This window comes from Megalobrama amblycephala, linkage group LG2 (genome assembly GCF_018812025.1).
Source record: "Megalobrama amblycephala isolate DHTTF-2021 linkage group LG2, ASM1881202v1, whole genome shotgun sequence".
In the NCBI taxonomy this organism is placed as follows: domain Eukaryota; kingdom Metazoa; phylum Chordata; class Actinopteri; order Cypriniformes; family Xenocyprididae; genus Megalobrama; species Megalobrama amblycephala.
The window spans coordinates 48,872,167-48,943,238 of NC_063045.1; the positions used below are offsets into that span (position 1 = coordinate 48,872,167).

Below are 71,072 nucleotides of genomic sequence, written 5' to 3' on the forward strand. Positions count from 1 at the left end.
TTCAAGCATCTCTCAAGCAGAAGTTACTCTTTATTGAGAAACACGCTGTGTGTCGCTGTAGTCATCCAAGTCTAACTAATGCAGTGTATACATGATGTTTTATAGGCATTCAGTGGGCAGTCCTTAAAGGTGTTGCCCTTACACACAGCTTTAGAAGTGACCACTAAAACAAAAGTCAGCAGATCTTAAACAGATTCTTAAATTTGTAATCCCACACATTTTAAGATAATTTCATGTCTGACCAATGGCAGACTGGAAACATTCACTAATCTGGAGAGGCTGTTACCCCTCGAAACACCTCAAATTAAGACATTTTGTCAATCCAATAGCCTCTGGCCAGCTCAAATCCTTTGTACAGGGTAAGCATTGATTAAAATGAATTCTGATTAGCTTGTGCTATCAAAGCTAATTATACGGTTTTCTTTATGCAATTAAAAATAGATTATGAAGATAAAAAAAACATAAAAAACTGTGAAAATTGTTTATTTTACTCTCCAAATTGAGGCAGATGTCTACTCTGATGTGTTTTACTGTGGCAGCAATGTTTAGTTATGCACAATAAGATTCTTAAATGAAACTCAAAAATAACAGCAATCACTTGATATCTTTAAATGTAATTATTGAAAGAAAGAAAGAAAGAAAGAAAGAAAGATTATGTAAATATTTATTTATTTAAAAAATGCTTCAAAGATTTTTACAGTTTTTCCTTCCTTTTTCATTTTTGATATACAATTTTCACACTTTTTTTCCATAATTCAATCTTTGCATTATGTTATAAAAATGAACACAAAAACAGACTAATTAGTGACTCTTAAGGCAATTAGTTATACCATCAATAATCTCTCATTAGTGAAGCAAAAAACACTAATGAATGTCTTTTCTCTCAAGACTATTACATACCAGAGGTTCTTTAATGACACCTCTGGAGGACAAATTGGACAATATATTGCCCAAAAAAGATGATCAAGTTAACATTCAGGATTTGCATGATCCACAAACCACCACAACATTGTTACATGTATGCATATGAAAGACGGTCATTGTAACATGTTATTTTTATTTTTTCATTCTTGCTGCTGAATTTGATGCTTAAGCCATCAAATAACATAGGTGAATTGTAAAACACAGGCTGTTTGTGACTGTTTCTCACAGATATCTGGTTTCCCATCCACTGGAAGCAAAACACACTGCAAGGAAGCTGGGTCGAAAAAGAAAGACGGCCATGCAGAATGCCAGGAATTCTGCCCCCAACAACTCCATCATTCAGCCTGCAGGATTTTACATTGTTGCCTTGAGTTCAATGCCTTACAATAATATCTATGTCATGTTCCTCACTGTGCTTTATGTGATCACAGTCATATGCAATGTCTTTCTGATCACTATCATTTTCTATGACCACCGACTGCATGTCCCAAAGTTCATGGCTGTTGGTAATCTGGCTTTGGTTGATCTTGTTCTCAGCACTTCTCTTGTGCCTGGCATGATAAAGACTTACCTTGTTCTAGACAATTTTGTGCCATTCAGACTGTGCCTTGTGCAAATGTACATTTACTATGCTTTTTTATTCCTTGAGTCATTTTCCATACGTGTTCTTTCCTATGACAGATTTGTTGCGATCTGCTTACCTTTGTAACCGGGTGGAAGAAAAGAGACACACACCGGAAGCAAAATTATGCTTTTCAAAATTTGGGGTTTGTTTAATCTGACTGCTGTTCAAATAATGACAGCGGTCGATGGGAGCAAGACTTGAATAGGCAAGCTTACAAAAGGAGATTTTGAATAATTAAAGATTTCACTTATTATCATACAAAAAGGAAAAACTCTTATCCACAATTTAAGCAATCAAATTCTGAGAAATGACGATCAATTGTTGCAAAGATAAGTTTACGACAATAATAAGTGTCACATCAAATCGACTAGATGTAGTTCAGAGGAGGACATGCAACCACTGAGATACAGTAAGATGCAAGGTGAAAGACTAACAAAAAAAACACACCAGAGTCCACCGGAAATAACCAAATTACTTGAAAAAAACTTAAATGGTAATATAGACTGGAATACGGCAGTGGCTGAGGTACAGAAGAAAAATAAGAGCACATTAGTAAAGCCACATTCCCTTTGTTTCACATATTAACCATGAACCATAAGAAAAATAAATCAGAATCAATCATAAAATAGCTCTTAACACATCTATAACAGATATATATATTATATATATATACATGCATAATCAAATAAACATTGCTTTGAAATACTTATCAAATTGTGAAATTTACATACCCAATAATCCTTTACTATTTGCCACGAGGTTCACTCGTCAGACACGCGATCCAAAAGCATTGACTGAAATATAAACATCAAATACTCTTTTGAACTCCATTTCAACGCATATTTGTACAATATTAAACATATTGGAGTAATATTTACCCGAAAAGATGATGAAACTACATTAGATTAGATGAAATGCATGCACTACCACATGGAGCTCTCATGTACAGTGAGAATGGCTTCTCTGGTCGCGCGCACGCATCCAAATCGCGCAAACAGTATCGCGAGAAGAGAGAGAGAGAGAGAGAGAGAGAAGATTTCTTAAAGGGGCCATTACATTTTTTAACAAAATAGAAACATTGTATATTTAGACCACTTGGCCACACTCTCCCCTGCTAAGAAGTCATTGTCCTCAATGACATCAATACATATTCTTAACTTCTTTCACAGCCTCTCTGAAGAATACACTACCAAGACTTGTCAAAACCTGGGAGAAAACTTCAGGACTGAGAGAGACAGAATTACAGGCCGATCTTGGCTCATTAAATGGGTTTGAATGCATACCAGCATTGGGCCGACTGGTTCTTCTGGGAGCGGGAACAGGCCTCCTTGAGTCAGGTTTGGTTACTGAAGGAACAGGGTCAGGTTCATGTTCCACTGATGGTTCTGATTCCACTGGCGGTTCCTACATTATCCAGTACGGAAACAGGTCCAACATCTAAAGCTTCGTCAGCTGAAGCCAGAGACTCCAACATGAACATTCCTTGTCTCTTCAAGATGAGGTAATGTAACCTCTTCCAACACCACAAACTCTGTGTCAGTATTTCCAACTTCCACAGGCTCAACCAGATCTGTAGATGGTGATGATGACAAACTACTCCCTGTTACCACTGGTTCCACAACAGGATTCACACAAGGGCGTAAGTCAACTCTGTGGACTCTCTTACTGGGACCACCCTCCACAGGTTCAACCGTATACGTGGTGCCCTGTACCTGTATGACCCGATACACAGTAGGAGCCCAAGCATCCTGTATCTTGTTTCTACCAGCAGGTCGGTGACGTAAATACACCGTCTGACCAACACCAACAGTAGGACAGTAGACTTTGTCATTTAATGGAGCAAGTCTCTCAGCAGCCTTGCGCTCTGCATATTCTCTCGTTTTTTCATGAGCTTCTTTGAGGCGATTCTGGTGAATTACTAACCAATCCTGTTTTCTATCCACAGCTTGTTCCTGGCCTAGAAGAGCATCGACAGGAAGACGTGGTTCTACGCCGAACAGCAAGAAATAGGGTGAGTAGCCTGTTGTTGCATGTGGTGTTACATTGTATGCATAGATTAACTCAGGAAGGTGTTCTGGCCATCGCCTTTTCTTCTCAGGAGGTAGTGTTCTTAACAACTCGTGGAGCGTCCTGTTAAATCGCTCACACTGAGCATTACCTTGCGGACGGTAGGGAGTTGTGCGTGTTTTCCTTACTCCATACAGTCGACACAACTCAGCGATCACCTCGCTTTCGAAGTTCCTCCCCTGATCCGAATGTAACCTCTCTGGCACTCCATACTTCATGAACCACTCTTTCAGTAAAATCTTGGCTGTGGTTTCAGCTCGCTGGTCTCTGGTTGGGAATGCCTGTGTAAATTTAGTAAACACATCGGTTACGATCAACACATTCTCACGACCATCTGAGGCAGGTTCGAGCACTGTATAATCCACTGCCACTACTTCCAAAGGCCTTGAAGCTAAGAACGGCTTCATAGGAGGACGGATTCTCGGCTGCGGCATTTTGGTTAGAATACACCGTTGACACTTTTTGACCCACCTTTCGACATCTTCATACATGCCAACCCAGAAGCACCTTTGCCTTAACAGGTTGAGGGTACGTTCAATTCCCTGATGTCCCATCTTATCATGAACACTTTCAAGGACTTGATCTTTTAAACAGGCTGGCAAGAGCAACTGCTGGCACTCACCAAGATGAAGATCATCCACCACACGATAGAGCAATCCATCTGATTCTCTAATATATTTCCACTGCTTTAACAGTGACAATACAGGTTTAGGTAGGCTGTGTCGTTCCTGACTGGTGGGCTTTCGCTTCTGATCCCAAAACTCTCTAAAAGAGCAGAGAATCAAATCCTTCAGCTGGAAATCCTTTAACTGAGATTTGGTATAGCCTGGAAGAGTACATGTACCTCCCTGAGTGTCAGTCCCTTCCACCCTGGCTCCACACCCCAAAGCACGGATCTGGCTCACTTTACAGCACTGATCACCCGCTGTCAGCAATTCCACATCTAAGGGTGTACCCTTGTTGATCACATTACAAATGGCAACACAATCATCATATTCCATGTCCTCAGAACTAGCAGGCTCCCCCTGCTAATGGCTGCCTAGAGAGGGCGTCAGCAGCAGCATTGTGCCGTCCAGGTTGGTACTTAACCTCAAACTCGAAAACTGCTAATTGGGCCATCCATCTTTGCTCGATAGCACCCAATTTCACTGTTTGCAGGTGACATAAAGGATTGTTGTCTGTGACGACCACAAATTTTGAGCCTAACAAATACCCCCGGAATTTTTCGGAAACAGCCCATTTGAGAGCTAGTAATTCGAGTTTCATACTACTATAGTTCCGATCATTCTTCTCTGCATTACGTAGTCTTCTACTAGCGTAGGCGATCACTCTCTTACAGTCACCTTGTTGTTGGTAGAGGACTGCACCTAGACCTTCATTACTAGCATCAGTCTCCACTATAAATGGAAGAGAAAAGTCTGCGTAGCCTAATATAGGAGCAGATGTAAGCTTATCCTTTAACAACTCAAAGGCTGCCTGACACTCGGCTGACCACAGTGAACAAAACTCAGACTTTCTCACAATTCCGTGTTGTTTCAGACACAAGTTCACCAAATCATGAAGAGGGCCAGCGATTTTGGAAAAACCTTCTATAAATTTTCTGTAATAACTACAAAAACCTAGGAATGATCTTAAGTCCTTTACTGTGCCAGGTGTTTTCCAATTTCTCACCGCCTCAACTTTCCCAGGGTCAGTACCAATGCCTTGAGCTGAAATTTGATGACCCAAGAACTTTACCTCTTCCTGGAGAAAATGGCATTTTTCAAGCTTCACCTTGAGCCCCATTTCCTTCAATCTACTGAAAACGACCTCTAGTCTCTGGAGATGTTCATGGAAAGTAGATGAATATACAAGAATATCATCCAGATAAACCAGCATAATCTGGAAGATCAAATCTCCCATAGTAGATTGCATAAGACGCTGGAATGTAGAAGGCCCATTACAAACTCCGAAAGGCATACGAGAGTATTCAAATATTCCAAACGGGGTAGTAAATGCGGTCTTCGGCTGGTCTTGCTCACGCACAGCCACCTGATGATACCCGCTAGCCAAATCAATAGTTGAGAAGAACTTTGCACCTTGTAATGCATCAAAACTCTCATCAATGCGGGGCAAAGGGAAGGCATCTCGTTTTGTCTTGGAGTTCAATTTTCTGTAGTCGACACATAGTCTAAGACTACCATCCGCCTTCCGTACAAGTACTATGGGCGATGCATAAGCACTATTACTAGGTTTGATAATCCCCTTCTTAAGAAGCTTGGTGATATGTTCCCTGGCTTCACCATACTGGGTTGGTGGAATGCGCCGATAGGGCTGAGAAACTGGAACGTCATCTACCAGATTGATCTCGTGCTGTACTTTATCAGAAAACCCCAGTTCTTCATCGTCCAGCGCAAATGCATCCACATACCTCAATAGCAAAGCTTTAAGCTCAGCCTGTTGCTCAGCAGTACCACCTAACCGTAGCTTGTTAAGAAAGTCGGTTATGGTATTCGCCAATACCAGTCTCTCTTCTGTGTTTACAGTTATCTCTTCCACTCCAGCTGCGATTCTTTGGAACTTAACTTCACAACCCTCCGTTGGACTTAAGGATTCAACAGGACAGAGAGTACCCAGCCGGGTGCGGGGCTGCAACCATACAACCTCTGTGGAGAGATTCACAACATGCACTGGAAACAAGGGTTTTACAGTGGACACAAGGGATGGTACCACGATCAAGCCGCCAGGTAAAGGTAAGTTTCCAGGCTCCAACAACAGTTTTGAACCCTCAGGTAATGAACTTTTTATCCCCCGGACCATTAAAGTTGCAATAGATGAAGCAGGTATGTACCCCGTCTCTTTTCCAGCTACTCGTGCAACAAAACGTTTCTCACGTGGACTGACACTTTGCATTTGCTGGAAAACCTCTCTCCAGTCAGACTGTAGCTCCCCTCCTAAGGTGGTATCGAACTCAGCATGAACTAACTCTCTGCATCTGCCTATAATATTCATGCCGATGAGAGCTGGAACGGCTGAAGAGCTTTGTGCATCTCGGACTACTAGAAAACCACACTCTGGCAGAGTGATACCCATGGTTTCAACTGTAAGCTCAAGATAACCAAGATACGGGATGTCTAATCCATTAGCAGCGGTAATTTTGAGCCAACCGGATGTGGAAAGCATGTTGTCTACTTCACCTGCTAAGTGCTCTTTAAAGAAATGTTCTGTAATTGTACTCACTTGACTTCCTGTGTCAAGTAAACACGAAACACTCACTCCCCCGATTTTCAAGTCAACTACAGGACATCTCCCCACAGCATGTTGGAGTAGTCGATCATGATCTGAGTCCTTGGGAGTCGAGCCAACAGATTGCCCTCGCATCGCTTGGCTCACAGCGACCGAGGGTGTGCATTTCCCTGTGGCATGGCTGATGATGCATCCTCATTTACTGCTTGTTTGTTTCTTCTCACACAGTTTTTGGCTATGTGCCCCACCCCATTACACTTAAAACAGATAGGCTGGCCGTCATCAGTAAACCTAGGCTGCACCTTAGATTTACTACGATTCACAGATTCAGGCTTAGTGCAATGTAAAGTCAATTTCTGAACAGCTTGAGTCAACTCCCCTATGGCTTTGCCTTGTTCCGCCACTAATTTTAGAACTTCATCAAGCGTAACAGAGCTCTTCGCTGGCATCACCACAGACGCACACTGGACTTCTGTAGCTTCGGAGCTTACTTTACGGTTAAGGGCTACTTTACCAGCACGCAGCTTGGGATCTTCAAGAGACCACATTAAAGCTTCATCTCTTACTTCAATCAAAGTCGACTGTGGCTTGTCCCTCACCAATTTACGAAGTTCCCTTCGAAGCGCTGCATCTCTTGTTCCCTCAATGAACTGGTCTCGTAAAGCGACATTCGCATTTGCAACAGCATCGGGTGACTGCTTCAAGAGAGAGTTCAATATTTGTGACAAGGCATGAGAGTATGCACGCAGGTCTTCACCTTCTAACTGTTTGCGAGTATAGAAAGTCTGCAGTAACTGGGCAAGACTACGCTTTTCCCTAAAGGCCTCCCTAAGGTAGAAAAATATGTCTTCCGCACACTGGGGTTGATCCCCCCGCCTTAATCTAACCTCTTCCAAAGCGGCACCTTTCAATAGGGAAAGAACAAAGTCAGTTTGGTCTTCGGAAGTCTGGTTTCTTACAAGCAATACCCTTTCCACTTCTTCAATGAATTCATCCACATTTCTACCATCTTTGCTAAAATCACCACTGAAAGACTGAATGTGGCGTTCCCTTGGTACATATATGTAAGACCTAGTTGGCTCTCCACTTAGGTTGGCAATAGCTGCCATAGCTTCAGCATGTTTTCTGCTAAGCTCTTGGATTTGTCTCTGCACATCGTCCATATCATGACTTAAACCCTGTTCACTAGCAGCACCCTGTACTGGATCTTCATCATCAGACTGTGACATGTTGAATTAAATTTCAATGTCCTTTTGGCAGCACAAAGTCTGTTTAATGTCTCTTTTCTTTAGTTCAAAGGATATGTGATAAAGAATGTCTGTGTAACACTGCTTCCTCTTCTTGCAGAACACACAAAACAGTCATAGAAGATTACAGCACACTCCTGAGCTTCAGCCACAGATGGCGATGTCCCCTCCTCGTCCAGCGATCCAGTCCCTTGGCCACGAACCCTCAGCCGACGTCGTCACACTGGACACTTAAAGCACGGTTGACCGCCTCCACTCCGGGTCCCTGCAGCTCACGTACCCACCACTACCGTATTCCAGAAAAAAACGCACTAAACACCTAAGAGCTCCCAACTGTCAGATACCCCACTCCTGGTACCAAAAATGTAACCGGGTGGAAGAAAAGAGACACACACCGGAAGCAAAATTATGCTTTTCAAAACTTGGGGTTTGTTTAATCTGACTGCTGTTCAAATAATGACAGCGGTCGATGGGAGCAAGACTTGAATAGGCAAGCTTACAAAAGGAGATTTTGAATAATTAAAAGATTTCACTTATTATCATACAAAAAGGAAAAACTCTTATCCACAATTTAAGCAATCAAATTCTGAGAAATGACGATCAATTGTTGCAAAGATAAGTTTACGACAATAATAAGTGTCACATCAAATCGACTAGATGTAGTTCAGAGGAGGACATGCAACCACTGAGATACAGTAAGATGCAAGGTGAAAGACTAACAAAAAAAAACACACCAGAGTCCACCGGAAATAACCAAATTACTTGAAAAAAAACTTAAAATGGTAATATAGACTGGAATACGGCAGTGGCTGAGGTACAGAAGAAAAATAAGAGCACATTAGTAAAGCCACATTCCCTTTGTTTCACATATTAACCATGAACCATAAGAAAAATAAATCAGAATCAATCATAAAATAGCTCTTAACACATCTATAACAGATATATATATTATATATATACACATGCATAATCAAATAAACATTGCTTTGAAATACTTATCAAATTGTGAAATTTACATACCCAATAATCCTTTACTATTTGCCACGAGGTTCACTCGTCAGACACGCGATCCAAAAGCATTGACTGAAATATAAACATCAAATACTCTTTCGAACTCCATTTCAACGCATATTTGTACATATTAAACATATTGGAGTAATATTTACCCGAAAAGATGATGAAACTACATTAGATTAGACGAAATGCATGCACTACCACATGGAGCTCTCATGTACAGTGAGAATGGCTTCTCTGGTCGCGCGCACGCATCCAAATCGCGCAAACAGTATCGCGAGAAGAGAGAGAGAGAGAGAGAGAGAGAGAAGATTTCTTAAAGGGGCCATTACATTTTTTAACAAAATAGAAACATTGTATATTTAGACCACTTGGCCACACCTTTAAGACAGGAGTCTATAAACACAAACACCAGAATGGCTTACATAATTGTTGCAATTTGGATCTTTGGTTTTACTACTGTACTCTATGGCACTTCATCCATCCTGACCCTCTCGTTTTGTGGCTCTCTTATGGTCAAAAGCTATTTTTGCGATTATACTCCTGTTTTAAGACTTGCTTGCAGCGATACGACGCACCCGTGGAATTTTGCCACTGCTTTAACTATACTCTTCATGGTTGTACCTTTGATTTTTATTTTCTTGACCTATATGGGTATATTGATTGCTGTATTCAGAATGAAGAATAATCAGAGCCGTTATAAGGCGCTGGCCACATGCACCGAACATCTCACATTAGTGGCCATATTCTACATTCCAATTTTTATTATCTTCAATCTTACATTTTTTGAATTTAGTTGGAACTACAATGTAGGTCTGGTGTGCTTGTCTTTGTCGTCCCTCATCCCACCCTGCGTGAATCATGGTCTCACGGGCTCTGGAGTGGACTCACTGGCTGAGGCGGGCTCTGGAGTGGACTCACTGGCTGAGGCGGGCTCTGGAGTGGACTCACTGGCTGAGGCGGGCTCTGGAGTGGACTCACTGGCTGAGGCGGGCTCTGGAGTGGACTCACTGACTGGAGCGGGCTCTGGAGTGGAATCACTGACTGGAGCGGGCTCTGGAGTGGAATCACTGACTGGAGTAAACTCACTGACTGGAGCGGGCTCTGGAGTAGACTCACTGACTGGAGCAGGCTCTGGAGTGGACTCACTGGCTGGAGCGGGCTCTGGAGTGGACCCACTGGCTGGAGCGGGCTCTGGAGTGGAATCACTGACTAGAGCGAACTCTGGAGTGGACTCACTGGCTGGAGCGGGCTCTGGAGTGGACTCACTGGCTGGAGCGGGCTCTGGAGTGGACTCACTGGCTGGAATAAACTCACTGACTGGAGCGGGCTCTGGAGTGGACTCACTGACTAAAGCGGGCTCTGAAGTGGACTCACTAACTAGAAACTAAATACATCTTCTTCCTAATAATCAATGTCTTTGTCTTTAATTTTTTTTCTTCTTTCTCTTCTTTTTTCATTTACGATTTAAGAGTATTATGAAGTCGTTTTGAGTTTGGGGAGATCAATTAGCTCACTCTGAGGACAAACATGTTTGCTAACATCACTGCTAGGGTCATTACCTCTTACTGTCACGGAATGCACAGACACGAGATGATAAGATCCCTGTGTAGTTTAATAAGGCAAGTCCAAGGCATAAACAGTCCACAAAAACAGAAACCAGAAACGAAGTGCATGAACAGAAAACAACGAACCACAAACAAAGGCAAAAAACACTGAGACTAAATAGACAGAACTAATGAGCAAACACAAAACACCTGAGTGCAATGACATGAGGATAATAAATCCAGGAGGTGAATTATGGGAAATGAAGTGAAAACTGGTGAGAAGTAGTCCGTGCTGGAGTGCCCTCTGGTGGCCAACCAGGGTGCTCCAACTGGAGATCATGACATAACCCCCTCCCTACGGAGCGGATACCAGATGCTCCACTTAACCGAACAAAACAAAAACTCAGGAGGGAGGTGGATAGGAGGAGGATCAGGGGGAGGGATGGCGGGCCAGATCCAGCGTGCTCCCACTGAAAGCCAGGGTGGTGCTGGAGGAACTGACCAGGCTGGTTCCAGTGGGTCTGGAATCCTGGCTGAGTGCCAGGGTGGCGCTGGAGAAACTGACCAGGCTGGTTCCAGCGGGTCTGGAATCCTGGCTGAATGCCAGGGTGGTGCTGGAGGAACTGACCAGGCTGGTTCCAGCGGGTGAATGAATGCCTGGGCGGCGGCAGGGCAGAAGGCCTGGGTGGCGGCGGCAGGGCAGAAGGCTTGGACGGCGGCGGCGGCAGGGCCGACCAAGGGTGCTCTGTGACCATATCAGGGAGAGCGGACGGCTCGGTGACGGCCTCTGTGGCCGTATCAGGGGGCTCGGGCTGCTCCGGGACGGCAGCGGGCTCGGGCTGCTCCGGGACGGCAGCGGGCTCGGGCTGCTCTAAGTGCATACTCCAGGCACGCAAGACCGCCAAAACATAAAACGTGAAAAGAACCCTCTTGGCCATCACCGGACTGATAGGGAGAGCATGCAGAACTGGAGTGGATTCACTAGCTGGAACAGGCTCTGTAGTGAACTCACTGGCTGGAGTGGACTCACTGGCTGGAGCGGGCTCTGGAGAGAACTCACTGGCTGGAGTAAACTCACTGACTGGAGCGGGCCCTGGAGTGGACTCCCTGGCTGGAGCTGGCTCTGGAGTGGACTCACTGGCTGGAGCTGGCTCTGGAGTGGACTCACTGACTGAGGCGGGCTCTGGAGTGGACTCACTGGCTGAGGCGGGCTCTGGAGTGGACTCACTGGCTGAGGCGGGCTCTGGAGTGGACTCACTGGCTGAGGCGGGCTCTGGAGTGGACTCACTGGCTGAGGCGGGCTCTGGAGTGGACTCACTGGCTGAGGCGGGCTCTGGAGTGGACTCACTGGCTGAGGCGGGCTCTGGAGTGGACTCACTGGCTGAGGCGGGCTCTGGAGTGGACTCACTGGCTGAGGCGGGCTCTGGAGTGGACTCTCTGGCTGAGGCGGGCTCTGGAGTGGACTCACTGGCTGAGGCGGGCTCTGGAGTGGACTCACTGGCTGAGGCGGGCTCTGGAGTGGACTCACTGGCTGGGGCGGGCTCTGGAGTGGACTCACTGGCTGGGGCGGGCTCTGGAGTGGACTCACTGACTTGAGCGGGCTCTGGAGTGGAATCACTGACTGGAGTAAACTCACTGACTGGAGCGGGCTCTGGAGTAGACTCACTGACTGGAGCAGGCTCTGGAGTGGACTCACTGGCTGGAGCGGGCTCTGGAGTGGACTCACTGACTAGAGCGGGCTCTTGAGTGGACTCACTGGCTGGAGCGGGCTCTGTAGTGGGCTCGCTGGCTGGAGCGGACTCTGGAGTGGACTCGCTGGCTGGAGTAAACTCACTGACTGGAGCAGGCTGTGGAATGGACTCACTGGCTGGAGCAGGCTCGGGAGTGGACTCACTGGCTGGAGTGGGCTCTGGAGTGGACTCACTGACTAAAGCTGGATCTGGAGGGAACTCACTGACTGGAGCGGACTCTGGACTGGACTCACTGACTGGAGCGAGCTCTGGAGTGGACTCACTGACTGGAGCGGGCTCTGGAGTGGACTCACTGGCTGGAGCGGGCTCTGGACTTTGAGGTCTGAAGGAAACCTTCCTTCTCCTCCTCCTCTTCCTCCTCCCTTTACCGGGGTGAAGCTGAGGCTCAGTGCCCACCTCCCCTGTGACTTCAGCGACGGATTCATGGTCTGGAGCATGCACACTGCCTGGTTGACTTGGTGAGGCCCATTCTATCCGATGGCGGAGATATGCGGCGAATCTCCAGAAATCCAAGTCCTGTAGCCCTTCCATCTCACACTGAGGTAGAGGATCATCAAGGCAACAATTAAAAGTATCCTTCAGCGCCGCATCGTTGTACCTCAGCCCCACCGCCATCGTCCAAAAGACCTTGGCGAAGCATCCTACCTCTTCTCCCTCCTGGCGTAGAGCCATCACTGCCCCAAGCAGTGCCACATGCTCCCTGCAAGTGGCTGACAGAATAGTCCTCATGCTGCTGGATCTTTATTTGGTGGTTCGTTCTGTCACAGAATGCACAGACGCGAGATGATAAGATCCCTGTGCAGTTTAAAAAGGCAAGTCCAAGGAATAAACAGTCCACAAAAACAGAAACCAGAAACGAAGTGCATGAACAGAAAACAACGAACCACAAACAAAGGCAAAAAACACTGAGACTAAATAGACAGAACTAATGAGCAAACACAAAACACCTGAGTGCAATGACATGAGGATAATAAGTCCAGGAGGTGAATTATGGGAAATGAAGTGAAAACTGGTGAGAAGTAGTCCGTGCTGGAGTGCCCTCTGGTGGCCAACCAGGGTGCTCCAACTGGAGATCATGACACTTACCCTCATGAGATGAGAGCAGCCTGGGGTTAATTAGGGCAGGAATCATTCACACAGATTAGACTTGATTTGTTTCTGTCTCAGAATTGCCGTTATAAGACAAACAAATGAGTCACTTTGCCAATGTTTTTTATTTTATTTTATTTTATTTTATTTTATTTTATTTTTTTATTTAGAGACAGGTTGTTTGGGAGTCATTAGGTTGTTTATGAGTGTCTATTTCTCCCTTTGAGTTGTCATTTCTTTATACAGTATGAGTCACAAATGGAAGTGTTTACAATGAGATTTTCTGACTGCATTTTGTTATAAACAGTGTTGGGGAAAATTATTTTTAAAAGTAATGCATTATAATATTGCGTTACTCCCTAAAAAAGTAACTAATTCCCTTAGTTTCTTTTTATGGTAAGTAATGTGTTATGTTACTTTTTCTCCTGGGCTGGGTTTGCTTGTTTGTTTTTTAATAACAAAGAAAAAAGTTCTATTTTTGGCAAATGTAAAGGTCCTTTTACACAAAAAGATGTAACTTCAGGTCTTGAATTTAAAGTAAAATCATTTATTTGTTGTAATACCTCATTTGTGGTGTATCGATTGGAGTGCCCATGTGGTTGCTTCTATATAGGGATGACTACCAGGAAATTAAAGATTAGATTAGCAGAACATAAAAATGCTATTCGAGTCTGTAATCCTTTATATCCGATGGCTCTTCATTATAAGGAGAAAAATCATGGCAGCCCAAGTACTTTGAAGATAATCGGCATAGAACATGTTCCTAGGTCAATAAGAGGAGATGATAGAGTTAATAAGCTTCTACAAAGAGAGTCTTTCTGGATTTATACGTTAAAAGCAACTAAATTTCCAGGTTTAAATAGGGAATTACCTTTTTTGTAACACAATGTTTGAATGATCTTTGTATTTTAGAAATAAAAATTATAATGTTACTTGATTTGTGACTATTAGTATTGTGATACTTTTTTTTTTTTTTTCTATTTTTTCTTTTTTTTTTTTTTCTCTTTTTCATTTCAGTTATGGTGTATACAGTGTTTGGTATAAAATGATGTGTAATCTTTAAATTCTTTCACTCCTGTTTCCCTGAAGTAGCATAACCAGATTGTTATTAGACTAATTAACTGCTGCTCAAGATGAACTTTCAATGTGTTTGCTGTTCACACCCTGACGAAGGCAATAGCCGCAACGCGTAGGTGTGCAGCTTGTGTATATCACCTGTTTTTAAGTAACAGCCAAGATGAAATAAAGGCTTTTTAACATTACTTTTCGCTTGATTCGAGTGCCTTGGATTACCTATTATTACAAGTGAAATGAATAAGCTTCAGGTTGAAGGAAATGCACATCTGTACAGTAAAGGGCACAGCTCAAACAAACCTTTCAGCTGTGCTACCATTCTGGATTGCAGAAGAACAAGATGCAGGAGAAAAAAGCTTAACACTATTTCTTCAGCAATAAAAACAAAAAATGTAAACAAATGTGATGTTTAAAATAATTTTTTGCTTATTAGTGTGGTTGAATTGGATAATCAGTAGCAAAGACATTGGTTAAAGTATTAGTTCACCCAAAAGTTGTGGTAAACCAACGGAAGCTCAAGCATGTTTGCTTGACATGCAAGAACCAATTTCATTCTTGTGTTAGGCAGCACGTTTGAGCTTCCGCAAGAGGTTTGTTTTAGCGGGTCAGGCAGGTTTGGTTGAGCTTCTGTTCATGTTCATTGATCAATGTTTATATGTGAATAAAAGCCTAAATTCAATCTGTTCATCATATAAAGCGATTGAATCTCTTCAGAAAATTTGGACTAAACCACTCAATTCAAACGGATTAGTTTTACGATCTCTGAAATTTTTGAAGCAGTCTAAGGAGGGACAGAAAGCTCTCAGATTTCATCAAAAGCATCTTAATTTGTGTTTCAAGCATCTTTCAAGCAGAAGTTACTCTTTATTGAGAAACACACTGTGCGTCGCTGTAGTCATCCAAGTCTAACTAATGCAGTGTATACATGATGTTTTATAGGCATTCAGTGGGTAGTCCTTAAAGGTGTTGCCCTTACACACAGCTTTAGAAGTGACCACTAAAACAAAAGTCAGCAGATCTTAAACAGATTCTTAAATTTGTAATCCCACACATCTTAAGATAATTTCATGTCTGACCAATGGCAGACTGGAAACATTCACTAATCTGGAGAGGCTGTTACCCCTCGAAACACCTCAAATTAAGACATTTTGTCAATCCAATAGCCTCTGGCCAGCTCAAATCCTTTGTACAGGGTAAGCATTGATTAAAATGAATTCTGATTAGCTTGTGCTATCAAAGCTAATTATACGGTTTTCTTTATGCAATTAAAAATAGATTATGAAGATAAAAAACTGTGAAAATTGTTTATTTTACTCTCCAAATTGAGGCAGATGTCTACTCTGATGTGTTTTACACACATATATATATATATATATATATATATATATATATATATATATAAGAGGTCGCGTTAACCGAAAATTTTCCGTCATTGACGGAATTTTTTTATCAATGACGGAAAAATCTGAAGGCCGTCAGTTACGGTGACAGATTACACTCAGGGTGATCTACTGTAAATTGTAACTGTAATTTCCACACCTGTCCAGTTGGTGGCGAGTGCGCTCCAATGTAGCAGCAGAGCACTGGATCCAGAACAAAAATAAAACTGGCAGGAATCTTTTGCTATGCATTTGATACTGATAACGCACAGGCGAGTACCCAGAAGCTACAACTCTCTATCACGCCACATTAAAGAGCGCCAAAACGGTATTTATTGCTTGAATTTCTTAATGAAATGGACAGAATTTGGAATCTGAGACTTTTGTTCCATATCAAAAGCAACACAAAGCGTTAAGCCTATTGCGATTTATTGGATGGGAGGTGCACAATGTACTGTTTAATCATCAACTGAAAACAGCATATAGCCTACCAAGAGATCGACTGTGATTTACGAATCGATATTGGTCTCATGAATGCGCAAAACAGCAAGGAGACATTTTAATTGTTTATTAATAAAGTAATGTTTTCTGAATCAGTGTCGGCTGCAAAGATGAAGTTGATATTGACTCTCATCATCTCCTCATGGATGCGCTAGAGAGAGAATGCACTTCATTCGGTTTAGTCTACATAATCAGAGTAGCCTATTTCTTTTCGTTTTGAATTAATTCGTTTTCGTTAAAGTAGGTATTTAAAGCTTTCTTTGGATATATTTCTCATGTATGTGAGGCAAGCAGCCGCTGAGCTTCGGTTCATTTAGCTGACCCGTTCCAGTTCATCGCGCCCGCGCCTCCATGTCATGATTATATTGTCTGCTATATTTGTTTCTTATTTATTACATCCAGGCAATTGGTTAATGAAACATTGATTAAAATTAAGATACAATTTTTACAAAACGAAATTCACTTTAAAGAAAGGCTTTCTACAAAATAAAACGTAATGAAGTGTTTAAAATCATGTCTGACCGTCTCCATGTCTCCCGATATATTGATCTTATGATGCATCTTACTCATGCTGTTAACTTTTCATAATCAAATAGATGAATTTAAAATATAACATAGGACTATTTAAACATAAATATGAAACTACGTTTTCTTTAATGGCTACCATCGTAGCCTATAGTACAGTACAGAGAAATTTCACGTGTGAATTACCCGTCATTTTTATTTTCATATTTTAATTATAATAACACATTTAATTGCTTTTATTTTTGTTAAAATGCTATAATAACACATTTAATTGCTTTTATTTGTGAACAAAAATAAAAGCAATTAAATGTGTTATTATAATTAAAATATGAAAATTAAAATGACGGGTAGTAATAGATTATGACGGAATTTTTACGACCCTGTCCGTCAAAATGACGGACAATGTTAAAGTCTAACGCAACCTCTGATATATATATATATATATATATATATATATATATATATATATATATATTTAAAAGATGCTTCAGAAAGATTTTTAAAGTTTTTCCTTCCTTTTTCATTTTTGATATACAATTTTCACACTTTTTTTTCCATAATTCAATCTTTGCATTATCCCACATGGGACATTTTATTATTGTTATAAAAATGAACACAAAAACAGACTAATTAGTGACTCTTAAGGCAATTAGTTATACCATCAATAATCTCTCATTAATGAAGCAAAAACCACTAATGAATGTCCTTTCTCTCAAGACTATTACATACCAGAGGTTCTTTAATGACACCTCTGGAGGACAAATTGGACAATATATTGCCCAAAAAAGATGATCAAGTTAACATTCAGGATTTGCATGATCCACAAACCACCACAACATTGTTACATGTATGCATATGAAAGACGGTCATTGTAACATGTTTTGTTTATTTTTTCATTCTTGCTGCTGGATTTGATGCTTAAGCCATCAAATAACACAGGTGAATTGTAAAACACAGGCTGTTTGTGACTGTTTCTCATAGATATCTGGTTTCCCATCCACTGGAAGCAAAACACACTGCAAGGAAGCTGGGTCGTAAAAGAAAGACGGCCATGCAGAATGCCAGGAATTCTGCCCCCAACAACTCCATCAGTCAGCCTGAAGGATTTTACATTGTTGCCTTGAGTTCAATGCTTTACAATAATATCTATGTCATGTTCCTCACTGTGCTTTATGTGATCACAGTCATATGCAATGTCTTTCTGATCACTATCATTTTCTATGACCACCGACTGCATGTCCCAAAGTTCATGGCTGTTGGTAATCTGGCTTTGGTTGATCTTGTTCTCAGCACTTCTCTTGTGCCTGGCATGATAAAGACTTACATTGTTCTTGACAATTTTGTGCCATTCAAACTGTGCCTTGTGCAAATGTACATTTACTATGCTTTTTTATTCCTTGAGTCATTTTCCATATGTGTTCTTTCCTATGACAGATTTGTTGCGATCTGCTTACCTTTAAGACAGGAGTCTATAAACACAAACACCAGAATGGTTTACATAATTGTTGCAATTTGGATCTTTGGTCTTACTACAGTACTCTACGGCACTTCATCCATCCTGACCCTCTCGTTTTGTGGCTCTCTTAAGCTCAACAGCTATTTTTGCGATTATACTCCTGTTTTAAGACTTGCTTGCAGCGATACGACGCACCAGTGGAATTTTGCCACTGCTTTAACTATACTCTTCATGTTTGTACCTTTGATTTTTATTTTCTTTACTTACATGGGTATATTGATCGCTGTATTTAGAATGAAGAATAATCAGAGCCGTTATAAGGCACTGGCCACGTGCACCGAACACCTCATGTTAGTGGCCATATTCTTCATTCCAATTTTTATTATCTTCAATCTTGGATTTTCTGGAATTATTATAAACCCAAATGTAAGAACGGTGTGTTTGTCTTTGTCGTCCCTCATCACACCCTGTGTGAATCCCATCATTTACTCATTGAAAACTAAAGAGGTTAGAAGCAGGATTTATTCTTTGTTAACCCACAGACAGACAGTTCATCCTTTAAAAAATACATAATAATGTTTTAAACATAATTGTGATTCAAGTGAGATTATTCGTGTTATTGATGTTATTTTGGAGACTTTCTGTGATGCTTCATGTATTGTTTATTTTAATGCATTGCTTTTCAAATTTAAATCTCCAATTCTACTTTGATCTACAGGTAATTTGAAAAAAGAATTTTCTTGATTAAATTGTAACATTGATTTAATATTCATAGAGAGCATATCTCCATGTTTTCTCTCATTGTAAAGATTGCTGTATGCAGCCAGTTTTTGTTTGCTACTTTAAATAATGCAAATTCTTGAAGTTCTTAAATAATTTAAGAATGGGCAGAAATAATATATAGTAAGTATGATAACAATGGTTTATATTCACAAAATGTTAACATGTGTGAAAAAGCTGCCAATAATGTGAGTGCAGTGTTCATCTGATTAAAACTGTGGCTTTTGATTGTCCATGTTACTCAATTCCTCATCAACCTTATTCTGTATTTTAATGTCACACACATAAAACTTTCTTAAAGTTTCTAACATAAAGTATTTCTTTTTAATAACTGCACTGTTTAAAACTGTCTTTACTCTGTATCTTACAGTAGATATGTCTCTGATGAAAATCAAAAGCTGCTTGGTCTCCAAAGCTGGGGCCAGGTTTACCTACTCCACCAAGGTCTAAACTGCTGGCTATCTAAACAGCATTTGTTCAGAAAGGTCATGCTAGCTGAGACAAAAATAAATCATATGCATGTAATATGTAGACATACTATGACTTGATTTACTAAATGTGTCTGATATAACATTGCCATCTTGTGGATAGAAATTGTAATTACACATACTGTCATTTTACCCTGCTGTCATTTATCCCCTCTAAAACCAGCTATGACCAGGCTGGGAGACCAACTAAAACCAGTCTGACCAGCTTAGGCTGGTTTTAGTTGGATTTTTCAGCAGGCTACTTACGTCGATGAATGTACTCTTTTAAAATGGACCTTTAAAATAACATGTTTCCTGTTCGTGAAATGAAATGTGCCCGGCTAGACAAGTTCAGAGAGAGCAGTTGCTCTGGACAAGTTATAAAAACCTTCTTGAAGTAAATTCTTAATATCTTTACAAACGGCAAAGGCAACTTCAGAATAAACATGAAACGCACAGATTAGCTCTCAATATCGCTTATAGCTCAGACTCTGGATGAGATCAGTGAATCAGGCCACTAAATGATGGCTGAATCAACATCAATAAATAACTAACTTCATCTGACCAAAATGTGGATATCAGTTGACAAAGCAATAATTTAATCAGCAATCATGAGGCAAAAGATAAAAAACAAAAGAGATATTTGAAGGCTTTGACAGATATTGAAGGCTGTTGTCAGTTGGCTGTCTTCCTGGAGCTTCAGTCAAATCAAAATCCAGGTGGCAGAAGATGATACACTTGAGTCATTTAAAGCAAAATGGTGTAGTTAATATTCACATCTGATTTTTATCTTGTCATACTGTACATCACTGCAGCCAACTCTCAATAATTTAAATCTAGAAATAAACTCATCTCTATCTGATGGAAATGATCAGTGTTAATGAACAAATAAATACCAAATCATAGTGTGGCCTAAGTTGACCATTTAAATTTCCTGGTCCTAAACTAAATAAATCTTCTCATTAATAATTAATGGCTTTGTCTCTATTTTTTTCTTCTTCCTCTTCTTTTTTTTTCATTTATGTTTTGAGAGTATTATGATGTCTTTTTGAGTTTGGGAGATCAGTTAGCTCACTCTGAGGACAAACATGTTTACATTGCAGGTTAGGTTAAGAGGTAAGGTCATTACCTCTTACCCTCATGAGATGAGATAATTAGGGCAGAAATCATTCCCACTGAATAGACCTGGTTTGTTTCTATCTCAGAATTGCCTTAATAAGACAAACAAATGAGTCACTTTGTCAATGTTGTCTTTATTTAGAGACAGTTTGGGAGTCATTAGGTTGTTTATGAGTGTGTATTTCTCCCTTTGGGTTGCAATTTCTTTATACAGTATGTGGCAGAGATGGAAGCGTTTACAATGAGATTTTCTGACTGCATTTTGTTCTAAACAGTTTTGGGGAAAGTTGCTTTTAAAAGTAATGCATTATAATATTGCATTACTACCTAAAATAGTAACTAATTCCCTTACTTTTTATGGTAAGTAATGTGTTACGTTACTTTTGCATTACTTTTTCTCCTGGGCTGGGCTTGCTTGTTTGTTTTTTAATAAGAAAGGAAAAAGTTCTATTTTTGGCAAACTGTTCATTAATTTCACCAAATTCGCATACACATTCATCAACTCGCACATAAGTTGTGGTAAACCAATGGAAGCTCAAGCATGTTCACATGACACGCAAGAGCAAGAACTAATGTGGTTCATTCTTGTGCATTGCACAGCACGTTTGAGCTTCTGCTGTTATGTTGGAGTAGTTCAGTTAGCTATTTAACATGAAGATGAGTTCCACACACAGCTAAACAGATAACCACTTCACTCACACACAACACATGCACACACAGAAGACAAAATGTAACCCCATCATAACCCCCCAAAAAATAGGGGTTGATCACATCATCATCTCCTCCCTCCCTCACTAAAAGAACTAAATAAACTGTGCTCACTTCAACTATAGATAGAGAAAAAAAAAAAAAAAAAAAAAACTAAACACCTAAGCATGAAAGTCAGTGATAAAGTCCTTTAGGAATGTAGGATGTGCTCTTGCTTAAATCAGCCAACCCTCAGACACTGTTGATTGTAGTACCTCTTGGCCATCCTGATTCACATAGCAGTGGCTAAAGAGATTGAGGTTTGACTATCCGCAGTCTTCTAGCATGCCTGCGAGAGCTATTGCTCAACAAAAATGTGGCAGGCCCTAACTGACAATCCACCTGGAGGGGTTTGGACCAAAAACAATACCATTTTGTTGCTACAGTGGGTTCTCCGGACCCGAACCCAGTCTAGAACTGTTATCTTACTGGGTTTGGCCTTGTGTCTTCCATCAAAGTTGTCCTTCATTCTCCTCTGGTTTGAAGTTACGGCAGCTTTGGCTGCTGCCCAGGTGCCACCTGCTGCTGCAGCTGACAGTTCTTGTGGTCTGAGTCTGTTCAATGGCAATTCTATCTCTCGGCCAAGCATGAGCAGAGCAGGAGAGGCCTGCGTGGTGGTGTGCTGGGTAGCTCTGTAATGCATCAGCGTTAAGTTGAGTGCTGTTGGGAATGTGTACCCCTGGGCCAGATATGCACGAATGCCGTTCTTAAGGCTCTAATTTAATCTTTCAACCACACCATTTGCCTGGGGATGGTGGAGTGTGGCATGGAAATGCTTAATTCCTTTACAGCAGAGAAAAGTGGTGAAGTCTGCAGAGGTAAACTGCAGTCCATTGTCAGTGGTGATGGCAATGGGCATGCCCCAGCAAACAAACAGACTCTCCAGTATCTGTAATGGTCTGTGTTGTCACTGTCCTGGCTGGTATTACCTCAGGCCATATAGAATGGAGATCATACATGACCACCAGAAAGCGCTGATGGTGGGGGATGCCATGGCCATGAATGTGCTGAAGGTGCTCCCATGGATGAGATAGCCATGGAACAGGCTGCAAAGGTGGTGAAACTGGTTGTCCAGTCTTTCCACTGAGAAAGCGCTGTTCACAGTCTCTGACCAGTCCTTCAATGTCGTGATCAATGCCTGGCCACCAGACCAGGTCCTGGCATCTTTGCTTGCGCTTACAATACCCAAGTGCCCCTCATGCACTATTGATAAGATGTGTACATGCAGGCTGCCTGACACCACTGTACAAAGGCCTCTAAAGACACAAACATCGCCCCAACATGACAGTTAGCTCCCCGGGCACCCATGCTGTCCACCCCTAACGTATATACACTATATTCCCAAAAGTTGAATTCAGGTGTTCCAATCACTCCCATGGCCACAGGTGTATAGAATCAAGCACCCAGGCATGCAGAATGCTTCTACAAACATTTGTGGAAGAATCGGTCACTCTCAGGATCTCAGTGAATTCAAGCATGGTACCGTGATAGGCTGCCACCTGTGCAATAAGTCCATTCATGAAATTTCCTCACTACTAAATATTCCACAGTCAACTGTTTGTGATTAGCTAGATTAACAAGATTAGCTCAAGAACCATGGCCGAGCAGCTGCATCCAAGCCTTACATCACCAAGTGCAATGCAAAGCGTCGGATGCAGTGGTGTAAAGCACGACGCCAATGGACTCTAGAGCAGTGGAGATGTGTTCTCTGGAGTAACGAATCGCGCTTCTCTGTCTGGCAATACGATGGACGAGTCTGGGTTTGGTAGTTGGCTGGAAAAGGTACTTGGCTGACTGCATTGTGCCAAGTGTAAAGTGTTGGTGGAGGGGGGATAATGGTGTGGGGTTGTTTTTCAGGGGTTGGGCTCGGCCCCTTAGTTCCAGTGAAAGGAACTCTTAATGTTTCAGCATACAAAGACATTTTGGACAATTTCATGCTCCCAACCTTGTGGAAACAGTTTGGGGATGGCCCCTTCCTGTTCCACAATGACAAAGCAAGGTCCATAAAGACATGGATGAGCGAGTTTGGTGTGGAAGAACGTGACTGGTCTGCACAGAGTCCTGACCTCAACCCCATAGAACACATTTGGGATGAATTAGAGCAGAGACTGCGAGCCATGTCTTCTCGCCCACATCAGTGCCTGACCTCACAAATGCGCTTCTAGAAAAATGGTCAAAAATTCCCATAAACGCACTCCTAAACCTTGTGGAAAGCCTTCCCTGAAGAGATGAAGATGTTATAGCTGCAAAACGTGGGCCAACTCCATATTATACATTACAGATTAAGAATGGGATGTCATTAAAGTTCATATGCATGTAAAGGCAGGCATCCCAAATCTTTTGGCAATATAGTGTATGTGCGGAGTGTTGTCAGTGTGGGCTCACACTTGGACTCCCTCTGCAGCTGCTAAACTGAATTTTCAGCATCATTACTCCAGTCTTCAGTGTCACATGATCCTTCAGAAATCATTCTAATATGCTGATTTGGTGCTCAAGAAACATTTATTATTATTAATGTAGAATACAGCTGTTTAATATCTTTGTGGAAACCATGATATAGTTTTTTTCAGGATTCTTTGATACAGTAAATGGAAAGACCAAAAGAACACCTTGAACATATTTATTATTTATTAATTCATTTCATAATATAAATTAAATCAAAAAGTTGCTTCAGAAAAAATGTATAGTTTTTCATTTTAAATTTAAAGTTTTTGATATACAATTTTTTTCATAATGCCATCTTTGCATCATCCCACATGAGAAATTTTATTGTTGTCACAAAAATGAACACAAAAACAGACTAATTAGTGACACTTAAGGCAATTAGTTATACCATCAATAATCTCACATTAGTGAAGCAAAAACCACTAATGAATGTCTTTTCTCTCAAGACATACCAGAGGTTCTTTAATGACACCTCTGGAGGACAAATTGGACAATATATTTCCCAAAAAAGATTATCAAGTTAACATTCAGGATTCACAGTAATCCGGGACTGTGAAGCAAAGGCAAAAACTGCAGTGAAGACAACAGTGCGGTCTGCATGATCCACAAACCACCACAACATTATTGCATGTATGTATATGAAAGACAGTCATTGTAACATGTTATGTTTATGTTTTCATTCTTGTTGCTGAATTTGATAAAGGCTTATGCCATCAAATAACACAGATGCTAAAGGTGAATTGTAAAGCACAGGCTGTTTGTGACTGTTTCTCATAGGTATCTGGTTTCTCATCCACTGAAAGCAAAGCACACCACAATCAAGTTGTGCCCTAAAGGAAGGACGGCCATGCAGAATGCCAGCAATCCTGCCCCCAACAACTCCATCAGTCAGCCTGCAGGATTTTACATTGTTGCCTTCAGTTCAATGCCTTACAATAATATCTATGTCATGTTCCTTACTGTGCTTTATGTGATCACAGTCATATGCAATGTCTTTCTGATCACTATCATTTTCTATGACCACCGACTGCATGTCCCAAAGTTCATGGCTGTTGGTAATCTGGCATTGGTTGATCTTGTTCTCAGCACTTCTCTTGTGCCTGGCATGATAAAGACTTACCTTGTTCTTGACAATTTTGTGCCATTCAAACTGTGCCTTGTGCAAATGTACACTTACTATGCTTTTTTACCCCTTGAGTCATTTTCCATATGCATACTCTCTTACGACAGATTCGTTGCGATCTGCTTACCTTTAAGACAGGAGTCTATAAACACAAACACCAGAATGGCTTACATAATAGTTTCAGGTTGGATCTTTGGTCTTACTACAGTACTCTATGGCATTTCATCCATCCCGACCCTCTCATTTTGTGGCTCTCTTAAGGTCAACAGCTATTTTTGTGATTATGCTCCTGTTTTAAGACTTGCTTGCAGCGATACGATGCACCAGTGGAATTTTGCCACTGCTTTAACTATACTCTTCATTGTTGGACCTTTGATTTTTATTTTCTTTACTTACATGGGTATATTGATCGCTGTATTTAGAATGAAGAATAATCAGAGCCGTTATAAGGCACTGGCCACGTGCACCGAACACCTCGTGTTAGTGGCCATATTCTTCATTCCAATTTTTATTATCTTCAATCTTGGATTTTCTGGAATTATTATAAACCCAAATGTAAGAACAGTGTGCTTGTCTTTGTCGTCCCTCATCACACCCTGTGTGAATCCCATCATTTACTCATTGAAAACTAAAGAGGTTAGAAGCAGGATTTATTCTTTGTTAACCCACAGACTGTCTGTTCATCCTTTAAAAAATACATAATAATGTTTTAAACATAATTGTGATTCAAATTAGATTATTCATGTTATTGATGTTATTTTGGAGGCTTTCTGTGATGCTTCATGTATTGTTTATTTTAATGCATTGCTTTTCTGATTTAAATCTCCAATTCTACATTTGATCTACAGGTAACTTGTAAAAATGAATTTTCTTGATTAAATTGTAACATTGATTTAATATTCATAGAGAGCACATCTCCATGTTTTCTCTCATTGTGAAGATTGCTGTATGCAGCCAGTTTTTGTTTGCTACTTTAAATAATGCAAATTCTTGAAGTTCTTAAATAATTTAAGAATGGACAGAAATAATATATAGTTAGTATGATAACAATGTTTTATATTCACAAAATGTTTACATATGTGAAAAAGCTGCCAATAATGTGAGTGCAGTGTTCATCTGATTAAAACTGTGGCTTTTGATTGTCCATGTTACTCAATTCCTCAGCAACCTTATTCTGTATTTTTATGTCACACACATAAAAGTGTAAGACTTGATTTTCCTGCTAGACAAAAACAGAGATCAAGCATCATGCAATAAAGCAATAAAACTCATCTGGAGAAGAAGATCTCAAAGAAATAGCAATTGACAACGCCTTGCCTGATCGTGAAAAGCACTCAACGGCCGAAGTGGTGATATGGGTCCGTAATGAAAGAATAATTGAAAATATGAGATACCCAGAATAATCAAATATCTAAATTAATACATAACAAATAATTAATTTTTAATTGGAAACACAACCTAAGAATAATAATCATTTGAAATTAGAGTCAGATTAAACGAGTGAAATTAAGTGAACTTCACAGAGGCGCTGAAAAGGCATACACACGTTAACCTTCGCCCAGGCTGTCGGATTCCGTTTTTGGGCCAATGCGGGGTTCCTTACAAAACTTTCTTAAAGTTTCTAACATATTTCTACCAGAAAGACTTGGGAGGCAAGATAATGAAACACTGATATTTATTACCAAACAGCAAGCAGAATATACATATAAAGTAAATGATCTTTGGCGTAGGCCCTGTCCGTAGCTCACGTCCTGAGGGTTGCAGACTTTGCATTTCCTGCCTGAAGCTGAAGGCAGGGGCGTAGCCAACCCCCGGGGAGTAAGGACAGGGACCATCCTGGTGGTGGTGGGGAGGATGGAGGTGAAGTTCGCGTCAGCATCTGCGAACTCAGACAAGTGTAAGTACCAATCTTTTATACTCCAAGTGTTAGATAATGATTGGTTAGATCTGAATTAATAGTGACGTAACATTTGAGTCTTCCCGGCAGAACTTGCGCTAGAGTTTCATTTCTACCAGAAAGACTCGGGAGGGAAGATAATGAAACACTGATATTTATTACCAAACAGCAAGCAGAATATATATATAAAGTTAATGATCTTTGGCGTAGGCCCCGTCCGTAGCTCACGTCCTGAGGGTTGCAGACTTTGCATTTCCTGCCTGAAGCTGAAGGCAGGGGCGTAGCCAACCCCCTAAAATGGTGGCGAGACGTGACCGCGAGGACGGAGCCCACTCTCCCCCCAAAAACTGTGAGAGGGAATGTATACCCACCAGAGGAGAATCTTGCAGTTCCTGAAACAGAGAAAAAACAAATTAAAACATAATAAGAGAAGGAGAAAGAACAGGAGGAAAAAAAAAGCAACATAGAGACAAGGCCGCGATCGGCCACACGACCACGATAGGCCACACAGAGACAAGGCCGCGATCGGCCACACGACCGCGATAGGTCACACAGAGACAAGGCCGCGATCGGCCACACGACCGCAATAGGTCACACAGAGACAAGGCCGCGATCGGCCACACGACCGCGATAGGTCACACAGAGACAAGGCCGTGATCGGCCACACGACCGCGATAGGCCACACAGAGACAAGGCCGCGATCGGCCACACGACCGCGATAGGCCACACAGAGACAAGGCCGCGATCGGCCACACGACCGCGATAAGCCACACAGAGACAAGGCCGCGATCGGCCACACGACCGCGATAGGTCACACAGAGACAAGGCCGCGATCGGCCACACGACCACGATAGGTCACACAGAGACAAGGCCGCGATCGGCCACACGACCACGATAGGTCACACAGAGACAAGGCCGCGATCGGCCACACGACCACGATAGGTCACACAGAGACAAGGCCGCGATCGGCCACACGACCACGATAGGCCACACAGAGACAAGGCCGCGATCGGCCACACGACCATGATAGGCCACACAGAGACAAGGCCACACTGACCACATGTATACGAGGCCTCAATGGCCTAACGGAGACAAAGCCGCCCCGAGCACCAGAAAATTCAAAGCTATAGAAGCTGAAAATAGTAAAATGAAATACGTAAACATACACCACCACCAGTATTTGCATGAAAATACCTTAATCTTGACTTGAGAGAGCTTGCTGAGCTTCGAGGATGGTTTTAGAATCTGGTCTGATATAAGATTCAAATGCAGAGGAGGACCATCTGTCCAGAAGCTTGATGGCTGAAGATGAAACACCTCGTTTGGCTGCTGTGGTGGCAGCCCCGATCCTAAAGGAATGACCAGTATATAGCAAGGGGGAAAGGTTGCAGCTTCCTATGGCAGTAGCTAAATGAGTCCTAAACCAAGCTTTAGTGAGGGGTGCTCCATCGGGTAAAAGAAAAAGGGGAAAGTGATCAGGAGTTTTAGGCCGGACTTTGAGATATTTAATCATAGAGTAGAAAGGGCAGAAGCTGTTATTAAGTTTGAAAAATGTTAGAGTGACACCAGATCCTTGAGAATCATTCTTAGAATGCTTCAGAAAAAGAGTAAAGAATTTGGGTGAAAAACATAAATCAGAAAAAGAAAGACAGCGGGTCGGATTGAAATGTTTAGAATCTTAAGTAAATTCCCCTGGGCGCATAAAACCGTAGAAAGCTGATAGAAACACAGCTTCTAGTAGAGTGTTAATATAAGGGGAAAAGAGACCATTGCGGATGGAAAGAATTAATCTTTGTAAAATAGATAAAGTAATTGGAAGGCGGCGATCTGGACGTTTGCTGGACGAGTTAGCCATGCCTTTGAGTAACAAACGAATAGATGGTACAGTGAAAAGACTAGGATAATTAGGATTAAAATACCTTGCATAAAATTGAATGCCTGCGAGCAACCTACGAATGGAAGAAATTTTTTGATTGCGATTTTCAAAATTGTGAACTAGAAAAGCACAGACGGTCAATATTAAAATGGGAAATAGCGGAATCTGAAAGGAAAAACAAAACATAAGAAATGAAGACCATGCTGAAGTATAAGCCTTGAGTGTGGAAGAAGCCACGCCTTTGGAGATATAGTGACTAGCCGATTTGAGCAATTGGTCTAGTTTAATATTATCTTTGCTAGCGGAGGGCAGGGAGTTGGATCCTGATTGGCTGAAGGGCAGAGCCGTCTGAAAGCCTGAAAACGAAAACAAGACAGAGAGTCAGCAATGATATTACAGTGACCAGGAATGTGCGCAGCCATAATGATGAAATTATGAACGACGGATTGCCAGATTAAACGTCTCAGAAATGGCATAATGGTCAGACTGGAAGATTTACCTTTGTTGATAATAGCTACCGAAGCTTCGTTATCACAAAACATCATAATACATTTGCGAGACCACTCGGAGCCCCAGAGAACACTAGCTACCGCCAAAGGATAGATTTCATGGAGCGCGGAAGAGACGGAACCTGATTCAGGCTTAGGAAATGCGTTTGGCCATTTCTCGGCAAACCATTGCCCTTGAAAGAAACCCCCAAAACCAATAGAAGGGGCAGTGTCAGTGAACAATTGCAAATCTTCGGACGATTCAGGAACTTCATTATAGAAAAAGGAAATACCGTTCCAATGATTTAATAAGCGTGACCAAAAACTGAGATCAGACAAACACCCTTCTTCTAACCGAATTGGATCGCTTAATTTTGGCACGGAGTGAGCAAGAGTTAACAAACGAGAAATAAATGTCCTGCCTTGAGGAATAATACTCATCGCGAAATTTAGGTGACCGAGCAGAGAAAGCATGTCGCGCTTAGATACGGATCGTAACGAAGAAAAAGATTCAAGAAACACCCTGATTCGTAGAAGCTTCTCGTTTGGAAGAGAGGCTTGCAGGTTAACCGTATCGAGTAAGATGGCGAGAAATTCTAGCGTAGTTGTAATGAATGGAGACTCAGGCGGGAGATCCAAGTGCAGCATTTATTTACAAGTGAGAGTGGTCGTACAGGCAGGGTCAAAACAGGAACAAACAGGAACAGTAAGGAACAGGCAGAATCGTAGTCAGGGTACAGGCAGTAGATCGAGGCAGGCGGATATCACATACAGAACGGTATACCAGGCAAGGGTCAGGACAGGCAGCAACGGGTCAAGAAACAGGAACAGGCAGCAACGGTAACAGACAGGCAGACAGGAATATAAACGCTCGGAGATGATACACTGGGTAATCAAGACTTCGCGGTGAAGTGGTGTGTGTGTGAGTCCTTTATAGTCCTGGTAATGAGTATCAGCTGGGTGTGGTGATTAGTGTGGAGTGTGCATGGCTGTATGTGGCAACAGGTGATTGGTGGAGTGAGTGCATGTGACTGACAGGGAGGATTATGGGAAATGGAGTCCGGAGTGAACAGGAACAGACTGTGATCATGACATAACGCCCCCCTCCCGGAAGGCGCGTCCTCGCGACGTAAAGGAACAGCTAGGGAGGGGGGGGGGTGCATTGGAGATCTAACAGCAGCCGGGAACGGGATCTCCAATGCAGCCCCAGGAACACAGGCAGCCACGGTGGGTCAGGTGGCTCGGGCGGCCACGGCAGGTCGGGTGGTTCAGGCAACCACGGCAGGTCAGGTGGCTCGGACAGCCACGGCAGGTCAGGTGGCTTGGACGGCCACGGCAGGTCAGGCGGCTTGGACGGCCACGGCAGGTCAGGCGGCTTGGACGGCCACGGCAGGTCAGGCGGCTTGGACGGCCACGGCAGGTCAGGTGGCTCGGACGGCCACGGCAGGTCAGGCGGCTTGGGCAGCCACGGCAGGTTAGAGTCCATGGGTGACCCCAGCGGGTCAGAGTCTATACATGGCCCTAGTGGCCTACAGTCCATGAATGGCCATAGTAGTTCAGGGGCCCTTAATGGCCATGGTTGAGCAGGGTCCCCACCCACAAGCTCCCCACCCCTAGGTATACTGCCCCCCACCCAAAAAAGTTCTTGGGGAACTCAGCGGGGCCCGTCGCAGGTTCGTGGGTAAGGAGTTCGGGTGGCGCCGGCAGGGCCAGGCGTATGGGTGAAGCCGGCAGGGCTGGAAGCGTGGGTGGCGCCGGCAGGGCTGGAAGCTTGGGTGGCGCCGGCAGGGCTGGAAGCTTGGGTGGTGCCGGCAGGGCTGGAAGCGTGGGTGGCGCCGGCAGGGCTGGAAGCGTGGGTGGCGCCGGCAGGGCTGGAAGCTTGGGTGGCGCCGGCAGGGCTGGAAGCGTGGGTGGCGCCGGCAGGGCTGGAAGCTTGGGTGGCGCCGGCAGGGCTGGAAGCTTGGGTGGCGCCGGCAGGGCTGGAAGCTTGGGTGGCGCCGGCAGGGCTGGAAGCTTGGGTGGCGCCGGCAGGGCTGGAAGTTTGGGTGGTGCCGGCAGGGCGAGGAGCTCAGGTGGCGCTGGCAGGGCAAGACACTTGATGGGCGCTGGCAGGGCAAGGAATTCAGGTGGCGCCGGTAGGGCAAGGAGCCTGGGCGGCGCAGGCAGAGTCAGTAGTTTGGGCGGAGTAAGAGGCCTTTGGAGTGGTCTCCAGGTCCACAGCGCCCTCCTGAAGGACGTCTGTGTTTTGAGGAGAGGAGGACGTCTTCTTCTTCCTCCTCCTCCTCCTCCTCTGAGAGTGAGGCGATGGTTCACCAGCTGGAGCGGTCTCTGGAGCGGACTCAGTGGCTGGAACGCCCCCTACAACCTTCAGCACCGCAGGGGCGGCCATCTTGCCCGTGGGCACTGGCAAAGCAGGCATTTTGTCCATCGCGTCCAGAGCGCTTGAGTCCATAGCAACCGGTGAACTTGAGAGCGTTGAAACTGACGGACTTGAGAGCGTTGAAACTGACGGACTTGAGAGCGTTGAAACTGACGGACTTGAGAGCGTTGAAACTGACGGACTTGAGAGCGTTGAAACTGACGGACTTGAGAGCGTTGAAACTGACGGACTTGAGAGCGTTGAAACTGACGGACTTGAGAGCGTTGAAACTGACGGACTTGAGAGCGTTGAAACAGATGAACTTGAGAGCGTTGAAACCGATGAACTTGAGAGCGTTGAAACTGATGAACTTGAAAGCGAAGCGGCCGGCGGGCTTGAGAGCGTAGCGGCCGGCGGGCTTGAGAGCGTAGCGGCCGGTGGGCTTGAGAACGAAGCAGCCACCGGGCTTGAGTGCGAAGCGGCCGGTTGATACCTTGGAATGCCAGCCGCTCGCGCTGAAATCAGCGGTGGGTCAACCACACTGGAACGTAATCCTTGCTGTTCTCTGACTGATCTAGAGACGTGACGTGGCTCTGGGCGATCAGCGGCGACGTGACATTGCAGGCAGGCAGTATAAACGCTCGGAGATGATACACTGGGTAATCAAGACTTCGCGGTGAAGTGGTGTGTGTGTGAGTCCTTTATAGTCCTGGTAATGAGTATCAGCTGGGTGTGGTGATTAGTGTGGAGTGTGCATGGCTGTATGTGGCAACAGGTGATTGGTGGAGTGAGTGCATGTGACTGACAGGGAGGATTATGGGAAATGGAGTCCGGAGTGAACAGGAACAGACTGTGATCGTGATAGTAGTTGAGGGGCCTAGGGTTTTCTCTTCTGAAAGGGGAACGCCGACATCACTAAAAACTTGTTTAAGCGTGTCAAGAATTGAAGATTGGGAAGAAGGAAAATCAATAAGCAAAAAATCGTCAAGCAAATGTAAAACGAAAGGAAGCTTACAGGCGTTTAGCAGGATCCAACACAGTGCTTCTGAAAGGGAATTAAAAATGTGGGGACTACTTCTACACCCGAACGTGAGCCTCACTGCAAAGTAAAACTTTGATTCCCATCTAACGCCGAACAATGGCCAGTCGGAGGGGTGAATGGGCATGGTCTTGAAGGCATCGGTAATGTCAGCTTTAGCTAACCAAGCGCCTTGACCAGCTATCTTGATTAAATGAATGGCATTATCAACGGAAGCATAATGCAGAGAAAACGGAGCTAAGGGAATTAGTTCGTTAACGCTTGCAGTATGAATGGAATGAGGAGAAGACATGTCAAAGATGAGACGTTTTTTACCAGAATATTTACGGGTAGCAACGCCGATAGAATTGATCCGGAAAGGAGAAAAAGGAGGAGAAGCAAAAGGGCCAATAACATAACCTTTTTTTACTTCCTTCTCTAACAGAGCTGAAACTACGTCGGGCTCTGATAGAGCAGATTGAAGGTTTTTAGTCACAAAGGAAGATGTAAGTTGGGAAAGGATGCCCACCCGAAACCCTTGGGACAAACCGGTGATTAAGTAATCAACAAAAGTTGGGTCGGGGTGAAAAGAGAGATAGCTAGAGAGAACTGGAATATTAATAGGTGTTGATGGGTGTCTGTTCAGAATTTTTTCCGAATTTGGGCCTTCCCTCGGGTTGCTGGCCTGTACCGGCGAGGGCAGACTGATTTCGGGTGTGGATCCTTGCAAAAGCTACAAACATGAGCAAATTTATATTGAGAAAAAGTACAAACAGATTCATTGAAATTATTACATAGGTTAATGCAGTTAAATTCCACAATAGGGTGACCTCTACGGTCAAGAGGAGCTGTTACGTTTTCAGTACTATGGACAGCGGCCTGATCTTTGGTAGCGAATGCTTTAGGGCAGAATGAAGCCGAGTGTCCGTGAGCGCTGCATATAGCACATGATAAGATCTTTTGACCGCCAAAATGACGGACGAGCAGTTCAGTGTCTGTGATGGACCAGTTCAGTTTTGTGTTGTACAGACAAATGAAAGAAGCGGATTTAGCAGTGAAAGGTTTATGATATTCATAAAATAATGTCCCTCCATATCTTTGATTAAAATCCGCCATCATTGATAAGTAAAGATCGAGTTCTTCCCTTCGATCTGGGAAAGCTTGGCACAAAATGTCTCGGTAAATGCTGAAAGCGATAACGAATTCGCCAAATGAGAGATTACGTTGTAATCTGGGATCAGACGTTTTGAGAAATACTGCCACGTCACCACAATCCACCATTTGTCTGGCAGCTGCGGGTGAAGGAAGCAATAAAGTTGCCAGGTTTATATCCTTACCTTGGATGATGTTAGCTCTTATTTAGGGAGACACCGTGACTGCAGCAGGTGAAACAAAACGCCTACCAAACTCTTGGGCTGGAAGAGCCGTGGAGAGACTGAAGTTTGATGTAACGGGCGGGGCAGAAACCTGTTGGAATGGCGTCTGGATCGTATGATGAGAAGCTGGAAGTGCAGAGGAGGTCGAAGGCAGACACGATGAAAAGCTTAATCCGGCAGGTGGAGGAAGATCCGTTGGAATTACTAGAGATCTTGAAGGAGGATTTGCTGAAAGGTTAGAAGTCGCGAAGGAATTTTCGAATTTCGAAACCTTCGATTCTAAGCCTTTGACAGTGTCTGAAAGGCTATGAACGACCTGAATGAGCTGCGAATTAACATCCACGGATCCGGAGACGGCCGTGGGAGAAGTTATCCGTACTGACTGCGAGGATCTTTTGGCTGGATGTGGAGAAGATGACTTGGCTGCCCTCTTCTTGCCGGCTTGCTTAGTCTGGCCTGACGGCGCTGAAGTTGAAGCAGCGTGAACTACGACACAGTGGAAGAGGAGATGGTGGGACAAAATCCTCTTCGGAATCTGAATATGCTCACACGATATGTCTGTTAGAAGACATTTGTAAGGTTTGCAACTGACGCTACATTAATGAAGTGTGCGTCAGCATCTGCGAACTCAGACAAGGAGTAAGTACCAATCTTTTATACTCCAAGTGTTAGATAATGATTGGTTAGATCTGAATTAATAGTGACGTAACATTTGAGTCTTCCCGGCAGAACTTGCGCTAGAGCTTCATTTATTTTTAACAACTGCACTGTTTAAAACTGTCTTCACCCTGTATCTAGATATGTCTCTGATGAAAATCAAAAGCTGCTTGGTCTCCAAAGGTGGGGCCAGGTTTACCTACTCCACCAAGGTCTAAACTGCTGGTTCTCTAAACAGCATTTGTTCAGAAAGGTCATGCTAGCTGAGACAAAAATAAATCGTATGCATGAAATATGTAGAAATACTACTTTGACTTGATTTACTAAATGTGTCTGATATAACATTGCCATCTTGTGGATAGAAATTGTAATTACACATACTATCATTTCCCTGCTGAAAAATCCAGCTAAAACCAACCTAAGCTGGTTAGCTGGTCTTAGCTGATTTAAGCTGGAAGTAGCTGGTTTTAGCTGGTCTCCCAGCCTGGGTTAGCTGGTGTTCAACTGGTTTAAGCTGGTCTCCCAGACTGGGTTAGCTGGTGTTCAGCTGGTTTAAGCTGGTCTCCCAGCCTCCCAGTCTCCTAGCTAACCAAAACCCCTCTAAAACCAGCCATGACCAGGCTGGGAGACCAGCTAAAACCAGTCTGACCAGCTTAGGCTGGTTTTAGCTGGATTTTTCAGCAGGCTACTTCGATCGTCGATCAATGTACTCCTTTAAAATGGACCTTTAAAATAACATGTTTCCTGTTCGTGAAATGAAATGTGCCCAGCTAGACAAGTTCAGAGAGAGCAGTTGCTCTGGACAAGTTATAAAAACCTTCTTGAAGTAAATTCTTAATATCTTTACAAACGGCAAAGGCAACTTCAGAATAAACATGAAACGCATGGATTAGCTCTCGATATCGCTTATAGATCAGACTCTGGATGAGATCAGTGAATCAGGCCACTAAATGATGGCTGAATCAACATCAATAAATAACTAACTTCATCTGACCAAAACTTCTTTTGCTATAATACTGTAATGTACTTCAGAAACATAATGTACTTACAGCAGTCAGAGAAAAACTGAAATTCAAGCGTCAAGAGCCCAACTAAACTAAAGCAAACACTTATCTTCATAACGGTGACTTCAAACTTTATTATTTTCAATAAAACAGGTTGATTATGGACTGCAATGACCTAATATCACGTTTACAATGTAATTCAGAGGTCGTAGACATGTCTGTTTATAGAATGCTGTTTTTAAATACTGATTCTCAAGAGTCTGGAAAAGTGCAGTTGAACTATTGAAATGGGATTGTTTAACATAATTGATCTTGTAGCTTCCTCTTGTTAGGAAATGTCTGAAAACAAAACAGGTTTCACAACCTGTTGAAATATGTTCACCTTGGTCTGTTTGTGTAAATCATGCAACGTCAACTGGCGGCCCGCGGGCCAAATCCGGCCCGCCAGAGATTTCCATCCGGCCCCCAGAATAATACTGAATTCAGGAATAGCCTTGTAAGAGGAAAAAAGTTTAGGGCTGGTCCGAATACCATTTTTTGAGCTTCGAAGCTTCGGTAGTAATGAACATCAACTCTTCGGAGAGAGGGGCTGAACATATTTTTCTCTCTAATAAAGGCAGGAATCTGTGTCTGTATGTCCGTTTGCATTTTTATTATTTCGAGAACCGTTCATCCAATCGACTTCACAAGGCAGTGCAGTGTCGCATTTGGTGCAATATAGATGGACACGCGAGACGCGTCACATTCAGAATTAATAAACTTTTAGTAAACTACAGTCAGAACAGCGCGAGCGGGAAGCGGCGCACCTCATGCGGGCAGGGCTTATGCTCCGAGAACGGACACTGCACTAGTGATATAAAACGCACACACACAGGTCTGTTAAATTAAGCAATACTTTTAAGGTAGTCTAATATTTTTCTGACTAACAAATTGGCACAGTAAGGGTAGATTTAAATAAAGAAAAACGAAATTTAAATAAAGAAAAAACGAAATTTAAATAAAGAAAAAACGAAATTTATATAAACAAAAACGAAATTTAAATAAAGAAAAAACGAAATTTAAATAAAGAAAAATGAAATTTAAATAAAGAAAAACGAAATTAAGTTAAATCAAAAACGAGATTAATTTAGATTGATAATAACGGGTAAAAATGCTAATACATTTTGTTTCTATTATTGTATTTTCCACAGTGTCAAAGCAACAAAACACAAGCTCAGACATGCACTTCGGTCCATACAAACTCCGCTGTTCTGAACACTCCCGTTGCTGGAACACGGTGTGCAAACTCCAACCTGTTAAATATGGGAGCCGAAATAAAAACGGACACGCCACGCAGCTGAGACGCTCACGCAGCCAGTGTGTCGCCGGCCTTATTCAAGGGGGAATGAGAACAGTTTTGCGGGGGATCCCAGGTGTGCAAAAAATAAAAATAAAAAAAATATTCGAATGTCAAATTTTCAAATCGAATACCAACCCACCGAACGAATATTTGAATATTCAGGTCCGTTCCATATTTATTTATTTTTAAATCTAACGGAAAAAAAAACCCTTCTGAAAAGTAGCTTGTGCCATAGCCTGCCTTCAGTCAAGAATGACGATAAACGCGTTGCTCTCATTGAACATCTTTTATTGTTTCACGTGCTCATTTTTTCACAAATGTCAAAATTTTCCTTGCCTGGGATTAGCGCACAATTGCGTGACAGTGATGGACAGCTTGACAGCCTCACAAATATGAAGCCTAAAATATCGCTATCGCCCCCTGGTGGCTTGCTGCAGTACAGGTAATATGTAAAAAATAAAATAAATTTGGAATTAGAATTAGTATATCAAATAATAACATATTAGGATACAATTCAAATTTTATTTTATATTACGAGTATCTGGCCCTTACAGTGTCTGCAGAGAAAAATTCTGGCCCTTGGACAAATATAGTTGATGACCCCTGGTGTAAATGATAAAGAGTATAAGCTATCTATAAAAGAGCATCTTGGTAGGATGTCAACATTTAAACAGCTTTCAAGTTTTTTTTTGTTTTACATTTATATCATTAGATATTTGAGTAAGGTATAACCCAATACTTACATTTCAAATGTAATTTGCATTTTCTTTTAACAAAATCCAGTCGTCACAGACACGCAATGAATCTTGGGATAAGCTAGGCTGTGATATTTAGTTCTACAGTATAGTTTACTAGTTCTATCCGTCGCGGTCCATGGAAAGAAGTATGCACATATGATTTGGAGGCCACATTTAAAGTAGTTATTGAATTAGGACAGCCTTTGTCGCGCCTTTGAATGCAGCCTCTGAAATGGGACACATCTTACACATACAACGTGTACATCCAAATATATTCATATCCCTTTGCTATATTATACCTGACTTTGCTCATCAAATAACCCAGACAAAATGATGAAATATAAATATTTGTCTTTTATAACAGGAATGTGGATATCAGTTGACAAAGCAATAATTTAATCAGCAATCATGAGGCAAAAGCAGCTTTCAAACAAGAGATATTTGAAGGCTTTGACAGATATTGAAGGCTGTTGTCAGTTGGCTGTCTTCCTGGAGCTTCAATCAAAGCAAAATCCAGGTGGCAGAAGATGATACACTTGAGTCATTTAAAGCAACATGGTGTAGTTAATATTCACATCTGATTTTTGTCTTGCCATACATCACTGCAGCCAACTCTCAATGTTTCAATAGAGATAAACTCATCTCTATCTGATGAAAATGATCAGTGTTAATGAACAAATAAATATCAAATCTAGGCTGATCCTTTAAATTTTTTGATTCTACATCTTCCTGCTAATAATCAATGTATTTGTCTTAATTTTTTTTTCTTCTTTCTCTTCTTTTTTCATTTACGTTTTAAGAGTATTATGATGTCTTTTTGAGTTTGGGGAGATCAATTAGCTCACTCTGAGGACAAACATGTTTACATTGCATCACTGCTAGGGTCATTACCTCTTACCCTCATGAGATGAGAGCAGCCTGGGGTTAATTAGGGCAGGAATCATTCACACAGATTAGACCTGATTTGTTTCTGTCTCAGAATTGCCGTAATAAGACAAACAAATGAGTCACTTTGCCAATGTTTTTTATTTTATTTTATTTTATTTTTTTATTTAGAAACAGGTTGTTTGGGAGTCATTAGGTTGTTTATGAGTGTCTATTTCTCCCTTTGGGTTGTCATTTCTTTATACAGTATGAGTCACAAATGGAAGCATTTACAATGAGATTTTCTGACTGCATTTTGTTATAAACAGTGTTGGGGAAAGTTATTTTTAAAAGTAATGCATTATAATATTGTGTTACTCCCTAAAAAATTAACTAATTCCCTTAGTTACTTTTTATGGTAAGTAATGTGTTAAGTTACTTTTTCTCCTGGGCTGGGTTTGCTTGTTTGTTTTTTAATAAAGAAAAAAGTTCTATTTTTGGCAAATGTAAAGGTCCTTTTACACAAAAAGTGAAATGAATAAGCTTCAGGTTGAAGGAAATGCACATCTGTATAGTAGAGGGCATAGCTCAAACAAACCTTTCAGCTGTGCTGCCATTCTGGATTGCAGAAGAATCGGATGCAGGAGAAAAAAGCTTAACACTCTTTCTTCAGCAATAAAAACAAAAAATTGAAACAAATGTGATGTTTAAAGTAGTCCTGTCGCCCAAGTTCTATCAAGCCATTAGTGGGTGGTAAACCCAAGCATATCGGATGTCAGTACTTGTGCTTTAACAAGTCTTTTCTTAAACACTATATACCTTCTAATTATTTAACCAAAAATATCTGCCTTCCATTTACAATGCAGTGGTTTAAAATTCTCTAACAGCAGATGGAGAGGACTGCTGTGTTCCAACTCAATCCTCATCATTAATCAGGTAATTTTTCTTTGCAAATACTGGTGGTGGTGGTGGTGTTTTATCCCGTTTAAGGTTATCGCGTATGTGTGGCTGAGGTTTGCCGTTGTCGCCACACAAGCTATCGTGTGCGTGTGGCCTAACATGGCCGTTGTTGCCATTCAAGCCCATTGTGTATGTGTGGCCTAGGTTTGCCATTGTTGCCGCTCAAGCTATCGTGTGCGTGTGGCCTAACATGGCCGTTGTTGCCGTTCAAGCCCATTGTGTATGTGTGGCCTAGGTTTGCCGTTGTTGCCACTCAAGCCCATCGTGTGCGTGTGGCCTAATGTGGCTGTCGGCGCCACCCAAGGTTATCGTGTATGTGTGGCCTAACGAGGCTGTTGTCGCTATTCAAGCCCATCGTGTATGTGTGGCCAAGGTTTGCCTTTGCCGCTGCCCAAGGTTTTCGTGTATGTGTGGCCTAACGTGGCCATTGTCGGCGCTCAAGCCCATCGTGTATGTGTGGCCTAACGTGGCCGTTGTCGCCGCTCAAGCCCATCGTGTATGTGGCCTAACGTGGCCGTTGTCGCCGCTCAAACCCATCGTGTATGTGTGGCCTAACGTGGCTGTTGTCGCCGCTCAAGGCTATCATGTCTGTGTGTCGCCGTTCAAGGCTGTCGTGTCTGTGTGGCCTAACGTGGCCGTTGTCGCCGTTCAAGGCTATTGTGTATGTGTGGCCTAATGTGGCTGTCGTCTCTGTAGTCTTACCCTCTTGGTCTTTTCTTTTTCTTGCCTTCCTCTCATCTAGTCTGTTGTGCTTTTAACTGCTTTCGCCATTTTCTCACACCATGGTGAAGTTGCTTTCTTGCACTGACGAGCATTGTAGTTTTTTCATGTTTAATTAATTTTTATCTCTGTTTCAGGAACTGCAAGATCCAACACTGGTGGGTATATATTTCCTCAGTTTTTGGGGGTTCGGGCTAGGCTCCATCCGGTGGGATAATTCTCCACCATTTTTTGGGGGTCGGCTATGCCCCTGCCTTCATCTTCAGGCAGGAAATGCAGAGTCCGCAACCCTTAAGGATCTGAGCTACGGACGGGGCCTACGTCAAAAAACTTTCTTACAACATTTTGCTTGCTGATTGTTAATAAATATGGTTGTCATGTTATCTTACCTCCCCGAGTCTTTCTGGTAGAAATGAAAGCTCTAGCGTAAGTTCTGAAAGAAAGACTCAATGTTACGTCACCAATTAGTTTAGAGCTAACCAATAATTATCTTGCACTTGGAGTATATAAGATTGCTGACACGTTTGAGTCCGCAGATGCTGATGAAAACCTTCACCTCCATCCTCCCCACCACCATCAGGATGGTCCCTGTCCATACTTCCCAGGGGGTCGGCTATGCCCCTGCCTTCATCTTCAGGCAGGAAATGCAGAGTCCGCAACCCTTAAGGATCTGAGCTACGGACGGGGCCTACGCCAAAGAACTTTCTTACAACATTTTGCTTGCTGATTGTTAATAAATATGGTTGTCGTGTTATCTTACCTCCCCGAGTCTTTCTGGTAGAACTACTTTTTTCTTGTGTTCAGGTAGGCGATATGGCAGGCTGCGAACCACCACACCTGGCTCTGTCTTGATATGGTGCTGAATGAGGTTTGTACGGCCAGGTAGGGGAGAAAACACGTCCACAAACTCTGCCTGTAATTTGGTTAAATCAATGAGCTGGGAGGGCAAGAGATGATCGCCTCCTGGGGCCAGTGCGAGAGATTCTTTTTTTATGTTCGCCTCTGGCCCGAGATCATCCTCTCTGCTAATCACCATTTTTTAGAAGACTGAGGTGGTAAACTTGACATGCTCCCCTCCTATCTGAGCGTATTACCTCATAATCGAGATCCCCAACTTCCCGTGTGACCTCAAACGGTCCTTGCCACTTTGCAAGTAATTTTGAACTTGACGTTGGGAGCAATACAAGCACTTTATCTCCCGGTGCAAATTTATGCAAATTGGTCCCCCTGTTATACATCCGGCTCTGTTTGTCCTGGGCCTGTAACAAATTATCCATAGAAAGCCGCCCCAAAGTGTGAAGTTTTGTTCTCAGGTCCAGCACATACTGAATTTTGTTTTTTGATTGAGAAGGTCAGTCCTCCCAAGTTTCTCTTATGATGTCTAGCACCCCTCTGGGCTGACGACCATAGAGCAACTCGAAGGGGGAAAACCCTGTGGAGGCTTATGGGACCTCTCGCACAGCTAACAACAGGGGTTCCAACCATCTATCCCAATTTTTGGCGTCTTCCTGCACGAATTTACGAATCATTGTTTTAAGCGTGCGATTAAAACGTTCGACCAGCCCGTTTGTTTGTGGGTGAAAGACGCTGGTGCAAACCGATTTAATGCCCAATAATGTCCATGACATAAACGCTGTGCCCTGATCAGTGAGGATTTCCTTGGGAATCAATGCGTCAGCAACACTCTTAGCGGAAATGTTGTGGAGAGCCACTGCTTCCGGATATTGTGTTGCATAATCCACAATGACTAATGCAAAACGATGTCCTCTTGCTGATCGCTCTAATGGCCCGATGAGGTCCAGGTCAATTCTCTCGAAGGGGACGTGCACTAATGGGAGTGGGCGCAAAGGCGCTTTTGGGGTGGCCGGTGGGTTTACCAACTGACATTCACGACAAGCCGCGCACCACCTGCACACATTCTCGTGAATGCCCGGCCAAAAAAATCGGGTCATGAGGCGATTTAGTGTCGTCACCTGTCCTAAATGACCAGCCATTGGATTAGAAGGAGCCGCTTGGAAAAGCATTTACCTGTGGCTCCTAGGAACTAACAACTGGGTTGCATCTTCTTTTGTCTGAGCATCTTGGGTCACTCGATACAACCTATAATTGTATAAATATTTTTTATAATTGCAAAATATGGATAAGTAAGCGGTTGTCCAGCATGGAGAGGCTGACCATCGATGGTAGTGACCTGTTCAAATGCACGTTTCAGCGTCTCATCCTGAGACTGCTCCAGGGGAAAATCATCGCGCTCCGAGAGAATGGGTCTCTCGATTTTGTTCTGTTCCCCTGAGGCAGTACTCAGTGGTCCCGGTTCAGTCTCTCCCGGCTGCACACTCGCGTTCCCCTCCAGTGCACTTTTTCCCCAAGAGGCATCCGTACATAAAGCCCCCCAAAATTCTGTAAACGCCGGCCAATTGGTTCCCAAAATTAACGGATGCCGTAGGTGCGGGTTAACTGCCACCTCAACACTATGCTTTTGGTTCCGGAATTGAATAATGACTGGCACGATAGGATACTCCACCACATCCCCTTGCACATACCACACCTTAACCACGCGGCTAGTATCCAATGCCCCGGATTGTATCAGACTTTGATGGATCGAGGTTTGGTTACATCCTGAATACACCAATGCCTGATAGGTACCCCCCTTGATACTCACAGGTATTTGGTACCATCCAGCTTGACCGGGGGCAGCCTGCGGGACATCCGGGACCCGGACCATTGTCCCCACCTCCATAACCGGACACCTGTCCACAAAATGCTCCGGGTCCCCGCAACGCCAGCAGGCCGACCCAGACCTCCCCGCCGCTCCAGTGGTAGAGAGAGGGTTAAGCGGCTGACGTGGAGAGAGTGGAGAAACAGGAGCGGGGTCCCCCCTGGGCGGGACTCGTGGAGCTGAATATGAAACCTGGTTATTCCCGCTCTGCCCTGGGGGCGGGACTCGAGGAGGGCCAGGCGGACGGGACCTAGGTAAAGGGACAGGTCGAGAGAGAGAAGGAGATGGAAGAGAGGGAGAGAGAGAAGCTGATGGGAGGGGTTCGCCGACCCCGGGGCACGCCACCATGTGGTCCTCTGTGAGGTGGATGGCCAACTCCAACGACGTGGGGCGGTGGCACTGGACCCGCTCGGCTGTTCTCCTCGGAAGCCGAGTGACGAACTGTTCCAGTACCACTCAGTCGATGATCCTCTTCACATCGCTCCCGTCGGCCAGCAGCCATTTGCGGCAGGAGTCCCGGAGCTGTTGGGCCATTACGAAGGGCCGGCCGGACTCGGCCAGCTCCAAGGACCAGAACCGCTGGCGATGTTGTTCAGGGCTCCGGCCGACCCGCTGGATGATGGCCCTCTTCAGGTCATCAAAGACCAGGAGATTCTGCACCGGAATCTGCTGTGCCGCTACCTGGGACTCCCCGGAAAGCAGCGGGACCAGGCGCATCGGCCACTGGTCCCTGGGCCACCCACAGACCTCCGCGGTCTTTTCAAAAAGATCCAGGAACATCTCCGGGTCGTCCTCAGGCCCCATTTTGTTGAGTGGGAGGTGGGTGGGCACAGCTCGTTGGTCCGTGGCTTCCGGCCGAACCTCCCGTTCCATCGAGCTCCGGAACCTCTCGCGGTCCTCCTGCTGGGCTTGGAGGACGGCCTGGAACCGCCTCTCCTGATTCTGTCTCAAGTCCAGCAGGGCCTGGTGTTGGTCTTGTTGCATGACCGCGAGGGATGTAATGATCTCCGCAAACGGCGCTGTGGAGGACGCTTGCATGGCGGCGGCTTCCGTCTTCCTTCCCGGGTTTCGGCACCAGTGTAACAGAGTTTGTGTGTGAGGAAGGAAGAGGACAGGGTCGGCTTTGACTACTGGCTGCTTTTATTCACAAATTCTTCAAAACAAAGGGGTGCAGACTGGCACAAAACAGTCATAAATAAACGTTCATTCACTCCAAAATCAAATAGACGGGAATCCAGGATTGTGGCAGCCAGTAGTCCTTCTCTCTCTCGCTCGCTCCTGCTTCTCCTGGCGTTTTGTACTCTGTCCACGGCAATTACTGAAACAGGAGACAGGTGTTTGTTATTTGCGCTTAACCCACTCACTCACCGCGCGTCTCCTGCCTCTCTCTCCCGCTGCAGACTTCGCTGAACCACGCCCCCCTTGCCACAGTTTGTTTTAGCGGGTCAGGCAGCTTTTTTTGAGCTTCTGTTCATGTTCATTGATCAATGTTTATATGTGAATAAAAGCCTAAATTCAATCTGTTCATTATATAAAGCATTTGAACCTCTTCAGAAAATTTTGACTAAACCACTCAATTCAAATTGATTAGTTTTACGATCTCTTTATGAAATTTTTGAAGCAGTCTATGGAGGGACAGAAAGCTCTCAGATTTCATCAAAAACATCTTAATTTGTGTTCCGAAGATGAACGAAAGTCTTACGGGTTTGGAACAACATGAGGGTGACTAATTAATGACAGAATTTTCTTTTTTCTGTGAACTAACCCTTTAATAAAGTGAGATTAAATACATAAAGTATACTTGTGTAATATCATATTTAATTATTGCAGGCTTGCATAATATTCTGAGTTTGCATTTCACTGTTTTTATTCATTTTAGGAATACTAAATCTGCTTTTGTGCAAGTAAGATGAGTAAATGCCTGCTCACATTTAGTCTAGAACTACAATAACCATCATGTTTACACGCCTCTACACTTACAATTCCTCTCATGGGGACAGGAGAGCTGTCAGTCAATGAATAGGACAACAAAGTAACTTGAGTTATTTATTTGAAAAAGTAACTCAGATATTTTGTAAATTTAAAAGCAATGCATTACTAGTTACTTGAAAAAAGTAATCTGGTTACATAACTCACTTTACTTATAATGTGTTACTCCCAACACTGGTTCTATATTTGTAAGGCCAAACAATGTTCATTCTTAACATCTTAAGATAACTTTTTGTCTGACCAATGACAGACTGGAAACATTCACTAATCTGGAGAGGCTGTGACCCCTCGAAACACCTCGAATTAAGATATTTTGTCATTCCAATAGCCTCTGGCCAGCTCAAATCCTTTGTACAGGGTAAGCATTGATTAAAATGAATTCTGATTAGCTTGTGCTATCAAAGCTAATCATGTGGTTTTCTTTATGCAATTATGAAGACAAAAAACATAAAGGACTGTGAAAATTGTTTATTTTACTCTCCAAATTGAGGCAGATGTCTACTCTGATGTGTTTTACTGTGGCAGCAATGTTTAGTCATGCACAATAAGATTCTTAAATGAAACAGTGCCTTCAGGTGTTTCATTTTAAATCAATTTAAACTACTCAAAAATAACAGCAACCACTTAATATATTTAAATGTAATTATGGAAAGAAAGAAAGAAAGAAAGAAAGAAAGAATAGAAAGAAAGAATATATATATTTTATTGTTGTTACAAAAATTAACACAAAAACAGATTAATTAATGACACTTAAGGCACTTAATTAGTTATACCATCAATAATCTCTCATTAGTGAAGCAAAAACCACTAATGAATGTCTTTTCTCTCAAGACTATTACATACCAGAGGTTCTTTAATGACACCTCTGGAGGACAAATTGGATAATATATTTCGGAAAACAGATTATCAAGTTAACATTCAGGATTCACAGTGATCCGGCACTGTGAAGCAAAGCCGAAAACTGCAGTGAAGACAACAGTGCGGTTTGCATGATCCACAAACCACCACAACATTGTTACATGTTTGCATATGAAAGACGGTCATTGTAACGTTATATTTATTTTTTCATTCTTGTTGCTGAATTTGATGCTTAAGCCATCAAATAACACAGGTGAATTGTAAAGCACTGGCTGTTTGTGACTGTTTCTCATAGGTATCTGGTTTCTCATTCACTGAAAGCAAAGCACACCACAATCAAGTTGTGCCCTAAAGGAAGGACGGCCATGCAGAATGCCAGCAATCCTGCCCCCAACAACTCCATCATTCAGCCTGCAGGATTTTACATTGTTGGCTTAATTTCAATGCCATACAATAATATCTATGTCATGTTCCTCACTGTGCTTTATGTGATCACAGTCATATGCAATGTCTTTCTGATCACTATCATTTTCTATGACCACCGACTGCATGTCCCAAAGTTCATGGCTGTTGGTAATCTGGCTTTTGTTGATCTTGTTCTCAGCACTTCTCTTGTGCCTGGCATGATAAAGACTTACCTTGTTCTTGACAATTTTGTGCCATTCAAACTGTGCCTTGCGCAAATGTACATTTACTATGGTTTTTTATTCCTTGAGTCATTTTCCATATGTGTTCTTTCCTATGACAGATTCATTGCGATCTGCTTACCTTTAAGACAGGAGTCTATAAACACAAACACCAGAATGGCTTACATAATTGTTGCAATTTGGATCTTTGGTCTTACTACAATATCCTACGGCACTTCATCCATCCTGGCCGTCTCGTTTTGTGGCTCTCTTCAGCACAACAGCTATTTTTGCGATTTTACTGTTTTAAAACTTGCTTGCAGTGATACGACGCACCAGTGGAATTTTGCCACTGCTTTAAATATACTCTTCATGTTTGTACCTTTGACTTTTATTTTCTTTACTTACATGGGTATATTGATCGCTGTATTTAGAATGAAGAATAATCAGAGCCGTTATAAGGCACTGGCCACGTGCACCGAACACCTCATGTTAGTGGCCATATTCTTCATTCCAATTTTTATTATCTTCAATCTTGGATTTTCTGGAATTATTATAAACCCAAATGTAAGAATGGTGTGCTTGTCTTTGTCGTCCCTCATCACACCCTGTGTGAATCCCATCATTTACTCATTGAAAACTAAAGAGGTTAGAAGCAGGATTTATTCTTTGTTAACCCACAGACTGTCTGTTCATCCTCTAAAAAATACACAATAATGTTTTAAACATAATTGTGATTCAAGTGAGATTATTCATGTTATTGATGTTATTTTGGAGGCTTTCTGTGATGCTTCATGTATTGTTTATTTTAATGCATTGCATTTCAGATTTAAATCTCCAATTCTACTTTGATCTACGGGTAATTTGTAAAAATGAATTTTCTTGATTAAATTGTAACATTGATTTAATTGTCATAGAAGGCACATCTCCATGTTTTCTCTCATTGTAAAGATTGCTGTATGCAGCCAGTTTTTGTTTGCTACTTTAAATAATGCATATTCTTTAAGATCTTAATTTATTTAAGAATGGACAGAAATAATATATAGTTAGTATGATAGCAATGTTTTATATTCACAAAATGTTTACATGTCTGAAAAAGCTGTCAATAATGTGAGTGCAGTGTTCATCTGAAATTGTGGCTTTTGATTGTCCATGTTACTCAATTCCTCATCAACCTTATTCTGTATTTTTATGTCACACTCATAAAACTTTCTTAAAGTTTCTAACTTAAAGTATTTCTTTTTAATAACTGCACTGTTTAAAACTTCACCCTGTATCTTACAGTAGATATGTCTCTGAAGAAAATCAAAAGCTGCTTGGTCTCCAAAGCTGGGGCCAGGTTTACCTACTCCACCAAGGTCTAAACTGCTGGTTCTCTAAACAGCATTTGTTCCGAAAGGTCATGCTAGCTGAGACAAAAATAAATCATATGCATGAAATATGTAGAAATACTATGACTTGATATACTAAATGTGATATAACATTGCCATCTTGTGGATAGAAATTGTAATTACACATATTATCATTTTACCCTGCTGAAAAATCCAGCTAAAACCAACCTAAGCTGGTCTCCCAGCCTCCCAGTCTCCTAGCTAACCAAAACCCCTCTAAAACCAGCTATGACCAGGCTGGGAGACCAGCTAAAACCAATCTGACCATCTTAGGCTGGTTTTAGCTGGATTTTTCAGCAGGCTACTTACGTCGATTAATGTACTCCATTAAAATGGACCTTTAAAATTTAACATGTTTCCTGTTCGTGAAATGAAATGTGCCCAGCTAGACAAGTTCAGAGAGAGCAGTTGCTCTGGACAAGTTATAAAAACCTTCTTGAAGTAAATTCTTAATATCTTTACAAACGGCAAAGGCAAGTTCAGAATAAACATGAAACGCACAGATTAGCTCTCGATATTGCTTATAGATCAGACTCTGGATGAGATCAGTGAATCAGGCCACTAAATGATGGCTGAATCAACATCAATAAATAACTAACTTCATCTGACCAAAACTTCTTTTGCTATAATGCTTTAATGTACTTCATTAAAGTACATTAAAGCAGTCGTGGCCTAATGGATAGATAGTCGGACTTGTAACCCAAAGGTCATGGGTCCTGCAGGGATTGTCGGTGAGGGGAGTGAATATCCAGCGCTCTCTCCACCCTCAATACCATGACTGAGGTGTGACCCTTGAGCAAGGCACCGTACCCCCAACTGCTCCCCGGGTTCCGCAGCAATGGCTGCCCACTGCTCCGGGTGTGTGTTCACGGTGTGTGTGTGTTCACTGCTGTGTGTGTGCACTTGGATGGGTTAAATGCAGAGCACAAATTCTGAGTATGGGTCACCATACTTGGCCACATGTCATTTCACTTCACACTTCACTTCACTTCACTTCAGAAACATAATGTACTTACAGCAGTCAGAGAAAAACTGAAATTCAAGCGTCAAGAGCCCAACTAAACTAAAGGAAACACTTATCTTCATAACGGTGACTTCAAACTTTATTATTTTCAATAAAACAGGTTGATTATGGACTGCAATGACCTAATATCACGTTTACAATGTAATTCAGAGGTCGTAAACATGTCTGTTTATAGAATGCTGTTTTTAAATACTGATTCTCAAGAGTCTGGAAAAGTGCAGTTGAACTATTGAAATGGGATTGTTTAACCTGATTGATCTTGTAGCTTCCTCTTTTTAGAAAATGTCTGAAAACAAAACAGGTTTCACAACCTGTTGAAATATGTTCACCTTGGTCTGTTTGTGTAAATGATAAAGAGTATAAAGAGTATAAAGAGTCGCGGTCCATGGAAAGAAGTATGCACATATGATTTGGAGGCCACATTTAAAGTAGTTATTGAATTAGGACAGCCTTTGTCGCGCCTTTGAATGCAGCCTCTGAAATGGGACGCATCTTACACATACAACGTGTACATCCAAATATATTCATATCCCTTTGCTATATTATACCTGACTTTGCTCATTAAATAACCCAGACAAAATGATGAAATATAAATATTTGTCTTTTATAACAGGAATGTGGATATCAGTTGACAAAGCAATAATTTAATCAGCAATCATGAGGCAAAAGCAGCTTTCAAACAAGAGATATTTGAAGGCTTTGACAGATATTGAAGGCTGTTGTCAGTTGGCTGTCTTCCTGGAGCTTCAATCAAAGCAAAATCCAGGTGGCAGAAGATGACACACTTGAGTCATTTAAAGCAACATGGTGTAGTTAATATTCACATCTGATTTTTTTCTTGCCATACATCACTGCAGCCAACTCTCAATGTTTCAATAGAGATAAACTCATCTATATCTGATGAAAATGATCAGTGTTAATCAACAAATAAATACCAAATCTAGGGTGACTTAAGTTGATCCTTTAAATTTTTTGATTTTACATCTTCCTGCTAATAATCAATGTATTTGTCTTAATTTTTTCCTTTTTCTCTTCTTTTTTCATTTACGTTTTAAGAGTATTATGATGTCTTTTTGAGTTTGGGGAGATCAGTTAGCTCGCTCTGAGGACAAACATGTTTACATTGTATCACTGCTAGGGTCATTACCTCTTACCCTCATGAGATGAGAGCAGCCTGGGGTTAATTAGGGCAGGAATCATTCACACAGATTAGACCTGATTTGTTTCTGTCTCAGAATTGCTGTAATAAGACAAACAAATTAGTCACTTTGCCAATGTTTTTTATTTTATTTATTTATTTATTTTTTTAATTTGGAGACAGGTTGTTTGGGAGTCATTAGGTTGTTTATGAGTGTCTATTTCTCCCTTTGGGTTGTCATTTCTTTATACAGTATGAGTCACAAATGGAAGCATTTACAATGAGATTTTCTGACTGCATTTTGTTATAAACAGTGTTGGGGAAAGTTATTTTTTAAAAGTAATACATTATTATATTGCGCTACTCCCTAAAAAAGTAACTAATTCCCTTAGTTACTTTTTATGGTAAGTAATGTGTTACGTTACTTTTTCTCCTGGGCTGGGTTTGCTTGTTTGTTTTTTAATAACAAAGAAAAAAGTTATATTTTTGGCAAATATAAAGGTCCTTTTACACAAAAAGTTAAATGAATAAGCTTCAGGTTGAAGGAAATGCACATCTGTATAGTAGAGGGCATAGCTCAAACAAACCTTTCAGCTGTGCTGCCATTCTGGATTGCAGAAGAATCGGATGCAGGAGAAAAAAGCTTAACACTCTTTCTTCAGCAATAAAAACAAAAAACTGAAACAAATGTGATGTTTAAAGTAATTTTTTGCTTATTAGTATGGTTGAATTGGATAATCAGTAGGAAATACATAAAGTATTAGTTCACCCAAAAAAAAAAAAAAAATTAGTTAAAGTATAAAATGGTAGTTAAAGTGGCTAAAGTATTAGTTCACCCAAAAGTTGTAGTAAACCAACGGAAGCTCAAGCATGTTTGCTTGACATGCAAGAACCAATTTCATTCTTGTGTTAGGCAGCACGTTTGAGCTTCCGCAAGAGGTTTGTTTTAAGCGGGTCAGGCAGGTTTGGTTGAGCTTCTGTTCATGTTCATTGATCAATGTTTATATGTGAATAAAAGCCTAAATTCAATCTGTTCATCATATAAAGCAATTGAACCTCTTCAGAAAATTTGGACTAAACCACTCAATTCAAATGGATTAGTTTTACAATCTCTTTATGACATTTTTGAAGCAGTCTATGGAGGGACAGAAAGCTCTCAAATTTCATCAAAAACATCTTAATTTGTATTCCGAAGATGAACGAAAGTCTTACGGGTTTGGAACAACATGAGGGTGACTAATTAAAGACAGAATTTTCTTTTTTTCTGTGAACTATAACCCTTTAATAAAGTGAGATTAAATACATAAAGTATACTTGTGTAATATCATATTTACTGTAATTATTGCAGGCTTGATAATATTCTGAGTTTGCATTTCATTGTTTTTATTCATTTTAGGAATACTAAATCTGCTTTTGTGCAAGTAAGATGAGTAAATGCCTGCTCACATTTAGTCTAGAACTACAATAACCATCATGTTTACACGCCTCTACACTTACAATTCCTCTCATGGGGACAGGAGAGCTGTCAGTCAATGAATAGGACAACAAAGTAACTTGAGTTATTTATTTGAAAAAGTAACTCAGATATTTTGTAAATTTAAAAGCAATGCATTACTAGTTACTTGAAAAAAGTAATCTGGTTACATAACTCACTTTACTTATAATGTGTTACTCCCAACACTGGTTCTATATTTGTAAGGCCAAACAATGTTCATTCTTAACATCTTAAGATAACTTTTTGTCTGACCAATGGCAGACTGGAAACATTCACTAATCTGGAGAGGCTGTGACCCCTCGAAACACCTCGAATTAAGACATTTTGTCATTCCAATAGCCTCTGGCCAGCTCAAATCCTTTGTACAGGGTAAGCATTGATTAAAATGAATTCTGATTATCTTGTGCTATCAAAGCTAATTATACGGTTTTCTTTATGCAATTATGAAGACAAAAAACATAAAGGGCTGTGAAAATTGTTTATTTTACTCTCCAAATTGAGGCAGATGTCTACTCTGATGTGTTTTACTGTGGCAGCAATGTTTAGTCATGCACAATAAGATTCTTAACTGAAACAGTGCCTTCAGGTGTTTCATTTTAATTCAATTTAAACTACTCAAAAATAACAGCAACCACTTGATATCTTTAAATGTAATTATTGAAAGAAAGAAAGAAAGAAAGAAAGAAAGAAAGAAAGAAAGAAAGAAAGAAAGAAAGAATAGAAAGAAAGAATATATATATTTTATTGTTGTTACAAAAATGAACACAAAAACAGATTAATTAGTGACACTTGAGGCACTTAATTAGTTATACCATCAATAATCTCTCATTAGTGAAGCAAAAACCACTAATGAATGTCTTTTCTCTCAAGACTATTACATACCAGAGGTTCTTTAATGACACCTCTGGAGGACAAATTGGACAATATATTTCCCAAAACAGATTATCAAGTTAACATTCAGGATTCACAGTGATCCGGCACTGTGAAGCAAAGCCGAAAACTGCAGTGAAGACAACAGTGTGGTTTGCATGATCCACAAACCACCACAACATTGTTACATGTATGCATATGAAAGACAGTCATTGTAACATGTTATTTTTATTTTTTCATTCTTGTTGCTGAATTTGATGCTTAAGCCATCAAATTACACAGGTGAATTGTAAAACACAGGCTGTTTGTGACCGTTTCTCATAGATATCTGGTTTCCCATCCACTGAAAGCAAAGCACACTGCAATGAAGCTGGGTCGTAAAAGAAAGACGGCCATGCAGAATGCCAGGAATTCTGCCCCCAACAACTCCATCATTCAGCCTGCAGGATTTTACATTGTTGCCTTGAGTTCAATGCCTTACAATAATATCTATGTCATGTTCCTCACTGTGCTTTATGTGATCACAGTCATATGCAATGTCTTTCTGATCACTATCATTTTCTATGACCACCGACTGCATGTCCCAAAGTTCATGGCTGTTTGTAATCTGGCTTTGGTTGATCTTGTTCTCAGCACTTCTCTTGTGCCTGGCATGATAAAGACTTACCTTGTTCTTGACAATTTTGTGCCATTCAAACTGTGCCTTGCGCAAATGTACATTTACTATGGTTTTTTATTCCTTGAGTCATTTTCCATATGCGTTCTTTCCTATGATAGATTCGTTGCGATCTGCTTACCTTTAAGACAGGAGTCTATAAACACAAACACCAGAATGGCTTACATAATTGTTGCAATTTGGATCTTTGGTCTTACTACAATATCCTACGGTGCCTCATCCATCCTGGCCGTCTCGTTTTGTGGCTCTCTTCAGCACAACAGCTATTTTTGCGATTTTACTGTTTTAAAACTTGCTTGCAGCGATACAACGCACCCGTGGAATTTTGCCACTGCTTTAACTATACTCTTCATGTTTGTACCTTTGACTTTTATTTTCTTTACTTACATGGGTATATTGATCGCTGTATTTAGAATGAAGAATAATCAGAGCCGTTATAAGGCACTGGCCACGTGCACCGAACACCTCGTGTTAGTGGCCATATTCTATATTCCAATTTTTATTATCTTCAATCTTGGATTTTCTGGAATTATTATAAACCCAAATGTAAGAACGGTGTTCTTGTCTTTGTCGTCCCTCATCACACCCTGTGTGAATCCCATCATTTACTCATTGAAAACTAAAGAGGTTAGAAGCAGGATTTATTCTTTGTTAACCCACAGACTGTCTGTTCATCCTCTAAAAAATACATAATAATGTTTTAAACATAACTGTGATTCAAGTTAGATTATTCAAGTTATTGATGTTATTTTGGAGGCTTTCTGTGATGCTTCATGTATTGTTTATTTTAATGCATTGCATTTCAGATTTAAATCTCCAATTCTACTTTGATCTACGGGTAATTTGTAAAAATGAATTTTCTTGATTAAATTGTAACATTGATTTAATAGTCATAGAGAGCACATCTCCATGTTTTCTCTCATTATGAAGATTGCTGTATGCAGCCAGTTTTTGTTTGCTACTTTAAGACTAATGCCGGACTGTCTGGACTGAGAAAGGGCTACTCATTGAGAAAACAAAGGAAATTAACATTCGAACTCTCTCTTGCAAAATTAGCATCCCCATTTGAGACGTAATCACACTGAGTCGATCACACCTCAGCAACGCCTTAATCTACATCTCCCCTCCTTCACCCCCTCTTCTCTCTACATGCAAAGATGACCTGAAATTCACCCAAAATTTATATGGTTTAATGTGAACAGTTATCATACAACTTTATACATGTTTGGTATCATTTGAAATGTCTCAGTGCGACTGGTACAAAGGTCTCAATCCCACAGAAGTAAACCAGAAGGTAATAAAGGTTTAAAGATTTTAGAGTTATTTTGCCCCCTGTAGTGGGTGTGACCACCTTCACCAGGTCTTTCATGCAAATGCACTTCTGTCCCTAAAAGGTGTAAACTACTAAGTCTGGGACCCTGATTAATGCAAATTCCAATTGTGAAGTCATGTTTCCATTTGAAAGAAGTTTCTGTCTTGGTCTGAGTATTTAAAGAGATGTTGCAGGAGACTCAGGGCTCGATCCTGTAATCAAATCAAATCAGCCCACATTGCTGGGTGTCCTTCAGACACTCAGCAATGTGTATTTTTCTAATGTCAGGCATGCATCTTTTTAGTCTTTTTCTGAGCATTTGATGTTTTGTATTGATCACCTTTGAATTGATTATGTAATTGGCATGATACATTTACCAATCTGAATAGGGTGAGCCTCAACCTCTGATTACTGTAATATTATTCTAACTAAGTGTACGGGGGAAACCACGGCATGATTATATAAGGTTACCATTAGAAAGGTTAGGTTGGTCAGCTTGGTTCTATGGTAATGGTCATGACCTCTGGTTAGATATAGTCTTGCTTTAATTCAGTGGGTTCAGATCTATGGGGACTAAATAACGTACTTTTAGAAATAAGCAAGCATGGTGCGGCATCTAAAAGTATTAGTCATCGCCTCTGTCTAATGACCAAGACTGACGAGTTTGTATATATGAGATCGTATACCCGGCCGGTGCGAGACTCAAAGCGTTATAAGAATCCGAATAAACGAGTACAATAAGAGTAAAGAGTTAAATAGAATAATCAAATGTAGAGCTAAATTATTATACAAATGACCAATAATCAGTTAACATTCTAAACTAAATTCGAGGTCATAATAAAATGGAGTCAGATAAAAGTTTACTTGGACTTAAACTACTTTGCCACACTGAAAAGATTGAACGCGCAAGAAACCTTCCCCGTCCTGTGGGAAACCGCCGTTGGACCGATTGGGCGGGCCATACACTACTTTAAATAATGCAAATTCTTTAAGATCTTAAATAATTTAAGAATGGACAGAAATAATATATAATTAGTATGATAGCAATGTTTTATATTCACAAAATGTTTACATGTCTGAAAAAGCTGTCAATAATGTGAGTGCAGTGTTCATCTGATTAAAACTGTGGCTTTTGATTGTCCATGTTACTCAATTCCTCATCAACCTTATTCTGTATTTTAATGTCACACACATAAAACTTTCTTAAAGTTTCTAACTTAAAGTATTTCTTTTTAATAACTGCACTGTTTAAAACTGTCTTCACCCTGTATCTTACAGTAGATATGTCTCTGAAGAAAATCAAAAGCTGCTTGGTCTCCAAAGCTGGGGCCAGGTTTACCTACTCCACCAAGGTCTAAACTGCTGGTTCTCTAAACAGCATTTGTTCAGAAAGGTCATGCTAGCTGAGACAAAAATAAATCATATGCATGAAATATGTAGAAATACTACTTTGACTTGATGTACTAAATGTGTCTGATATAACATTGCCATCTTGTGTATAGAAATTGTAATTACACATACTATCATTTCCCTGCTGAAAAATCCGGCTAAAACCAACCTAAGCTGGTTGGTTTTAGGAAGTAGCTGTTGCTGGTTTAAGCTGGAAGTAGCTGGTCTCCCAGCCTCCCAGTCTCCTAGCTAACCAAAACCGCTCTAAAACCAGCTATGACCAGGCTGGGAGACCAGCTAAAACCAGTCTGACCAGCTTAGGCTGGTTTTAGCTGGATTTTTCAGCAGGCTACTTAAGTCGATCAATGTACTCCTTTAAAATGGACCTTTAAAATGTAACATGTTTCCTGTTCGTGAAATGAAATGTGCCCAGCTAGACAAGTTCAGAGAGAGCAGTTGCTCTGGACAAGTTATAAAAACCTTCTTGAAGTAAATTCTTAATATCTTTACAAACGGCAAAGGCAAGTTCTGAATGAACATGAAACGCACGGATTAGCTCTCGATATTGCTTATAGATCAGACTCTGGATGAGATCAGTGAATCAGGCCGCTAAATGATGGCTGAATCAACATCAATAAATAACTAACTTCATCTGACCAAAACTTATTTTGCTATAATGCTGTAATGTACTTCAGAAACATAATGTACTTACAGCAGTCAGAGAAAAACTGAAATTCAAGCGTCAAGAGCCCAACTAAACTAAAGCAAACACTTACCTTCATAAAGGTGACTTCAAACTTTATTATTTTCAATAAAACAGGTTGATTATGGACTGCAATGACCTAATATCACATTTACAATGTAATTCAGAGGTCGTAAACATGTCTGTTTATAGAATGCTGTTTTTAAATACTGATTCTCAAGAGTCTGGAAAAGTGCAGTTGAGCTATTGAAATGGGATTGTTTAACCTGATTGATCTTGTAGCTTCCTCTTTTTAGAAAATGTCTGAAAACAAAACAGGTTTCACAACCTGTTGAAATATGTTCACCTTGGTCTGTTTGTGTAAATGATAAAGAGTATAAGCTATCTATAAAAGAGCATCTTGGTAGGATGTCAACATTTAAACAGCTTTCAAGTTTTTTTGGTTTTACATTTATATCATTAGATATTTGAGTAAGGTATAACCCAATACTTACATTTCAAATGTAATTTGCATTTTCTTTTAACAAAATCCAGTCGTCACAGGCACGCAATGAATCTTGGGATAAGCTAGGCTGTGATATTTAGTTCTACAGTATAGTTTACTAGTTCTATCCGTCGCGGTTCATGGAAAGAAGTATGCACATTTGATTTGGAGGCCACATTTAAAGTAATTATTGAATTAGGACAGCCTTTGTCGCGCCTTTGAATGCAGCCTCTGAAATGGGACGCATCTTACACATACAACGTGTACATCCAAATATATTCATATCCCTTTGCTATATTATACCTGACTTTGCTCATTAAATAACCCAGACAAAATGATGAAATATAAATATTTGTCTTTTATAACAGGAATGTGGATATCAGTTGACAAAGCAATAATTTAATCAGCAATCATGAGGCAAAAGCAGCTTTCAAACAAGAGATATTTGAAGGCTTTGACAGATATTGAAGGCTGTTGTCAGTTGGCTGTCTTCCTGGAGCTTCAATCAAAGCAAAATCCAGGTGGCAGAAGATGATACATTTGAGTCATTTAAAGCAACATGGTGTAGTTAATATTCACATCTGATTTTTATCTTGCCATACATCACTGCAGCCAACTCTCAATATTTCAATAGAGATAAACTCATCTCTATCTGATGAAAATGATCAGTGTTAATGAACAAATTAATACCAAATCTAGGGTGACCTAAGCTGACCATTTAAATTTACTGATCCTAAACTAAATAAATCTTCTCGTTAATAATCAATGGCTTTGTCTCAAATTTTTTCTTCTTCCTCTTCTTTTTTTAATTTATGTTTTGAGAGTATTGTGATGTCTTTTTGAGTTTGGGAGATCAGTTAGCTCACTCTGAGGACAAACATGTTTACATTGCAGTTTAGGTTAAGAGGTAAGGTCATGACCTCTCACCCTCATGAGATGAGATAATTAGGGCAGAAATCATTCCCACAGAATAGACCTGGTTTGTTTCTATCTCAGAATTGCCTTAATAAGAAACAAATGAGTCACTTTGTCAATGTTATCTTTATTTAGAGACAGTTTGGGAGTCATTAGGTTGTTTATGAGTGTGTATTTCTCCCTTTGGGTTGTAATTTCTTTATACAGTATGTGGCAGAGATGGAAGCATTTACAATGAGATTTTCTGACTACATTTTGTTCTAAACAGTGTTGGGGAAAGTTGCTTTTAAAAGTAATGCATTATAATATTGCATTACTACCTAAAATAGTAACTAATTCCCTTACTTTTTATGGTAAGTAACACAGCTAAACAGATAACCACTTTACTAGTTCTTTGCCACTCATTTACACAGAATGCATGCACACACAGCAGACAAAACGTAACCCCATCATAACCCCCCAAAAACTAGGGGTTGATCAAATCATCATCCCCTCCCTCCCTCCCTCCCTCCCTCCCTCCCTCCCTCCCTCCCTAAAAGAACTAAATAAACTGTGCTCACTTCAACTATAGATAGAGAAAAAAGAAGAAAAGAAAAAACTAAACACCTAAGCATGAAAGTCAGTGATAAAGTCCTTTAGGAATGCAGGACGAGCTCTTGCTTGAATCGGCAAACCCTCAGACACTGTTGATTGTAGTACCTCTTGGCCATCCTGATTCTCCTCATGCAGTAGCTATAGAGATTGAGGCCCCACAGCCAGTGGAGATGGTTGCAGGACCACCCAGACAGGGGAACCTTGAAGCGCCCGGCCTGTCCATGGTTGCAATGGCCTCGGTGATGGTGGCGCAAAAGCCGTGCTCTGTGTTGCTCCTCCACTAGGCTCCCTCACATGTGGGCACTTGTTTGAGTTGAAAGGAGGTGGCACTTTCCACAGTCTTCTAGCATGCCTGCAAAAGCTATAGCTCAACAAGAATGTGGCAGGCCCTAACTGACAATCCACCTGGAGGGGTTTGGACCAAAAACAATACCATTTTGTTGCTACAGTGGGTTCTCTGGACCCGAACCCAGTCTAGAACTGTTATCTTACTGGGTTTGGCCTTGTGTCTTCCGACAAAGCTGTCCTTCAAGACTCAAGAAACCAGGTGCTGATCCTAATAATTTTTCCAACTTTCGCCCAATCTCCAATCTACCTTTTCTTTCAAAAATCTTGGAAAAGGTTGTTGCATCTCAGGTACATGCACACCTCTTAAAAAATAGCTTGTTTGAAAAATTCCAGTCTGGTTTTCGGCCATTGCATAGTACAGAGACTGCCATGGTAAAAGTCGTTAATGATCTGCTGATGGCAGCTGATTCTGGACTCTTAACCATACTTATCTTACTTGATTTAAGTGCAGCCTTTGATACAATTTCCCATCAAGTTCTCTTAGATAGATTACTCTCTATAGGTATCACTGGTGTTCCTCTCACCTGGTTCAGATCCTATCTTTCCGGACGCACTCAGCTCAAAAATTTCAGGTCATACTCTTCATCTGTGACCACAGGTGTCCCTCAAGGCTTTGTTCTAGGCCCTCTTTTATTTATCATTTACTTACTACCCCTTGGTAATATTTTCAGGAAATATGGCATTAGTTTTCATTGCTATGCGTACAACACCCAGCTCTACATATCATCCAAGCCAAATTCTACTCTTCTGTCTTCCTCTCTCTCAGATTGTTTAGAAGAGATTAAATCCTGGTTTTCACACAATTTTATCAAGTTGAATACTGATTAAACAGAGATTCTTCTTGTTGGCAATAAATCCAATTTGTCAAAATCCAATAGCTTTTCAATTAACATTGATAATTCTATAATCTCTCCATCTTCTCAGGTTAAGAGTCTGGGTGTCATCCTTGATAGTACTTTGTCTTTTGAAACGCATGTAAACAATATTACTCGGTCTGCATATTTCCACCTACGGAACATCAGCCGTTTTCGTCCTTTTCTCACATCCAATTCCACAGCCATTCTTGTACATGCTCTAGTCACTTCACGCATTGATTACTGTAATTCTCTTTTATTTGGGTTACCTCACAAACTCCTTCATAAACTTCAGTTGGTCCAGAACTCAGCTGCCCGTATAATTACTAGAACCTCTTCCATTGAGCATATTTCTCCTGTTCTCTATCATCTACATTGGCTTCCTGTTAAATATCGGGTAGAGTACAAGATTCTGCTTCTCACTTTCAAAGCTCTTCACAATCTTGCACCCTCATATCTCTCCGAACTGCTTCACATCTACACCCCGAAGCGTACACTTCGATCTTCCTCTTCTGTCTCTCTTGTTGTACCCTCTGTTCGTTTAGTCACTATGGGGTCCAGGGCGTTCAGCTGTGCTGCTCCTCATCTCTGGAATTCTCTTCCACAATCTCTACAAGAAAGTGATAGTCTGGTAATTTTTAAATCACATCTTAAAACTTACTTATTTAAATTAGCTTTCTCTGGTTAGTTTTAAATATTGTATGTTACATAGCTGTTGCTTTGTTGTATTGTGTCTTGATTTGTTTTATAATTATTATTCTACTGTACGGTGTCCTTGAGTGTTTTGAAAGGTGCCTTTAAATAAAATGTATTATTATTATTATATACACTATATTGCCAAAAGTATTGGGACACCCCTCCAAATCATTGAATTCAGGTATTCCAATCACTTGCATTGCCACAGGTTTATAAAATCAAGCACCTAGACATGCAGACTGCTTCTACAAACATTTGTGAAAGAATTGGTCGCTCTCAGGAGCTCAGTGAATTCAAGCGTGGTACTGTGATAGGCTGCCACCTGTGCAATATGTCCATTTGTGAAATTTCCTCACTACTAAATATTCCACGGTCAACTGTTTGTGGTATCATAACAAAGTGGAAGCAATTGGGAACAACACTAAGTGGTAGGCCACGTAAAATCACAAAGCAGGGTTAGCGCATGCTGAGGCGCACAGTGCGCAGAAGTTGTCAACTTTCTGCAGAATCAATAGCTACAGACCTTCAAACTTCATGTTGCCTTCAGATTAGCTTAAGAACAGTGCGTAGAGAGCTTCATGGAATGGGTTTCCATGGCCGAGCAGCTGCATCCAAGCCTTACATCACCAAGTGCAATGCAAAGCAGTGGTGTACGAATCAGATTGCTTCTCTGTCTGGCAATCTGATGTCTGAGTCTGGGTTTGGTGGTTGGCTAGAGAACGGTACTTGGCTGACTGCATTGTGCCAAGTGTAAAGTTTGTTGGAGGAAGGATTATGGTGTGGGGTTGTTTTTCAGGGGTTGGGCTCGGCCACTTAGTTCCAGTGAAATAACTCTTAATGCTTTAGCATACCAAGACATTTTGGACAATTTCATGCTCACAAAAAATTGTGGGAACAGTTTGGGAATGGCTCACACTTGGACTCCATCTGCAGCTGCTCTAGGGAGACCGATTCTTGCAGAGGTGTGGGAAGCATCTGAATGAGGTCTGACGATAAGCTTTATTATAAAGACTCAACGCTGTAATCTCTGGCAAAGGTGCTTAAACCAAGTACTGAGTTGAGGATCTAAATACTTCAAATACACAATGTGATATTTCTATTTTTATTATTATTGTTTATTATATATTTACTTTAAATAATAATAAGTTATCACAGCATGGAGTGTTGATTGAAAAAAAATATATTTTGACATATTTTAGCATTTTGCAAGGCTGCATTATAACAAGGGGAAAAATTAAGTGGTCTGAATACTTTCGCAGGGCACTGTATAACATTTTTTTGAAATAAGTCTTATATGCTCACTAAAGCTGCATTTATTTGATAAAATATGCAATAAAAGTAATATTGTACAATATTATTACAATTTAAAATAACTGTTTTCTATTTTAATATATTTCAAAATGTAATTTATTCCTGTGATGCAAAGCTGAATTTTCAACATCATTACTCCAGTCTTCAGTGTCACATGTCATTTTAAATTTAAAGTTTTTGATATTCAGTTTTTTTCATAATGCCATCTTTGCATCATCCCACATGGGAAATTTTATTGTTGTTACAAAAATGAACACAAAAACAGACTAATTAGTGACACTTAAGGCAATTAGTTATACCATCAATAATCTCACATTAGTGAAGCAAAAACCACTAATGAATGTCTCTTCTCTCAAGACTATTACATACCAGAGGTTCTTTAATGACACCTCTGGAGGACAAATTGGACAATATATTTCCCAAAAAAGATTATCAAGTTAACATTCAGGATTCGCAGTGATCCGGGACTGTGAAGCAAAGGCGAAAACTGCAGTGAAGACAACAGTGCGGTCTGCATGATCCACAAACCACCACAACATTATTGCATGTATGTACTGTATATGAAAGACAGTCATTGTAACGTTATGTTTATGTTTTCATTCTTGTTGCTGAATTTGATAAAGGCTTATGCCATCAAATAACACAGATGCTAAAGGTTCATTTTAAAGCACTGGCTGTTTGTGACTGTTTCTCATAGGTATCTGGTTTCTCATCCACTGAAAGCAAAGCACACCACAATCAAGTTGTGCCCTAAAGGAAGGACGGCCATGCAGAATGCCAGCAATCCTGCCCCCAACAACTCCATCAGACAGCCTGCAGGATTTTACATTGTTGGCTTAAGTTCAATGCCATACAATAATATCTATGTCATGTTCCTCACTGTGCTTTATGTGATCACAGTCATATGCAATGTCTTTCTGATCACTATCATTTTCTATGACCACCGACTGCATGTCCCAAAGTTCATAGCTGTTGGTAATCTGGCTTTGGTTGATCTTGTTCTCAGCACTTCTCTTGTGCCTAGCATGATAAAGACTTACCTTGTTCTAGACAATTTTGTGCCATTCAAACTGTGCCTTGTGCAAATGTACATTTACTATGTTTTTTTACCCCTTGAGTCATTGTCCATATGCATTCTCTCTTACGACAGATTCATTGCGATCTGCTTACCTTTAAGACAGGAGTCTATAAACACAAACACCAGAATGGCTTACATAATTGTTACAGCTTGGATCTTTGTTCTTATTACAGAACTCTACGGCGCTTCATCCATCCCGACCCTCTCATTTTGTGGCTCTCTTAAGGTCAACAGCTATTTTTGCGATAATGCTCCTGTTTTAAGACTTGCTTGCAGCGATACGACGCACCAGTGGAATTTTGCCACTGCTTTAACTATACTCTTCATTGTTGTACCTTTGTCCTTTATTTTCTTTACTTACATGGGTATATTGATCGCTGTATTCAGAATGAAGAATAATCAGAGCCGTTATAAGGCACTGGCCACGTGCACCGAACACCTCATGTTAGTGGCCATATTCTTCATTCCAATTTTTATTATCTTCAATCTTGGATTTTCTGGAATTATTATAAACCCAAATGTAAGAACAGTGTGCTTGTCTTTGTCGTCCCTCATCACACCCTGCGTGAATCCCATAATTTACTCATTGAAAACTAAAGAGGTAAGAAGCAGGATTTATTCTTTGTTAACCCACAGACTGTCTGTTCATCCTCTAAAAAATACACAATAATATAAAACATAATAGTGATTCAAGTGAGATAATTCATGTTATTGATGTTATATTGGAGGCTTTCTGTGATGCTTCAAGAATTATTTGGTTTTTATTTTAAAATGCATTGTTTTCAATAGATTTAAATCTCCAATTCTACATTTGCTCTACAGGTAACTTGTAAAAAATAAATTTGCTTGATTAACTTGCACCATTAGAGAGCACATCTCCATGTTTTCTCTCATCGTGAAGATTTCTATACTGTATGCAGCCAGGTTTTGTTAGCTACTTTAAATAATGCAAATTCTTGAAGTTCATAAATAATTTAAGAATGGGCAGAAATAATATATAGTAAGTATGATAACAATGTTTTATATTCACAAAATGTTTACACGTGTGAAAAAAAGCTGTCAATAATGTGAGTGCAGTGTTCATCTGATTAAAACTGGCTTTTGATTGTCCATGTTACTCAATTCCTCAGCAACCTTATTCTGTATTTTTATGTCACACACATAAAACTTTCTTAAAGTTTCTAACATAAAGTCTTTCTTTTTAATAACTGCACTGTTTAAAACTGTCTTTACCCGGTATCTTACAGTAGATAGGCCTATGTCTCTGATGAAAATCGAAAGCTGCTTGGTCTACAAAGCTGGTGCCACTCCACCAAGGTCGAAACTGCTGGCTCTCTAAACAGCATTTGTTCATTTGAAAGGTCCCCTAACACATGCTAGCTGAGAAAAATAAATAAATCATATGCATGAAATATGTAGAAAAACTATTTTGACTTGATTTCCTAAATGTGTCTTGAACAAGCGCTTAAGCCCATTGCAATTGTCTAATATAACATTGCCATCTTGTGGATAAAGATTGTAATTACATGTACTGTCATTTTACTTACGTCGATGAATGGACTCGGACCTTTAAAAATGTAACACGTTTCCTGTTCGTGATATGAAATGTGTCCGGCTAGAAAAGTTATAAAACCTTCTTGAAGTAAACTCTTGATATCATTACAAACGACAAAGGTACGTTTATTTAAATATTACACCTTTAAGAGTTTTTCTACACTCGAACGTGAAAGAAAATCGAATAACGTACTGATATTTACGAGCGGTTTGTTTACATACATTTTCTTTGATTTATATAATTGCACACACACACACACACACCTACACACACACATCTTTAAATGATATTTTTTGACAGTATGGCATCGGCTCCTTCTCCATCCCCTCATGACCGGAGCAGGAGTGAGGAGGAGGATGATCCAGTGGATGGGATGATCTCCAGGACAGGCTGTGCTGAACTGCACTACGCTCTGCAGGACTGTATGGCTGAGCATCAGGACTGGAGGAAGTGTCAGACTGAGGTTCAGAAGTTTAAGGAGTGCATGACCACCTACCAGAACACTCGCAAAGAGCAGCTCCTGAAGCAAAGGACGTCAGCTACACAATCTGCCTGATGTACAGACCTCTGAGACTGTTGCACAATAAAACATCCATCTCATTTTATAACAAAATGCATAGTATCAAGAACTTCAGGAATGCATTGAAAGAAATATTTCATGAAAGGTGTACTTGTGCAGTACATTTTAATGTATGTTCAATGTTCATATTTATTACACAATGATAAGAAAGAAGCCAAACAAAGGCTTTTTCACTCGACTCAGACTTTTGTACATGTCTTCATATGCTGGTTTAAATAATAAACTCAGAATTTCATAATATGCATATATTAGTTTCAGTGGCGTACCGCAAGTACCCCCCGCAAAGAATGAGATGGGGCCCCTCCCACAAGCAGTGATGTCTATTGGATATATTGAAGGGGCCTGGCTAGCCATCAATATGCTATATAATGTTTAGTGATTTTGATATCGCAGACTAAAATCCAGGCAGGAATATATATTTAGGCTAATTTACGAACGTGGAGGCAAAAATGCCACTGCTCCGATTTTAGAAATAGCAGGAGGATCCTTCACAGCAATAATTCACAAACATCCGTTATAGCCCCCGAGGTACATATTTTATTTAACAACAGTAGCCTATGCTCAATAAAGTAAATGTAATGGCCAACACATCTCAGTTTAAACACTGGCCTATAAGCATCGCTAATTGAAGAAAAGAAATTATACAAGAAAATTTCATGCCTCGCAGTAAAAAAAAAAATATATAGTAAAAGAACTGAGAAAAACATACTTTAAAGGAACAACTCTATCAGTTATTGGCCTATGCTATGCTCTATTCTATATATCAGCTATATGCTGTATTTTGAGAAAAAATAACTTTATATACATCTTAATATAAAAACTTTTGAGGATTAACTTGTTTATTCTTTTTATCAACTGACTACCACACACAAAAAAGCAAACACTCTACAGAATCCTTTGCGCTCTCCGAGCGTTTTGATGCGCAAAGTCTTTCAGCGGATAGATCGCCTCTTATTTTACACAGACCTACGAATTTCTTATCGAATGTTTCTTTCTTTTAGCTACAATTATTCGCCGAGTTTAAGTTAATTTTTGAAACGTTTCAGAAAGATTCTCGCAGAGAGACAGCTGAAAGCGCACCCTGTTTTGTATTTATTTTATTTTACAAAAATACAAGGTTTTGTTGTTATTGTGAGCGTACACAAATAAAAGTAGACCATTTGTAGTTTTGCACTAATCTAAAGCCTATTTTAAGTTGTTTCAGCTGTCATGAGGAAAAAAATCCATCAGAACGCGCCGGCGCGTTCTTGGGCCAGAGGGATAAAAATGTAGCCAATTTAGCTTAATATTTATATTTAAATATTGAGCTATAGCCTTATATTATTTTTTAAAAATTTCACCTATTATGAAAAGTGAATAGCATGACGGATGCGCAATGTCGAGAGACATGCAGCGGGTCAGACAGTTTGACCACTTCATTAAGTTGTGTTTTATAGTAAGTCTTTCTTTAAAGTGAATTTCGTTTAGTAGAAATTGTATCTTAATTTCAATCAATGTTTCATCAGCCAATTGTCTATATTTAATAATTAGGAAGAAAACCAAAACGTCGGGTGTGGAATGGATTGCGTAACAAACGAACCCATGTTTCCGCAGCCTTTGAATAAGCAATAGGCCTAGACGTCTTTCTGCTTTTATCAAATTTCTTAAATACATGTCTTTATTACTTAATTAATTGCTAAGATATTTTTGGTCTAACAATATATTTTAGTTGGTCTAAATTAGACACAAATTTTCGTAGGCTATAGACCAATACAAGGTTCCCTTTTAGACAAGCGCGTAAAATTGCTGTTTCGGCCGCAAATTTTCGATCGGTGCATCAAATGATATAGGCCTAAAATAAATTTGTATTTAAAGTACAAGAATAAAGAAATAACTCTAGACTTATTGGATAGCTACATTTAGAAAATAACTTCAGACATTCCGGTAGCTGAGCAGAGCTGGCGATGGGGTAAATACGTTTGGACAATATACAATAATAATAATAATAATAACAACAACAACAACAACAACAACAACAACGTCTCAGCAAAGACCGAACACATATTTATTTGTCTCGGCTCACGTCCGCTAACAGGCTAACATAGCGCATCAAAGCTTGCTGTTGGCTACCTACAAATGGCGATGGAAACAACAGTGATACATTTTCCCCCCTTTTGTGGTAATTTAGCACTATTTTCTATGATCTTCTGCTTGCATTTTTGGGCTTCAGTTGGATGCTTTATTTTAACCTTTAGTCAATTGAGTTCAGTTCTTAAAAAAAATCAAAGGATATGTCAGGGGCGATTCTAGGGTCAGAGCTTTAGGGGTGCTGAGCACCCAATGAGCCCCACTGCCACCACCCACCCCTTTTCACACAAAAACAAAAAATATGTCTATTGAAAAATAACTTTATCATTTTAACATTGATTCAACTAACTCCAAAATCCAGATTTTTTTTCTTTTTTTTTTTAGCCTAGTTATTAATTGAATAACGAGACACAAATTCAATTGTGTTTGGTCCCATTTATTTTTGATCACAGTGCATACACACAAACTTTTAGTCCAAAAGTGTGCACACTTGGAGAAATACACGTTTACCTCAGATTTCATTAGATAGAATAAGCCGGGCCGCACGCCGGGTTTTAATTACCGAGGTCAGAAAATGTAGTTTCCTAGGGGGTTCGGGGGCATGCTCCCCCGAGAAAATTTAGATTTCCCTGGTGTACATATGTGCATTTTAAGACGTTTTAAGGCCAACAAATTGGATAACAATAGCTTTAAAACCATGTCAACAAATACATGCCTGCACAGTTTTGAGGCAGCTTTAATCGCATGTTTGGCAATTTCATGACTTCACTTACAACAGAACAACGACCATCATTGCTCGCAGTTTCTTTTGCGCTTTATTTAAGCTATAATAAAGTAATTATGCAGCACGCGCAGGCGCATTTGCGCATGCAATTCTTAAGAGCGCGCCGCGAGCACAGTAGCTATAACGGCTGATTGGACAGTCGTGTTCATTTTTCTGAGTTTTACCGACATAGCCTGACAACATCTCAACCGCAGTTCACTGTTGTTCAACTGAAGCTCCCTCGTTTAACTTGCGACTGGCGCTGAGGCGAGGTCGGAACGCGCGTCTGAAAAGTGTCCCGTTTGTTGTGGTCGTAAAGAGAGCGTTTTACTTGGCGATGTTTTAAAAAAAGATTTATATTTTTGGTATTTTATATGCTCTGTTGGTGGTTTGAGGAGTAGCATCACCCAGGGGGGATATTTTCCAGTACTCACCGATATGGTTTCGGAATCGGAACAACTCTAGGTAAAAGGAAAGAAGTGTGAGACACAGCTTTGGAGCAACTTAGTTGATTCACAACACTAGCCTACATATCGGGTTCTCACTCTGCGTGTGTTTCGCGCTGGATGACGGTCGTGCTGAGCGGTGCAGGTACAGAGGAGAAGTAGAAGAAGAGAAGAGGATGACATCATTTGCTAAGGGGGGTGTTTTCATTTTCATCCTTAACACATAGGCTACATTTTAAACCACAAACTACGGAGTATGATTTGTATTGAAGCCCGTTTCCGCCACTAAAAAAAAAAAAAAAAAAAAAAGCCACTAAAAAAAAAAAAAGATGAATTGCGACATTATCTCAGAATTCTGACTTTTTAACTCGCAATTGCGAGTTTATATCTCACAATTGCGAGTTATAAAGTCAGAATTCTGAGATATAAAGTCGCAATTGCGAGTTATAAAGTCAGAATTCTGAGATATAAAGTCGCAATTGCGTGATATAAAGTCAGAATTCTGAGATATATAGTCGCAATTGCGAGTTATAAAGTCAGAATTCTGAGATATAAAGTCGCAATTGCGAGTTATAAAGTCAGAATTCTGAGATATAAAGTCGCAATTGCGTGATATAAAGTCAGAATTCTGAGATATAAAGTCGCAATTGCGTGATATAAAGTCAGAATTCTGAGATATAAAGTCGCAATTGCGTGATATAAAGTCAGAATTCTGAGATATAAAGTCGCAATTGCGAGTTATAAAGTCAGAATTCTGAGATATAAAGTCGCAATTGCGAGTTATAAAGTCAGAATTCTGAGATATAAAGTCGCAATTGCGTGATATAAAGTCAGAATTCTGAGATATAAAGTCGCAATTGCGTGATATAAAGTCAGAATTCTGAGATATAAAGTCGCAATTGCGTGATATAAAGTCAGAATTCTGAGATATAAAGTCGCAATTGCGAGTTATAAAGTCAGAATTCTGAGATATAAAGTCGCAATTGCGTGATATAAAGTCAGAATTCTGAGATATAAAGTCGCAATTGCGTGATATAAAGTCAGAATTCTGAGATATAAAGTCGCAATTGCGTGATATAAAGTCAGAATTCTGAGATATAAAGTCGCAATTGCGTGATATAAAGTCAGAATTGCGAGATATAAAGTCGCAATTGCGAGTTATAAAGTCAGAATTCTGAGATATAAAGTCGCAATTGCGTGATAAAAAGTCAGAATTCTGAGATAAAAAGTCGCAATTGCGTGATAAAAAGTCAGAATTCTGACTTTTTTTCTCGCAATTAACTGATGGTCAGTATCTCTGTCTGTAACAGTGCATCCAACGATAGCCGTGCTGCCGTGAAGTCTGAAGCTGTTGGTGTATAAAATGTGCCACTTCAGCTTTGTCTGATTTATTGCGCCTCCGCCACAGCTGATTCTTCTTCTTATTATGATTATTATTATATTGTTATTATTGTGTAAAATTCATTAGTGTATCCATTCTGTTAAAAACAACTTTTATTGCCCAAATACCTTGACTGTAATTTGCACAATTGCATGATTCTACCCTTGAATTGCAAAGTTAATGAAACATGATAGGTATTGGTTGTTTTAGTATTAAGCCACTAGATGGCAGTAAAAGCAGTTTTTTCTCCTTGAAACGCTGTGTACAAGGTTACCGTGGAAACATTCTTTATGCATATTCCTGCATAATGCATATGTCCGGAGACTAATCTTTATGTGTCTCCTCCAGTAAAATCAATATTTCTTTATTGGTAAATCGGCGCTAAAAATAATTTTGATGTTTTTGATAATTTTGATAATTTATGATGTCCTTTATTTTATGTATAATAATAACAACAAAGCAGCATTCCTGATGGTCTATTTAATGTATAATAATAACAAAGCAGTAATCCTGATGGTCAGTCGCAATGAAAGGAAACGCAAGTAAGAACTGTGAGAAATAACGTTTCACACATTAGTGATAAAAAGTCAGAATTCTGAGATATAAAGTCGAAATTGCGAGAAATAAAGTCAGAATTCTGACTTTTTATCACGCAATTGCGACTTTATATCTCAGAATTCTGACTTTTTATCACGCAATTGCGACTTTATATCTCAGAATTCTGACTTTTTATCACGCAATTGCGACTTTATATCTCAGAATTCTGACTTTTTATCACGCAATTGCGACTTTATATCTCAGAATTCTGACTTTATAACTCGCAATTGCGACTTTATATCTCAGAATTCTGACTTTATATCACGCAATTGCGAGTTTATATCTCAGAATTCTGACTTTTTATCACGCAATTGCGACTTTATATCTCAGAATTCTGACTTTATAACTCGCAATTGCGACTTTATATCTCAGAATTCTGACTTTATATCACGCAATTGCGAGTTTATATCTCAGAATTCTGACTTTTTATCACGCAATTGCGAGTTTATATCTCAGAATTCTGACTTTTTATCTCGCAATTGCGACTTTATATCTCAGAATTCTGACTTTATAACTCGCAATTCTGAGATAAAAAGTCGCAATTAATCTTTTTTTTTTTTTAGTGGCTTTTTTTTTTTTTTTTTTTTTAATGGCCGTTTTTTTTTTTTTTTTTTTTTTTAATGGCGGAAACGGGCTTCCATAGATTTGGACATTATTTAACCTTGTAAAAGACGAACAAAAATTTTAGAATAACATTTCTTACTCCAAGTTTTAGGGGTGCTGAGCTCCTTTTTAGGGGTGCTGAAGCACCCCTAAAAAGGGGCTAGCCTCGCCCATGGGATATGTAGTAAATAAGTGGATCTGCGACGGGGC

General features: G+C 40.8%; 7 protein-coding genes and 1 long non-coding RNA gene across 10 annotated transcripts; 7 read left to right on the forward strand and 1 right to left on the reverse strand.

Moving 5' to 3' along the window:
• Positions 1–946: 946 nt before the first annotated feature.
• LOC125262692 (olfactory receptor 5B12-like) lies at positions 947–12,969 on the forward strand. Its single transcript, XM_048181509.1, has 6 exons — positions 947–1,629; positions 3,234–3,324; positions 3,495–3,560; positions 6,207–6,348; positions 9,469–9,956; positions 12,814–12,969. Exons 1-6 carry the CDS (start codon positions 1,223–1,225, stop codon positions 12,967–12,969), a joined length of 1,350 nt encoding a protein of 449 aa, XP_048037466.1. The 5' UTR covers positions 947–1,222.
• Positions 8,865–9,471, reverse strand: LOC125262774. The gene is made up of 3 exons (XR_007183602.1): positions 9,255–9,471; positions 9,109–9,171; positions 8,865–8,897 (listed from the first exon to the last, which is right to left on the reverse strand). It is a non-coding gene; the product is annotated as an uncharacterized LOC125262774 (long non-coding RNA).
• A 4,818-nt stretch (positions 12,970–17,787) lies between the features above and the next one.
• LOC125262894 (olfactory receptor 10A2-like) lies at positions 17,788–20,603 on the forward strand. The gene is made up of 2 exons (XM_048181737.1): positions 17,788–17,815; positions 17,950–20,603. Exon 2 carries the CDS (start codon positions 18,020–18,022, stop codon positions 18,995–18,997), a length of 978 nt encoding a protein of 325 aa, XP_048037694.1. The 5' UTR covers positions 17,788–17,815; positions 17,950–18,019; the 3' UTR covers positions 18,998–20,603.
• A 3,836-nt stretch (positions 20,604–24,439) lies between these two features.
• LOC125262895 (olfactory receptor 10A2-like) lies at positions 24,440–26,245 on the forward strand. Its single transcript, XM_048181738.1, has 2 exons — positions 24,440–24,612; positions 24,760–26,245. Exons 1-2 carry the CDS (start codon positions 24,581–24,583, stop codon positions 25,805–25,807), a joined length of 1,080 nt encoding a protein of 359 aa, XP_048037695.1. The 5' UTR covers positions 24,440–24,580; the 3' UTR covers positions 25,808–26,245.
• A 19,752-nt stretch (positions 26,246–45,997) lies between these two features.
• LOC125262896 (olfactory receptor 13C4-like) lies at positions 45,998–47,815 on the forward strand. Of its 3 annotated transcripts, none has more exons than XM_048181741.1 (2): positions 45,998–46,086; positions 46,262–47,815. In XM_048181741.1, the coding sequence occupies exon 2, from the start codon at positions 46,332–46,334 to the stop codon at positions 47,307–47,309; it is 978 nt and encodes a 325-aa protein (XP_048037698.1). In that variant the 5' UTR covers positions 45,998–46,086; positions 46,262–46,331; the 3' UTR covers positions 47,310–47,815. The 3 variants fall into 3 exon arrangements, with proteins under 3 accessions (XP_048037698.1, XP_048037696.1, XP_048037697.1); XM_048181739.1 differs by having other exon boundaries at positions 46,013–46,153; XM_048181740.1 differs by having other exon boundaries at positions 46,022–46,147.
• Positions 47,816–52,579: 4,764 nt separating this feature from the next.
• Positions 52,580–55,926, forward strand: LOC125262898 (olfactory receptor 10A2-like). The gene is made up of 2 exons (XM_048181742.1): positions 52,580–52,700; positions 52,835–55,926. The coding sequence occupies exons 1-2, from the start codon at positions 52,669–52,671 to the stop codon at positions 53,877–53,879; spliced, it is 1,077 nt and encodes a 358-aa protein (XP_048037699.1). The 5' UTR covers positions 52,580–52,668; the 3' UTR covers positions 53,880–55,926.
• A 6,173-nt stretch (positions 55,927–62,099) lies between these two features.
• Positions 62,100–64,262, forward strand: LOC125261100 (olfactory receptor 24-like). Its single transcript, XM_048179673.1, has 2 exons — positions 62,100–62,339; positions 62,490–64,262. The coding sequence occupies exons 1-2, from the start codon at positions 62,308–62,310 to the stop codon at positions 63,538–63,540; spliced, it is 1,083 nt and encodes a 360-aa protein (XP_048035630.1). The 5' UTR covers positions 62,100–62,307; the 3' UTR covers positions 63,541–64,262.
• A 146-nt stretch (positions 64,263–64,408) lies between these two features.
• LOC125261109 (cytochrome c oxidase assembly factor 4 homolog, mitochondrial) lies at positions 64,409–65,245 on the forward strand. Its single transcript, XM_048179682.1, has 2 exons — positions 64,409–64,544; positions 64,726–65,245. The coding sequence occupies exon 2, from the start codon at positions 64,727–64,729 to the stop codon at positions 64,979–64,981; it is 255 nt and encodes an 84-aa protein (XP_048035639.1). The 5' UTR covers positions 64,409–64,544; position 64,726; the 3' UTR covers positions 64,982–65,245.
• Positions 65,246–71,072: the final 5,827 nt, after the last annotated feature.

Coding starts and splice junctions, on each gene's coding strand:
- LOC125262896 (XM_048181739.1), top strand. CDS start 46,098: ATGATCCACAAACCACCACAACATTGTTACATGTTTGCATATGAAAGA. Junction 46,154..46,261: donor GCATATGAAAGACGGTCATT/GTAACGTTATAT, acceptor TGTTTCTCATAG/GTATCTGGTTTCTCATTCAC.
- LOC125261100 (XM_048179673.1), top strand. CDS start 62,308: ATGATCCACAAACCACCACAACATTATTGCAT. Junction 62,340..62,489: donor CCACCACAACATTATTGCAT/GTATGTACTGTA, acceptor TGTTTCTCATAG/GTATCTGGTTTCTCATCCAC.
- LOC125262692 (XM_048181509.1), top strand. CDS start 1,223: ATGCAGAATGCCAGGAATTCTGCCCCCAACAACTCCATCATTCAGCCT. Junction 3,325..3,494: donor TTGTTTCTACCAGCAGGTCG/GTGACGTAAATA, acceptor TTCTATCCACAG/CTTGTTCCTGGCCTAGAAGA. Junction 6,349..9,468: donor GATCAAGCCGCCAGGTAAAG/GTAAGTTTCCAG, acceptor TTGTATATTTAG/ACCACTTGGCCACACCTTTA.
- LOC125261109 (XM_048179682.1), top strand. CDS start 64,727: ATGGCATCGGCTCCTTCTCCATCCCCTCATGACCGGAGCAGGAGTGAG.
- LOC125262898 (XM_048181742.1), top strand. CDS start 52,669: ATGATCCACAAACCACCACAACATTGTTACAT. Junction 52,701..52,834: donor CCACCACAACATTGTTACAT/GTATGCATATGA, acceptor CGTTTCTCATAG/ATATCTGGTTTCCCATCCAC.
- LOC125262894 (XM_048181737.1), top strand. CDS start 18,020: ATGCAGAATGCCAGGAATTCTGCCCCCAACAACTCCATCAGTCAGCCT.
- LOC125262895 (XM_048181738.1), top strand. CDS start 24,581: ATGATCCACAAACCACCACAACATTATTGCAT. Junction 24,613..24,759: donor CCACCACAACATTATTGCAT/GTATGTATATGA, acceptor TGTTTCTCATAG/GTATCTGGTTTCTCATCCAC.